Source organism: Xiphophorus couchianus, chromosome 23 (genome assembly GCF_001444195.1).
Source record: "Xiphophorus couchianus chromosome 23, X_couchianus-1.0, whole genome shotgun sequence".
Lineage (NCBI taxonomy): Eukaryota > Metazoa > Chordata > Actinopteri > Cyprinodontiformes > Poeciliidae > Xiphophorus > Xiphophorus couchianus.
Window position 1 is genome coordinate 11,618,944 of NC_040250.1, and position 66,103 is coordinate 11,685,046.

General features: G+C 35.4%; 10 protein-coding genes across 12 annotated transcripts in view; 8 read left to right on the top strand and 2 right to left on the bottom strand.

Annotated features, from left to right (window-relative positions):
• LOC114139640 (uncharacterized) overlaps positions 1-3,067 on the top strand; it is a 3,292-nt gene extending 225 nt beyond the window's left edge. Inside the window, exons 1-2 of the mRNA XM_028009679.1 lie at positions 1-58; positions 2,283-3,067. The exon at positions 1-58 is cut by the window's left edge and continues 225 nt beyond it. Of these exons, the coding sequence (XP_027865480.1) occupies positions 1-58; positions 2,283-3,067 (843 nt within the window). The remainder of the gene's footprint in view (positions 59-2,282) is intronic.
• Positions 3,068-6,053: 2,986 nt separating this feature from the next.
• LOC114138818 (uncharacterized) lies at positions 6,054-8,418 on the top strand. Of its 2 annotated transcripts, none has more exons than XM_028008240.1 (5): positions 6,054-6,178; positions 6,297-6,641; positions 6,739-7,080; positions 7,578-7,671; positions 8,097-8,418. In XM_028008240.1, the coding sequence occupies exons 1-4, from the start codon at positions 6,121-6,123 to the stop codon at positions 7,667-7,669; spliced, it is 837 nt and encodes a 278-aa protein (XP_027864041.1). In that variant the 5' UTR covers positions 6,054-6,120; the 3' UTR covers positions 7,670-7,671; positions 8,097-8,418. The 2 variants fall into 2 exon arrangements, with proteins under 2 accessions (XP_027864041.1, XP_027864042.1); XM_028008241.1 differs by having other exon boundaries at positions 8,107-8,418.
• Positions 8,419-14,745: 6,327 nt separating this feature from the next.
• On the top strand, positions 14,746-17,997 carry LOC114139642 (uncharacterized; the record flags this gene model as incomplete). Its single annotated transcript, XM_028009683.1, has 5 exons — positions 14,746-14,872; positions 14,979-15,314; positions 15,852-15,965; positions 16,772-16,830; positions 17,634-17,997. Coding segments are annotated over 5 exons (783 nt in total), but the record flags the coding sequence as incomplete, so codon positions are not given.
• Positions 17,998-18,051: 54 nt separating this feature from the next.
• On the top strand, positions 18,052-22,502 carry LOC114138679 (uncharacterized). Its single transcript, XM_028008065.1, has 6 exons — positions 18,052-18,926; positions 19,033-19,377; positions 19,484-19,819; positions 20,357-20,470; positions 21,277-21,335; positions 22,139-22,502. The coding sequence occupies exons 1-6, from the start codon at positions 18,869-18,871 to the stop codon at positions 22,283-22,285; spliced, it is 1,059 nt and encodes a 352-aa protein (XP_027863866.1). The 5' UTR covers positions 18,052-18,868; the 3' UTR covers positions 22,286-22,502.
• A 1,098-nt stretch (positions 22,503-23,600) lies between these two features.
• LOC114139643 (uncharacterized) lies at positions 23,601-27,007 on the top strand. Its single transcript, XM_028009684.1, has 6 exons — positions 23,601-23,652; positions 23,760-23,882; positions 23,989-24,324; positions 24,862-24,975; positions 25,782-25,840; positions 26,644-27,007. The coding sequence occupies exons 1-6, from the start codon at positions 23,601-23,603 to the stop codon at positions 26,788-26,790; spliced, it is 831 nt and encodes a 276-aa protein (XP_027865485.1). The 3' UTR covers positions 26,791-27,007.
• A 1,554-nt stretch (positions 27,008-28,561) lies between these two features.
• Positions 28,562-35,432, top strand: LOC114138680 (uncharacterized). The gene is made up of 8 exons (XM_028008066.1): positions 28,562-28,829; positions 29,367-29,480; positions 30,287-30,345; positions 31,149-32,441; positions 32,548-32,892; positions 32,994-33,329; positions 33,872-33,965; positions 34,358-35,432. The coding sequence occupies exons 4-7, from the start codon at positions 32,384-32,386 to the stop codon at positions 33,961-33,963; spliced, it is 831 nt and encodes a 276-aa protein (XP_027863867.1). The 5' UTR covers positions 28,562-28,829; positions 29,367-29,480; positions 30,287-30,345; positions 31,149-32,383; the 3' UTR covers positions 33,964-33,965; positions 34,358-35,432.
• A 1,818-nt stretch (positions 35,433-37,250) lies between these two features.
• Positions 37,251-42,192, top strand: LOC114138673 (uncharacterized). 2 transcript variants are annotated; one of them, XM_028008058.1, is made up of 6 exons: positions 37,251-37,281; positions 37,420-37,764; positions 37,862-38,203; positions 38,664-38,777; positions 40,449-40,507; positions 41,281-42,192. In XM_028008058.1, exons 1-6 carry the CDS (start codon positions 37,275-37,277, stop codon positions 41,425-41,427), a joined length of 1,014 nt encoding a protein of 337 aa, XP_027863859.1. In that variant the 5' UTR covers positions 37,251-37,274; the 3' UTR covers positions 41,428-42,192. The 2 variants fall into 2 exon arrangements, with proteins under 2 accessions (XP_027863859.1, XP_027863860.1); XM_028008059.1 differs by lacking the exon at positions 38,664-38,777.
• A 118-nt stretch (positions 42,193-42,310) lies between these two features.
• Positions 42,311-44,962, bottom strand: LOC114138672 (uncharacterized). Its single transcript, XM_028008057.1, has 6 exons — positions 44,841-44,962; positions 44,276-44,605; positions 43,815-44,189; positions 43,573-43,683; positions 43,419-43,462; positions 42,311-42,701 (listed from the first exon to the last, which is right to left on the bottom strand). Exons 1-6 carry the CDS (start codon positions 44,926-44,928, stop codon positions 42,579-42,581), a joined length of 1,071 nt encoding a protein of 356 aa, XP_027863858.1. The 5' UTR covers positions 44,929-44,962; the 3' UTR covers positions 42,311-42,578.
• Positions 44,963-47,727: 2,765 nt separating this feature from the next.
• Positions 47,728-51,227, bottom strand: LOC114138852 (uncharacterized). The gene is made up of 6 exons (XM_028008284.1): positions 50,370-51,227; positions 49,974-50,294; positions 49,459-49,818; positions 49,170-49,301; positions 48,933-48,979; positions 47,728-48,852 (listed from the first exon to the last, which is right to left on the bottom strand). The coding sequence occupies exons 1-6, from the start codon at positions 50,410-50,412 to the stop codon at positions 48,718-48,720; spliced, it is 1,038 nt and encodes a 345-aa protein (XP_027864085.1). The 5' UTR covers positions 50,413-51,227; the 3' UTR covers positions 47,728-48,717.
• A 7,453-nt stretch (positions 51,228-58,680) lies between these two features.
• Positions 58,681-59,580, top strand: LOC114138788 (piggyBac transposable element-derived protein 4-like). Its single transcript, XM_028008209.1, has one exon. The coding sequence runs from the start codon at positions 58,720-58,722 to the stop codon at positions 59,386-59,388; it is 669 nt and encodes a 222-aa protein (XP_027864010.1). The 5' UTR covers positions 58,681-58,719; the 3' UTR covers positions 59,389-59,580.
• The last annotated feature ends 6,523 nt before the right edge of the window (positions 59,581-66,103 follow it).

The window sequence follows — 66,103 nt, forward strand, 5'->3', positions numbered from 1 at the left end:
TATGATGTGCTAACTTCTCAAGAGACTCTGTTTGGCATCAGAACCACAGCTGAAACAAGTATGTATAACATTAGCATAATGTTAGTAGTTCTATGAAAATGGTGTTTTAAATGAAAAATAAAATGAATCGTTACAAAACTGTAATTGTTAAACATCTTAAAACTTAAGAAAAAGTTATGTGGACATACAAATTGACAGATTTGTTCAATCTTTTAAAAATGTACCTAAAATGTCAAAATTACTTAAATTGTAATTTATGTTAATATAAGTAGAACTTATGTTAGTGATAATGTAATTTGAAATGAGGTGTTACATAAAGAAAAAGGTTGTTAATTGACCTAACATTTTGTGTTTCCAGGAAAAACCTGGGGTCCAGCTGTCATCGGACTGTGTGCGGTGTGTGTTTTATGTGTGATTGTAATCGCTATCCTTGTGTTTTTGAGAGACTGAATTTAATTTGACTGGAAATATAGTGATGCTAATTTTTTTGTATTTTTGTTTTTGTATGTACAGTGTTGTATTTAAGGGAGAATACCTATAAACTAGTTGATGGTTTTTGCATTTAGGTGGTTTTGTTGTATATGTTGTAGAATGTAACTAAAAAATATTTGACAGAAAATACTTCGGATTCCTGGAACTTTTCAAATATTCAGCTTTTATCTACATGTTCTGGAAAAAATGTCATTTTTTAATAAACTGTGGAAAATGCTCATTGATATCACAGCAATCAAACCTTCTATTATTATTATTGAGTGGCTTTTTCTGCTAGTATTTTGACAATTCATGTTTAGTGACGAGTACCAAGCTTTAAAGGATGAATGCCCCAGAATCATGAGTGTGGGTACCTTGCTGCTGTTGGAAATGTTTGACCTGACAAAGATCCAAAAAGGGCTGAAAATGTTTTAATAAGTACTATGAAAATTAAGTGTGTTGGGTTTTTTTCATCCATATACTGTAAGCCTTTTCATTCCTTTGTTTCATCTGCTTATTGACTTGTAACTACCTTCACTATAATACTTTACTAAATACTATACTAAATTAGATTTAGATAAACCTCATTATCTAAATCTAATTTATATTTGTAATTCCAGGTGGCACACATTCATTCGTGCACCCATACAAATATCCCAAAGATTAAAGGTCATGCAAATCATGAGTTTTTATTCTGATAATGAAACCTCTCTACTTTGATGTTGTATGCAACAATTATCCTCTAGTACAGTGGTTCTCAAATGGGGGTACGCGTACCCCTGGGGGTACGTGGAGGTACTGCAGGGGGTACGTGAAGCTTTTCAAAATATCTTTAAAAAATCAGTAGGCTCCTCATAGTAAGTCTTGGGAAAAATGAGTTTGTAAAAAGTTCGATAAAATATAAATGTGTGTTCATGCACTGAATTATTATTTATGTATATATTTAATTTTGTACCATTACAGAGACCAATATAAATTAGCAGCGTTTTGCATATTTCAGTTTCGACTGGTTTTATACCTTCCTGGTGGTCACCGTCTTCTGTTTTTCTTTTTTGTTTAACCAAGCAATGTTTGCAATATGGATGTATTTGTCAGGTTCACTGATATAAGTTGTTTGGCTTTAATAAATCAGACAGTGATTTTACAGCATTGTACCTCTTTTTTATTCCAAAAATGTTTTGTCAGGGGGTACTTGACTAAAAATATATTTTTAAGGGGGTACATCACTGAAAAAAGTTTGAGAACCACTGCTCTAGTAGATCAAAGCTGCCTTCACACATGTAGGCTAATTTTTTTTTTTAATTTTCAGACCTAATGATAAAAGAATCCCTCCGCCACTGAAAAAAGAATCCAGTTGGGACCGAAAGGTCCTACGTAAAAATTTCTTAATATATCTCTGTGTGTGTATCAACTGCTGCTTTAGAATGTCTAAAACAAGCAGTTTAGAAAGAAAGAAAAACAACATGCAACAGCTTGTGCCACGTCTGCATTTCCGCCAGTCATGTAAGAAAACTAGAACATCTTTTATATCTTGATTTTGATCAGAAGGTTGCTGTTCAAATAAATGGTGCTCCATTTTCTATCAAAATGCTAAGAGGACAGGCCGTCTACATTCTTCTGCTCATGATTTGTAAGTTCAATTGTTTTTCTTTCCCATTTTGTTCGTACCGTGTGTAGGCACATTTAAGTGCAGAAGTAATCAATACATGGGATAAAATGTAATAACATTTACAGTTTCATCCCTCTATTTCGGTTTCATTGTCCTATCTGCTTTGTAATAATTATAATTTGTTTCTCTCTTGCTTCTTTAGTTGTGTTTCAAACCATCAGGGTTTCTCATCAGATCACTCAAATAGGAGCTTCGCTTGGTGACACTGTGACTTTGACATGCAACGTTACTGGCCATAAAAATGTGTCTATTTACTGGTACAAGGTGAATTATGGAGATATAATTCAGACAGTTGCAAGTATAGGGCTTCACATAGTAACACTGGAAGCAAAGTTTTACAGCCCAAGATACAGTATTATAAAAGCAGGACATGTGTATTGTCTCACTATACGAAATGTTCGCAAAGAGGATGAAGCCACATATATGTGTCAGGCTATTGCAGCAAACAAAGCGGCGTTCATAAATGGCACACATTTGGCTGTGAATGGTAAGAAATATTCATTTTGTTCTGAAAACTGTATTTGGGTGAAAAAATGTATAAACTGTGTTTATTATTTGCTCTTGAATCACTCAGGTCACAAAAACAAAAAGTCTGTCTACGTGAAACAAATTTCAGAAACAATATCTGTCCCGGTTGGCACAGAAATAACTTTGGAGTGTTCACTTACGTTACTAGAGAAAAATCAAACAAGAGATCGACGTGCACCTGAGCACAGTGTGTTCTGGTATAAAGCTGGTTCACAAGCCGATCCAGGAGTGATGTATGCTGAGAGGGACATCTGTGACACAGAAGCAGGAAGGAGCTGCAGCTACAGATTGTCCAAAACTATACAGAACCCCTTGGATACTGGGATTTACCACTGTGCTGTTGTGACATGTGGAGAGATCCTGTTTGGAGAAGGAACGAAAGTGGAATTAGGTAGGTAGTGAAATTTGTAAACTTAAGTAACAGGGATCAGTTAAAATGAAGAAAATACTTCTACAACTCAATTGTCAACTAAACACACTTGGAAAAAGCTTCCTAGCTAATTATACATATTTATGTATTATTTATACCTATTTTTTCTCTTGTCAGAAAATAAATGGGATGCTCTTGTCATTGGACTTGCCCTGTTGTTGGGTCTCTGTGTGATCGTCATCGCTTGCCTAATTTTCTCAAGAAACTGAACGTAAGGCAATTCCTACTTGCAATTTAAGTAACGTGCAGTTTTTTTCTGCTTTTATTTGTTTTATTCATTTATAAATTAAAAAAACAAAGCAGTTGTTTTTTTAGTAGTAGTATAGTATAATAGTAGTAGTCCAAGAGATTGGTTGTTTTACATCTTTAGCATTTTTTTAGTGCAAATTATTTCTCTTATTACTCATTTTTACATTTTTAATCAACTTAGAATGTCTTGCTCCAGACAGTTATCTAGCTAAATGTGAAATAACAGCAAATATAAATGTGTCACTTTCTCTCCACATATATTTCTGTTTCTACTTTAAATGTCAGTAAGTTTGACTCATGGAAACACACGACACATTTTAAAGCAATTTACTTCCAAAGTAGATAACTAAAACTTCAAAAAGCTACGCATTTGCTTCCACTGTTACAACTTAATGCAATACATATGAACTATAAACAATATGCAGGAAAAAGACACATGCTGTGCTATAAACCTTTGCTTTTCTAATTATTTTCTTTGTCTTATTTTCAATTTTAGTAGAAACACCAAGTGAGATTGTGATATGAAACAAATCTTTCCTCAAAACATTTCCAAAGACGAAGATCATGACGAAAGCTTCAGAAGCACAGGATGGACAAAAACACTGATGTTTCCACTTCATCAGTAGGTTGTTTACCTGGAGCTGCTCTAGTTAGTGGAGACACAGCCCTAGGCTTTTATTAGCAATATGAGGCTGCAGTTCAAGACAATGAAGAAGTGAAAAACTGAATACAAAGTTCGACAGCAACCGGTATTTTGCTTGCACTTAGAAGAGAGAAATCTGAAAGCCTGTTTTTTTTTTTTCCTAAATTGATCTGTTTGTTTTAAACATATTGAACTGAAGAAGATATATGTGAAACCCGCTATTTTCAAAGATTGTTTACTTATATGTTTAGTTTCCACACAACTAAGAGATTTTTCTGTCAGTTTTTTTTTTTAATGTTTTTGAAGAGTTTGCTTTGTATTAATGCATTTACTTTGATTAAGCAACACAGATGCACTGTTCCAGACGAAGTGATTTTTAATGTATATTTTTTCTTTAATTTTGTATGGTGGATTTTGGAATAGTTTTTGTGTCCTTAATGTAGGTTTAGTTAACATAACATTTTTTGAAATGCTTAAAAACTGATTGTGCTTTACACTTATTATAGTAATGGTCAATTTAATTGTTACAAATATTTGTTATAAATAAATGGTGACATGTTTTATGCATCATAGGAAGGCTCCTTTTAACATTTATATATGTTCAGTCATTATGACAGCCTGTTTCAAGTAAGGATCCCTTTTGGCATTTATAAATGGTTATTATTCATAAATAAATTGTTATGCTGCACACTTTACAATAAGCCTCCTTCTTGGCATTATAAACCTTTATTAGCCATAGGGAAATTAAAACACGTTTTAAACTTGACAACAAGGCTCCCTTTGGCATTTATTAATGTTTGATAGTCAAAATAAACAGTGAAAATAAACAGTGCAATGTTTTTCACTTTAAAATAAGGCTCCTTTTGATAGTTGTAGATACTTCTAATGCAGTGTTAGAGTACAATATTATATACTAAAGAATTAGATTTAGAAAGTAACTTAGATTGAAATGTTTAATATAATAACTATAGATGAAATACATAAGTGAATAGATTTGGCTCACTTTTTGGTAAGAAACCAGGCAGTTTTTTTTTCTCACCCTTAATGAATAACCTGTTATTAATGATTAATAAAGTTTTATAGAAGAATGAATAAAATGTCTATAAACTATTTATTAGCCATGTACAACGGAGCCTTGTTGAAGGCGGGTACCAGTTTGGTGGTCAGATGAAGCACATTGACACCATGGTCATTACATTATATTTTAGTACTTTCGACATTGGGCAGGTGCCAAGTCCTCCTGGAAAATGAAGTCAGGATCTCCATAATTGTTTGCATAGGGAGGAAAAAATTCCCCTGTTTTAGAAACCTTAATAAATCTACCAGGCTCTGTGATGCTCAGGGTTTTGGGTTTTGTCTGAGGTGCTCAGGTGAGTTTCAGTGAACCTGAAGTCCTGGGAATTCAAGCTATACATTTTCCTCTTGTTTCAGACCTCAATTTAAATTTTATATAAAACTTAAACCCTTACTTTGTCCGCTTTCAGTGTTCATTCTAAACAGAAACATTAATATAATTTGTGGAAAAGGTCACAAAATACCTCCTTTTTTCTAGAAAATAAATTCTGCTCAAAGGTGGATTGATACAAATCTGATTCTTTCAGTTGTGTTCATGGCTGAAACATTAACAATCATAATGTGAAAATGTGAATATTCCTTTTTTTTAAATCAATATCAAATTCTCCAAATAATACAAGGTATCACAAAAATAATAATTTAGTTTTATTGGACAGAAGTCAACTTTGTTTTGAGAATTTATCACAAATAAACTAAACCTGCACATAAAGTGTAGTGTAGTGCCTGGTAATATTTTTAACATCCCATTAAATTGTCGTTATTATTGTTGTATATTTCAAAAGGGATAATGTGCATCACATAATATGCCACCGTTAGCCAAGAAGTCTGGTTTTCATTAGCAGTCCCTCCAAAAATTGATATTTAAATAAAGAGCATTATAACACTCAGCGTTAAGGCATGTTTGACCAACCCATGCAGGATGTAACAACATGTAGACATTGTATTGGAGGGAGTGCACTCTCCACTTTTCAGCCAGTCAGAAGGGTTTTCACTTTATAGACTTTGAAGATATTGTGAGTAAACCTTCTTTGGGTAGCAAGGTGTCAGTTCTCCAAAATGCCTTTTGTCACTAAGATTAGAAAACTGACTGCTTTGATTCTTCTGACTGCAGCAAGTAAGTATACAGCCTTTAAAAAAGAGTTTAAAAATTAAAGAGTTTCTCTGTACAGTACAGCATCTCATTGCAGTTAATGCGTGGCTGATATTTAACATTTATCTTCTTTTTTTTCCAGCCCTTAGTCAAACTGATGAAATTCCTCATCAGATCTCTTTGAAACTGGTTGACGTTGGCGGGAATGTTTCTCTGCATTGTCCAGTTACAAAGACGGAGCGCAAATTCTTCTTCTGGTACAAGCAGCCGCTTGGACATATGCTCCAGACAGTTGCCACAGGAAGCTTGACAGAAAAAAAACTGGATGAACAATTTAACAACAGTCGCTTTAATTTAACAGCGGGGGATTCTCAGTGCTCTCTTACTATCAAGAATATCAGTAAAGAGGATGAAGCAACATATTTCTGTCAAAGTGGGACTGCTTATTTTCAGAGTTTTGCTGCAGGGATGTACTTGGCCGTAAACGGTGAGCTCTGTTGTTATTCAAAGAGATCAAAGAGGCCAGACAAGATTTTCATAATATAGTCTTTATTAACAATCTATTTATTTTTACTGCATCCTAGATCATGACAGTCGAACACTGACTCATGTCAGACAAACTCCAGAGACAACATCAGTCCAAGACGGGGACACAGTTAATCTCCATTGTTCTCTTCTCTCCAAGACGTCTGTAAACTCCAGTCAATGTCCAGCTAAAAACAATGTGTACTGGTTCAGAGTCGGATTCGGAGCCTCTCATTCAAGCTTTATTTATACTAACCAAAACAGCTGTGATGCTCAGCAAAGGAGCTGTGACTACCGACTGTCAAAAACTATACAGAACTCCTCAGATGCTGGAATGTATTACTGTGCTGTGGTCACATGTGGGAAGATCCTGTTTGGAGAAGGAACTAAAGTAGAAACAAGTATGTATTACAAATTCTATGTATTTTGAAGCACTAACTGAATTTTTTACAGTTTTTCTCTGTTCAACGCTTCTGGTCAAACTGAAAACTGCCCCTGCTTTCCACGAGCTAACAAATCTAATCCTGAAATTGGTATATCTTTTTCTTTTGAAATTTTGAATTTTTTTAATCAAAATTTTAAATTCTGGGAACTGCCTGACACCTGTGTGTCATGTCATTACTAAACGATCAGCTCTTGATTAGTACAGTTTTCTGTCTACGTGCTTATGAATCGCAATTTTACTTATATATTGCACTTGGGGAGGGAGAAATAGAATTACAGAGAAACTGTGTTAGATTATTTTAGTAATTAACATAACTTTCATCAATACAATTTTAGCGTAAGTACAAAGCCCCCTCAAAACTCTGCCAGGATAGGTATGTAAAAAAAGCATGGATGGATAGATGAATTATTTATTTATTTATTTTTATTATTATTTTTTTCTCTCCGTTGTAAGGTAAACCTGTGGAACCTGTTCTCATTGTCCTGAGTGTGCTGTTATGCCTTTGTGTGACTGTGATCGCAATTCTTTTATTCTCCAGAGATTAAAGGTAAGACTATTATTTTGTTTATAAACTGTTACAGTTTATTACAAAACCTTTCATTTATGCTGGTAGAATATTACAAAACATGTTATAGTCTATATTTGACTATTGGTCAATTTTTTTTTTCAAATTATAAAACTGAATTTTCATCAACATAGAGTATTTCTACTTTCACATCTTGCAACTTATTTTACTAAATAAAACATCCTATAGTAACACAAGCATGTTCAAGTGTCTATGCATTTGCTTACACAAAACTTGCAATTCTTATTTTCTGTATTTTGACATTGAAAAGCAACATTAGACCTATGAAATATGCTCTCTTTTATTGGGTATATATTCGGTGTCCATTTCTGATATTTCTTTGAGTAATTGTTTTAAGGATGCAAATATGATTTTTCTGAGAGTGCGACTGAGTTTCTTTCTACAAGTTTCTTTTAGGAAGAAGAAAGAAAAGAAACAACGTCTATCAACAACTACTGACTGAAATAATGGGGAAGAGAATATCAGTTATTGTGCATGAATGAAATACCTAAAATATTTTCATTGTAAGCTTTGTTTGTGTTCAATGCTAATGTTGCTTTGTAAAAACGACAATAAGCTGTCTGCTTAAATGTTGCAAGATATTTGTCTTTGGCTTTGTGCCTTAGTGAACATGTATAGTACTAAATTAGACAGGCAGAATTTCCACTTTCTTATTTCTCTTTATGTCTGTAATCTTATTCAATAAAGTATAATTGTGTGTAAAATTCTCAGTTTTATTTATTTTTGTTTTAAAAATCTGAACAATCCCATCTTTTGCAGGCCAATGTGGTTGAAAAGAAGTACGTAAAGTCTGTTGAATATTTAATAAAATTTAAACATGATGTTTATATAGTGTAGTTAAACATTTGGTGAATTTTATTTTATGTTTCAATGATGGAATAATATTTTTTTTAGCCATTAAGGCAGTGCATAAACAGAGACTAGTTAAAATGAGTACAAATTACATTTCTAGTAGTAGCATTTCCAGCTTGTCACTTTCTTAATTCACAGCATGAACGATGGTTCAGACCTGATAAGTAGTACATATAATTAAGCAACAAAACTATAAAGTATGGAATGTCTGTCATGTAAATCAGGTTCTGCTTCCCAATTGACATGGAACTGAGAAATATCTCTGCAACCAGTACAGGCCAAATATTTGTGGTTGATGGAACATGGTCAAACAAATCAGAAGAACTGGTTCTCTACTTTTTTTTTCCTGTCACAGTTCTCTGCCCTGTTCACGATTTTGATTGGAAACATGACAGTCAACTGGAGAATTCATCTGCAGACAGCAGTGAGGAGGAAAGTGCAAAGCAAACCATGAATAAGACTGACTTCCATAAAGGAAGCAGCATGTTTCATAAAAGTAAGAATGCCTGCTCTTGTAACAGAACAAATACATACAATCAGGCAAGTAAAAGTCTTCTAAGAAAATGCAGAGTGCAAAAAGATTTAGCACACTAAATATTCATATTTGCCAAGTTTAGCTAAAATGTGAGGCTACAGATGATATTAAATTAAGAACTGTTTTTCAGCCATGACACGAGCGGCAGCTCTCTGAAAACAGTCAAACCTCCCAACACTACTAGTAACCCAATAAAAGTAAAAAAAAATTACAAAATGAACTACCATATTTTTCGGAGTATAGAGCACATCTCATTATAAGCCGCACCCACAAAGTTTAAAAAAAAAAATAAAAAAATGGAAAAGAACATATAAAAGCTGCCCCGGGTTAAATGCTGCTGGTATGTCATCCGCTCTCGGTTTTCCACAAGAACGCAGCCTTAATAAATCTGCTATTAAGGATGCAGCCCTGCGTCTCCAACGCCGAACCATGGATTCATTCACGTCGAGTTTACATCCAGCGGCTATTGATCTACACTGCCAGATCGATAGCCTTCAACTTAAAAGCAGCATCATGTGCACTTCTTTGTGTTGTTTCCATGATGAGGGGTAATGAGTTTGAAAACTTTTCTCCGTCATGCCTGCTGCTAGCTAGCATGTGCTTGTTCTAAATGAAAATCATTTAGAACAGAAATGATTTTTCTGATTTACAATTTTGACTTCCAAAGATTCACTTCCTGCTAAAGAGCCCCCTGGCCTTTGAAGAAAAATCTGCACCGGGCTACAAGCTGCATGGTTCAAAGCATGGGAAAAAAGTAGCGGCTTATGGTCAGAAAAATACAGTAGTTTTAGTAATATTGCCACACATATGAAGTATTTATATTGCTTAGGTTGCCCGCTATAAGCATCATGTGTGTATTAAGCACAACTAAGTGCCATGTTGTAGTACACCACTGGGGCAAACATCTTGTTATCTCTCTCTCTCTCTCTCTCTCTCTCTCTCTCTATATATATATATATATAAATATGTGGACTGTGGTCAAGCAGTGGCACAGAAATGTTAACAGCAGACTATTGTGGGAGATGATGTGGTACCCTATGTTCTGAAGTTGTAGGATCAAATAAATGCTAAAAAAAGCTCCCCTTTAGGTACCCCACATGTGATATTGTGCTTGATTTGTGTTCTGGTTAATCTAATATAATCTGAACCAGTTTTAACACAGCACAGACCAATACAATCATCTTCTCTCATATTTGCCAACATGTTGTAATCAATTACTGCACATTCAAGCAGCATTTGTGAATCATTAACCTCCAAGCTAATTAGAGGAGCTAATTCTCATCCTGGTTTGTTGGCAGGGTTAATCATCTTGTTAATCACCTCTTTTCATTCAGAGAGGATGTTTTTTTTTTTGTGAAATGGCCACACGTTTTGTTGATGTGACCAGCCATGAACAATTTCCAGATTCTATGAAGCCAACTACTTTAATGATAAGATAAGATAAAATTTATTTGTCATTGTCATCAACAGATTACAATGAGATTGAGATTTGCTCGACTCGAGTTAAGATGCAGGTTATGTGTATATATATAATATACAAAGATAAAGAAATAAATAGTACAAAATGAGAAATAAAGAGACATCAGAAGATGGTTGCAGCGCCTGGAGGTGTCGCAACAGAATTTACATTTTACAGAAATTACATGTTGTCAAGAGCAGAAGTTCTTATGCCTTTGAGTCTTTGAGTTTAGTGCCATGATTGCCACCGGGTAAAAACTGTTTTTTAGGCGATTTGTCCTGGTTTTTATTGCTCTGTATCTCTTGCCTGATGGCAGCAGCTGGAAGAGACCATGGTCAGGGTGTGAAGAGTCATTTAAAATGTCCAAAACTTTCTTGTGGAGCCTGGAAGTGTAAATCTGTTCCATAGTGGGGAGGGGGCAGCCTATGGTTCTCTCTGCTGCCCTAACAACCCTCTGGAGCGCCTTCTTGTCCGCAGATGTGCTACTGCCGTACCAGACACACAGACTGTACGTGAGCACACTCTCTATGGAGCAGTGATAGAAGGCCTGCAGCAGGTCTGAGGGGAGACGGTTCTTCTTGAGTATTCTCAGAAAGTACAGTCTCTGCTGTGCCTTCTTCAACAGCTCCTTGGTGTTGGTGCTCCAGGTTAGCTTGTCCTCCAACTCCATGCCCAGAAACCTGAACACTGGGACCCTCTCCACACAGGTCCCACTGATGGTGAGAGGCTGGATGTCCGTTTTGTTCTTCCTGAAGTCGATCACCAGCTCCTTTGTTTTGGAGGTGTTGAGGAGCAGGTTATTGACTTTGCACCACTCTGACAGCCGCTTCACCTCATCCCTGTACTCCAGCTCCCCCTTCCCGCCTGAGATGAGACCAACAACAGTCGTGTCATCTGCAAACTTTATGATCTTGTTGCTGAGGTGTTTGGAGACACAGTCATGAGTGTAGAGGGTGTAGAGAAGTGGGCTGAGCACGCAACCCTGTGGCGATCCGGTGTTCAGGCTCAGAGCAGTGGAGGTGTGGGGGCCCAGTCTGACCCTCTGGGAGCGACCTGTTAGGAAGTCCAGGATCCAGCTGCAGGTGGCTGATGGGAGCCCAAGGTTTGCTAGCTTGGACACCAGACGTTGGGGAAGTATAGTATTAAATGCTGAGCTGAAGTCCACGAAGAGCATTCTGACGTAGCTCCCCTGCTTCTCTAAGTGGGTCAGGGCAGCATGAAGTGCTGTGGATACAGCGTCCTCTGTGGACCTCTTTGCTTTGTAGGCAAATTGGAGAGGGTCCAGCTCAGCAGGCAGGCCAGCGAGGATGTGACTCCGCACCAGTCTCTCGAAGCACTTCATGATGATCGGTGTGAGTGCCACTGGACGGTAGTCGTTCAGGGTGTTGATGTTGGTTCTTTTTGGCAGGGGGACAATGATAGAGGACTTTAGGCAGGGAGGGACAGTGGCTTGAGACAGGGACTGGTTAAAAATCTTTGTGAAGATTCCAGCCAGTTGGTCTGCACAGTCTTTAAGCACCCGTCCCGACACCCCGTCAGGTCCCGCAGCCTTCCTTGGGTTCACCTTCCTCATCACCTGCCTCACCTCACACTCCTCTACTGTGAGAGCAGAGCTGCTGTGGACAGGCAGCTGTGATGGAGCTGTGGAAGGTGTCGCCTCAAAGCGGGCAAAGAAGATATTCATCTTCTCTGCCAGGGAAGTGGTTCCCTCCGTGCATGGCTGGTTGCTGGATCTGTAGTTTGTAATGTGCTGAACACCCTGCCACACCTACCTGGTGTTGTTGCTCCTGAGCTGCTTCTCTATTTTCCCTCTGTATGATGCCTTAGCTTGGCAGATGCCTGTTCTCAGGTTGGCTCTGGCAGAACTGTAGAGTGCTTTGTCCCCAGACCTGAAAGCAGCGTTCCTGGCTTTCAAGAGGCCCCGGACCTCCTTAGTCATCCAGGGTTTCCTATTCGGATAGATCCTCATGAGTCTTTTCCTGGTGACATTGTCCGTGCAGAACCTGATGTAGTCCAAGACTGCTGAGGTGTAGTTCTCCAGGTCCTGATGTGCAAAAACCTCCCAGTCAGTTCTCTGGAAGCAGTCCTGTAGTTGGTGAGAGGCATCCTCAGGCCAGATGGTGACAGTCCAGGTTGTACTTGGGACACCTTTCCGCAGGGGGGTGTAAGCAGGGATCAGTAGCAGGGACACGTGATCAGACTGGCCAAGGTGTGCTAAGGGTTTAGCCCTGTATGCCTGTCTGATGTTTGTGTACAGCTTGTCCAGAGTTTTATCACCCCTGGTTGTGCACTTTACGTGTTGATGGAATTTGGGAAGGACTGATTTCAGATCAGCATGATTAAAGTCCCCAGAGACAATGTGAACAGCCTCGGGGTACTTGTTCTGGTTGTTGCTGATAGTATCATGCAGGAGTCCCACGGCCGAGCTAGCGTTAGCATCCGGTGCTATGTAAACCGCAGTGAGTAGAATGGCCTGAAACTCACGTGGGAGGTATCGGGGTCTGCATTTAATTGTGATGAACTCCACGCCTGGAGAACAGTGGCTAACAACTACTGTGGGGTTCGTACACCAGCTGTTATTTACATAAACGCATAGTCCACCTCCTCTTTTCTTACCGGAGCTCGCTGATCGGTCCTGCCGGTGTGCTGTGTAGCCTGCTAGCTCGATCTCCGGGTCCGGTATGGTTGGATTTAACCACGTCTCCGTGATCAACAGAATGCAGCATTCCCGGATGAGGTTGTCAGTTGCAATCCACACCTTCCATTCGTCCAGTTTGTTAGCGAGAGACCTCACGTTGGAGAGAAAAATGCTTGGTAGCGATGGTTTGTGTGGCTGTTTCCTGAGCCTCGCTAACACGCTGCTGCGACACCCCCTCTTTTGTTTACGATCTCTGCGCCGTCGCCCTGTCGTAGATACTGGGATTGTAATCCAGGGAGAACCCGGTGTCCGTGCAATATCGACCGGAATGTTGTTGTGGACACGGAAAAGCTCCTGTGACAGACTTCCCCCGATTGCTTGACCAATGGCCAGTAAATTTTGTCGGTTGTAGGTGTTTTTAACCGAGCAAAGTGGAAAAGACAAACTTTGGGTCGGTGAGCACAAAGCCGCTGCGTCTACGCGCACCGCCATCTTTGGAAACAAAGTACATCTAATCTGTCTGGTACGACAGATTAGATGTACTGAGAGTGAACTGCCTTAAAAAATCAGGGACTGGTTGTAAAAATTTATTTTTTGACCATTTCATTTTCTTTTCAAGCTCAGCTTTTCAAATCAACGACAAATCAACGAGCCATTGCCATATGAACATGAAGTTTAATTAGAGGTCCAGAAGTTATGTTCATATAGAAACAGAAATATTGTTAATTTGTGCTTTGTTATGAAAATATCTGAGGTACATTATGGCAAAAATAATTAAGAACATATTTGTATTGGGTTAATTTTCAGTGTAAATATCAGACTTCTTTGAAATCTAATTTAAAAAATTTATTTAAAATGATTTATCAGAGAATTTTTTGCAGTGCCTTACATTTATTTGTCTTTTAGTTTTGTTATCAAAATTAACAAAATTGTTTAGGACGTTTATGTTTTCTAAAACTTGATTCACTTGTTTTACTAAATTCAGTCACAGATTGGCCTATTTTCCGAGGGTGTGCACTTCCAACCTTTCAGCCAATCAGAACAATTTGCCTTTTGAACACATTGAAGACCTGAGACTACAACTTCACTTAGAGAGGAAGTAATCATCAGTGTTAGACTAGTGTTTTTTGTTTATTTTTTGATGCGACAATGACCAAAAGACTGTCTGCTCTGGTTGTTCTCACTATAGCTTGTAAGTACCACATTTATGCAGCATGTTTCTACTTGATAGACAACATATAGAGGAATGTACTTATTCAGTTGAGTTAAGCATTGCAAAGTTCTGTGATTGGTTTCTTTTAAAAATTTTAATTATTTTTTTCTCTCTTTTTAGCTCTGACTCAAACTAATGAGGTTCCTCATAAGATCCCTTTGAAAGTGGTTGAAGTTGGCGGGAATGTTACTCTGCGTTGTCCAGGTTCTAACAAGGATGGCAACTTCTTCTACTGGTACAAGCAGCCGCTTGGACATATGCTCCAGACAGTTGCTACATCAGTTTTAGACAAACAGGAACTGAGTGAACAATTTCCTGACAATCGCTTTAAATTTACGGCAGGAGACTCTCAATACTCTCTTATTATCAAGGATATCATTAAAGAGGATGAAGCAACATATTTCTGTCAAAGTGGGACTGCTTATTTTCAGAGATTTTCTACGGGAATATACTTGGCCGTAAACGGTAAGCTCTGTTATGTTATAACAAACATCTAATTTTAGGTCAGACAAGATTTCCATGTAATAGTCTAACAGTTTTTTTATTTTTATTTTTTTTTATTACATTTTAGATGGCAAAAGTCAAACACTGACTCATGTCAGACAAACTCCAGAAACGACATCAGTCCAGGAGGGGGACACAGTTAATCTCCACTGTTCTCTTCTCTCCAGCAGTAGAGACAACACCAGTCATAATCTATCTGATTACAATGTGTACTGGTTCAGAGCTGGATTTGGAGAATCACATCTAAATTTTATTTACACCCAGAAGAACAGGAGTAGTAATAGAAGCTGTGTCTCCCAGCTGTCCAAAACTATACAGGACTCCTCAGATACTGGGATATATTACTGTGCTGTGGTCACATGTGGAAAGATCTTGTTTGGAGAAGGAACTAAAGTAGAGATGAGTACGTATGATCAATCATATGCATTTTGAGGTAACGTCCAAAGAAGTATCTTAACTGCTAAATGCTGAAATTGTTAATAAATAGTACAAATTTGAGTATGATTTAGAAATACCTAATTTCTTTGAAAGATTATGCAGTAGGTATCAGGTTTCCTTCCCGATTTTCAGATATTTCAACTGAAAAGGAAAAGTTGATTATTTAGATTATCTGATGAAGACAACTGACAACGTCTGACAATGTCTGACAAAATTTGTTTCCTGCAGTATGCTTTTTCTTGCATATTGTAATATTAGAATTTCTTTTCTTGGTTGAAAGTAAAAGCAAAATGCTCAGGACAAACAATTCCCCTTTTTTACTCTTATGTACTAAAGACTTCATACCTCTCTGATATGATATATTTAAGTCCAACTTAATTTGCTCGACTTAGTTAACTGAACATTAACCATTTGATCTCAGAGTGCTTGAAAAAACTCAGTGTAATTATTACTAATACATAGAGTATTAAAAGTCTCTTCTTTGTCTTTTTTGCTCCTTCAGGTTCACAATTCAATCCAGCTGTTCTTGTACTTAGTGTGCTGTTGGCGTGCTGTGTGACGCTAATTATTTCTCTTATTGTCTACATAAAACAAAAAGTTTTTGGACATTTGGAAGGTAGGTTTGTCATATACAGAACTCTTCCAATAACAAAGATACATGACATTTTGAGTTATTTCTATCAGGGTATTAAGGTTTGTTTAAATTTAAGCATATTCAAATGTATACTATTAGAACTATTTCAAGTGCCTAGTCAGTAAAACATATGTATTAATTTATTTTCTCCTATTTTATTAACTTGTGCAATCATTTTGATACAATATAAATTTTCTATTTGATAGTTAAAGCTGAAAGTTTTTTTTCCTAGCTGTAGTGGATGTGATTTAGCCTGACCTGATTCTCTCTTTGATAAAACCTTGATCGGAAAATTAACAGCTGCATTAGTTTTAGGTAATTTCAGAATACTCTGAAGGTTTAGAGAAGGGAAATATTTATATTTAGAAATCTGATAGGCTTTGCAACTAAATTTGCAACCTATTTTCTTTGTGGTAGAATACCAAAGTTTAGTACTGTAGTCTACTGTTGAGGGCAGCAATGTTTGACAGCATGTGCGCATATATTGCGTTTTGCTAGATAGATCCGGGTTTTAATTATGAACCTTCCTGTTTCATATTTATGCATGTGTGTGTGTGTGTGAGTGTGTGCCTGTATATGTTATATATCTCTTATATATCTTTTTTTAAATAAACAGAATAAGATAAATTGGAAAACTGAAAAAGTGATTTGCTACAGATAAAATTGTACAAAGCCAAAAAGAAAATAAAAAACATTCACTTGTACATTCACAGAACATGATGCGATAAATTCTAGTGAATCTTAGTTTTAATCTTGGCTCATTCTGACAGATTTATTTCTGTTGACAGGGGCAAATACAGGTCTGTCTGGACGACAGAAGACATTGGGAAACCAACCAAGTGACACAGTAAGTCTGATTGCCACAATGCGTCAAATTTAAAGACGAATATACTTATTGTAAATTTTCAAGACAATTCAGACTTTCTACCTAATGGTATTAGGTTGTAATACCATTAGGGAGAATGGTATTACTACAGTGAAGGTATTGCTGATTAATTTTAATTATAAACTTCATCATGAGCAAGTGTGACGGTATTATAAAACAAAACTTTGGGTTACTGGAACTACAGGATATTGGTTATTGCACACCTTTGCCATTTTGTACCTTTATTGTTTTGTCTGTTTCTTACCTGATGTTTTTAGGTATAAAACATTGTTCTCTATCATGTGATTTGTATTGATCAAGAATCAGTTATTTATATAATATACCCATGGTCTGCCAATACAAAATTTGCACTATTAGTTCAATAAGTAACATCTAGGTCATTCACTGCTGCTTTAATGTGATATAGACATTACGGACTTTTTCTCATAAAATCGGATGATGGTATTTCAAGTCATCTGGCCCAAACATGGATCAGAACTAAAATAAATCAGAATGAGTTGCATATTTCAGTTATGGTAAAATTATATTAAAGTATATGTCTGATACACTATCACCACAATTCAACAACATACTTAACCACACCAAAAATGCGTCACTCCATGGTGTGACGATACATTTTGAAATGCTTTATGTGAAGTAACAAAGTGGAAGCAGGATGGGACAAAATGGCAATACTCAAAATGGGGATATCAATTGGCGAAGCTCGAACATGACATTAATAATGTGCTTTATTACAGTCAGTAATGCAAAATAATTATTTGCAGGGCGCTCGTGGAGATGAAGTCAATTATGTAGCTCTTAATTTCTCTACAAGGAAGACAAAAGGTGTAAAGAAGAGAACAGAATCACCACCAGAATGTGTGTACTCAGCTGTGAGAGGAGGTCATCCCACACTGCATGAAATGTCTTAGAGCAGGACTTGTGTGTGTAGAGTTTGGAGACAACATGCTTGCATGACTGACAACAAATTAACATTGTGTATTTGTTGGTTTTGCAGCTCTGCAAATTTTACTACTAAAATGTTTTAAACCATGCTTTTTTCAAACTTCTTCTCATAGAATTGGATGATGGTATAAAAAGTAACTGTGTATAAAAATTGTTCACAATAAAGATTTCACATTGTTCAATGATTCACTGTGAAAACATTGCATGTTTCTATCCATCCATCCAGCCAACCAACCAACCCCATGTGAAATTAGATTTCTTTATGATATTTGAGAATGACCTCAGAATTATTCTCTAATTATACTACATGATATTACCCAGTGACTGACCCTCAGGATTTCTCCATATTCACTCATATGTTTTAAGATAAACCCAATGGTCCATTTCCTTTGCTCTTCTTGCCCAATTCTGTCGCCAAGCGCTTCATTGAGCTGTGTATCTGGAAGAACCCTCCAAACACAAAACAAAAATACAAACTTAGAAGCTCCTAGCCTAGCAAACCTTTTCCCTTTTCACTTTCTGCTCAACCCAATTCCTCTGCCAACATTTCAAATCGAATAAAAGTTTTCAAGTTCTCTCAAGTCTGAACCCAACAATCCCATGATGGATCTTTTCCTGAACCTCTTTAATCTTTGGTTAAACTTTATATTTAACTTAAAAATTTACAAGGTTCCCTTTCAGTGTTCAATGTAGGGATAAATCAATCTTCTTTTCAGTATTAAATTATCTAAATACTACATGCTATCACTTTACAATTGAATCAATTCATCTTTCAGTTTTTTTAGACATAAAAACCACATCGTGTTGAGAAATTGTCACAATTAAAAACTAAACCTTCACATAAAAACATTATCAGCCACTATATTCAATTGATATTTGAATAAAGAGGATTATAACGCTGATCATTAAGGGATGTTTGAGCAGCCCATATAGGCTGTAACATTAGAGGGAGTGCACTCTCCACTTTTCAGCCAATCACAACAGTGTTCACTCTACAGACTGAAGATATTTTGAGTAAACCTTCATTTGAGTAGCAAGTTGTCAGTTCTGCAAAATGCATTTTGTCACAATGATTAGAAAACTCACTGCTTTGATTCTTCTGACAGCAGCATGTAAGTATACAGCTTTACATAAAATATTTTAATAAATTAAAGAGCTTCTCTGTACAGTACAGTGTCTCATGTATGGCTAATATTTAACATTTACCTCTCTTTTTAGCTCTGACTCAAACTAATGAGGTTCCTCATAAGATCCCTTTGAAAGTGGTTGAAGTTGGCGGGAATGTTACTCTGCGTTGTCCAGGTTCTAACAAGGATGGCAACTTCTTCTACTGGTACAAGCAGCCGCTTGGACATATGCTCCAGACAGTTGCTACATCAGTTTTAGACAAACAGGAACTGAGTGAACAATTTCCTGACAATCGCTTTAAATTTACGGCAGGAGATTCTCAATACTCTCTTATTATCAAGGATATCATTAAAGAGGATGAAGCAACATATTTCTGTCAAAGTGGGACTGCTTATTTTCAGAGATTTTCTACGGGAATATACTTGGCCGTAAACGGTAAGCTCTGTTATGTTATAACAAACATCTAATTTTAGGTCAGACAAGATTTCCATGTAATAGTCTAACAGTTTTTTTATTTTTATTTTTTTTTATTACATTTTAGATGGCAAAAGTCAAACACTGACTCATGTCAGACAAACTCCAGAAACGACATCAGTCCAGGAGGGGGACACAGTTAATCTCCACTGTTCTCTTCTCTCCAGCAGTAGAGACAACACCAGTCATAATCTATCTGATTACAATGTGTACTGGTTCAGAGCTGGATTTGGAGAATCACATCTAAATTTTATTTACACCCAGAAGAACAGGAGTAGTAATAGAAGCTGTGTCTCCCAGCTGTCCAAAACTATACAGGACTCCTCAGATACTGGGATATATTACTGTGCTGTGGTCACATGTGGAAAGATCTTGTTTGGAGAAGGAACTAAAGTAGAGATGAGTACGTATGATCAATCATATGCATTTTGAGGTAACGTCCAAAGAAGTATCTTAACTGCTAAATGCTGAAATTGTTAATAAATAGTACAAATTTGAGTATGATTTAGAAATACCTAATTTCTTTGAAAGATTATGCAGTAGGTATCAGGTTTCCTTCCCGATTTTCAGATATTTCAACTGAAAAGGAAAAGTTGATTATTTAGATTATCTGATGAAGACAACTGACAACGTCTGACAATGTCTGACAAAATTTGTTTCCTGCAGTATGCTTTTTCTTGCATATTGTAATATTAGAATTTCTTTTCTTGGTTGAAAGTAAAAGCAAAATGCTCAGGACAAACAATTCCCCTTTTTTACTCTTATGTACTAAAGACTTCATACCTCTCTGATATGATATATTTAAGTCCAACTTAATTTGCTCGACTTAGTTAACTGAACATTAACCATTTGATCTCAGAGTGCTTGAAAAAACTCAGTGTAATTATTACTAATACATAGAGTATTAAAAGTCTCTTCTTTGTCTTTTTTGCTCCTTCAGGTTCACAATTCAATCCAGCTGTTCTTGTACTTAGTGTGCTGTTGGCGTGCTGTGTGACGCTAATTATTTCTCTTATTGTCTACATAAAACAAAAAGTTTTTGGACATTTGGAAGGTAGGTTTGTCATATACAGAACTCTTCCAATAACAAAGATACATGACATTTTGAGTTATTTCTATCAGGGTATTAAGGTTTGTTTAAATTTAAGCATATTCAAATGTATACTATTAGAACTATTTCAAGTGCCTAGTCAGTAAAACATATGTATTAATTTATTTTCTCCTATTTTATTAACTTGTGCAATCATTTTGATACAATATAAATTTTCTATTTGATAGTTAAAGCTGAAAGTTTTTTTTCCTAGCTGTAGTGGATGTGATTTAGCCTGACCTGATTCTCTCTTTGATAAAACCTTGATCGGAAAATTAACAGCTGCATTAGTTTTAGGTAATTTCAGAATACTCTGAAGGTTTAGAGAAGGGAAATATTTATATTTAGAAATCTGATAGGCTTTGCAACTAAATTTGCAACCTATTTTCTTTGTGGTAGAATACCAAAGTTTAGTACTGTAGTCTACTGTTGAGGGCAGCAATGTTTGACAGCATGTGCGCATATATTGCGTTTTGCTAGATAGATCCGGGTTTTAATTATGAACCTTCCTGTTTCATATTTATGCATGTGTGTGTGTGTGTGAGTGTGTGCCTGTATATGTTATATATCTCTTATATATCTTTTTTTAAATAAACAGAATAAGATAAATTGGAAAACTGAAAAAGTGATTTGCTACAGATAAAATTGTACAAAGCCAAAAAGAAAATAAAAAACATTCACTTGTACATTCACAGAACATGATGCGATAAATTCTAGTGAATCTTAGTTTTAATCTTGGCTCATTCTGACAGATTTATTTCTGTTGACAGGGGCAAATACAGGTCTGTCTGGACGACAGAAGACATTGGGAAACCAACCAAGTGACACAGTAAGTCTGATTGCCACAATGCGTCAAATTTAAAGACGAATATACTTATTGTAAATTTTCAAGACAATTCAGACTTTCTACCTAATGGTATTAGGTTGTAATACCATTAGGGAGAATGGTATTACTACAGTGAAGGTATTGCTGATTAATTTTAATTATAAACTTCATCATGAGCAAGTGTGACGGTATTATAAAACAAAACTTTGGGTTACTGGAACTACAGGATATTGGTTATTGCACACCTTTGCCATTTTGTACCTTTATTGTTTTGTCTGTTTCTTACCTGATGTTTTTAGGTATAAAACATTGTTCTCTATCATGTGATTTGTATTGATCAAGAATCAGTTATTTATATAATATACCCATGGTCTGCCAATACAAAATTTGCACTATTAGTTCAATAAGTAACATCTAGGTCATTCACTGCTGCTTTAATGTGATATAGACATTACGGACTTTTTCTCATAAAATCGGATGATGGTATTTCAAGTCATCTGGCCCAAACATGGATCAGAACTAAAATAAATCAGAATGAGTTGCATATTTCAGTTATGGTAAAATTATATTAAAGTATATGTCTGATACACTATCACCACAATTCAACAACATACTTAACCACACCAAAAATGCGTCACTCCATGGTGTGACGATACATTTTGAAATGCTTTATGTGAAGTAACAAAGTGGAAGCAGGATGGGACAAAATGGCAATACTCAAAATGGGGATATCAATTGGCGAAGCTCGAACATGACATTAATAATGTGCTTTATTACAGTCAGTAATGCAAAATAATTATTTGCAGGGCGCTCGTGGAGATGAAGTCAATTATGTAGCTCTTAATTTCTCTACAAGGAAGACAAAAGGTGTAAAGAAGAGAACAGAATCACCACCAGAATGTGTGTACTCAGCTGTGAGAGGAGGTCATCCCACACTGCATGAAATGTCTTAGAGCAGGACTTGTGTGTGTAGAGTTTGGAGACAACATGCTTGCATGACTGACAACAAATTAACATTGTGTATTTGTTGGTTTTGCAGCTCTGCAAATTTTACTACTAAAATGTTTTAAACCATGCTTTTTTCAAACTTCTTCTCATAGAATTGGATGATGGTATAAAAAGTAACTGTGTATAAAAATTGTTCACAATAAAGATTTCACATTGTTCAATGATTCACTGTGAAAACATTGCATGTTTCTATCCATCCATCCAGCCAACCAACCAACCCCATGTGAAATTAGATTTCTTTATGATATTTGAGAATGACCTCAGAATTATTCTCTAATTATACTACATGATATTACCCAGTGACTGACCCTCAGGATTTCTCCATATTCACTCATATGTTTTAAGATAAACCCAATGGTCCATTTCCTTTGCTCTTCTTGCCCAATTCTGTCGCCAAGCGCTTCATTGAGCTGTGTATCTGGAAGAACCCTCCAAACACAAAACAAAAATACAAACTTAGAAGCTCCTAGCCTAGCAAACCTTTTCCCTTTTCACTTTCTGCTCAACCCAATTCCTCTGCCAACATTTCAAATCGAATAAAAGTTTTCAAGTTCTCTCAAGTCTGAACCCAACAATCCCATGATGGATCTTTTCCTGAACCTCTTTAATCTTTGGTTAAACTTTATATTTAACTTAAAAATTTACAAGGTTCCCTTTCAGTGTTCAATGTAGGGATAAATCAATCTTCTTTTCAGTATTAAATTATCTAAATACTACATGCTATCACTTTACAATTGAATCAATTCATCTTTCAGTTTTTTTAGACATAAAAACCACATCGTGTTGAGAAATTGTCACAATTAAAAACTAAACCTTCACATAAAAACATTATCAGCCACTATATTCAATTGATATTTGAATAAAGAGGATTATAACGCTGATCATTAAGGGATGTTTGAGCAGCCCATATAGGCTGTAACATTAGAGGGAGTGCACTCTCCACTTTTCAGCCAATCACAACAGTGTTCACTCTACAGACTGAAGATATTTTGAGTAAACCTTCATTTGAGTAGCAAGTTGTCAGTTCTGCAAAATGCATTTTGTCACAATGATTAGAAAACTCACTGCTTTGATTCTTCTGACAGCAGCATGTAAGTATACAGCTTTACATAAAATATTTTAATAAATTAAAGAGCTTCTCTGTACAGTACAGTGTCTCATGTATGGCTAATATTTAACATTTACCTCTCTTTTTAGCTCTGACTCAAACTAATGAGGTTCCTCATAAGATCCCTTTGAAAGTGGTTGAAGTTGGCGGGAATGTTACTCTGCGTTGTCCAGGTTCTAACAAGGATGGCAACTTCTTCTACTGGTACAAGCAGCCGCTTGGACATATGCTCCAGACAGTTGCTACATCAGTTTTAGACAAACAGGAACTGAGTGAACAATTTCCTGACAATCGCTTTAAATTTACGGCAGGAGACTCTCAATACTCTCTTATTATCAAGGATATCATTAAAGAGGATGAAGCAACATATTTCTGTCAAAGTGGGACTGCTTATTTTCAGAGATTTTCTACGGGAATATACTTGGCCGTAAACGGTAAGCTCTGTTATGTTATAACAAACATCTAATTTTAGGTCAGACAAGATTTCCATGTAATAGTCTAACAGTTTTTTTATTTTTATTTTTTTTTATTACATTTTAGATGGCAAAAGTCAAACACTGACTCATGTCAGACAAACTCCAGAAACGACATCAGTCCAGGAGGGGGACACAGTTAATCTCCACTGTTCTCTTCTCTCCAGCAGTAGAGACAACACCAGTCATAATCTATCTGATTACAATGTGTACTGGTTCAGAGCTGGATTTGGAGAATCACATCTAAATTTTATTTACACCCAGAAGAACAGGAGTAGTAATAGAAGCTGTGTCTCCCAGCTGTCCAAAACTATACAGGACTCCTCAGATACTGGGATATATTACTGTGCTGTGGTCACATGTGGAAAGATCTTGTTTGGAGAAGGAACTAAAGTAGAGATGAGTACGTATGATCAATCATATGCATTTTGAGGTAACGTCCAAAGAAGTATCTTAACTGCTAAATGCTGAAATTGTTAATAAATAGTACAAATTTGAGTATGATTTAGAAATACCTAATTTCTTTGAAAGATTATGCAGTAGGTATCAGGTTTCCTTCCCGATTTTCAGATATTTCAACTGAAAAGGAAAAGTTGATTATTTAGATTATCTGATGAAGACAACTGACAACGTCTGACAATGTCTGACAAAATTTGTTTCCTGCAGTATGCTTTTTCTTGCATATTGTAATATTAGAATTTCTTTTCTTGGTTGAAAGTAAAAGCAAAATGCTCAGGACAAACAATTCCCCTTTTTTACTCTTATGTACTAAAGACTTCATACCTCTCTGATATGATATATTTAAGTCCAACTTAATTTGCTCGACTTAGTTAACTGAACATTAACCATTTGATCTCAGAGTGCTTGAAAAAACTCAGTGTAATTATTACTAATACATAGAGTATTAAAAGTCTCTTCTTTGTCTTTTTTGCTCCTTCAGGTTCACAATTCAATCCAGCTGTTCTTGTACTTAGTGTGCTGTTGGCGTGCTGTGTGACGCTAATTATTTCTCTTATTGTCTACATAAAACAAAAAGTTTTTGGACATTTGGAAGGTAGGTTTGTCATATACAGAACTCTTCCAATAACAAAGATACATGACATTTTGAGTTATTTCTATCAGGGTATTAAGGTTTGTTTAAATTTAAGCATATTCAAATGTATACTATTAGAACTATTTCAAGTGCCTAGTCAGTAAAACATATGTATTAATTTATTTTCTCCTATTTTATTAACTTGTGCAATCATTTTGATACAATATAAATTTTCTATTTGATAGTTAAAGCTGAAAGTTTTTTTTCCTAGCTGTAGTGGATGTGATTTAGCCTGACCTGATTCTCTCTTTGATAAAACCTTGATCGGAAAATTAACAGCTGCATTAGTTTTAGGTAATTTCAGAATACTCTGAAGGTTTAGAGAAGGGAAATATTTATATTTAGAAATCTGATAGGCTTTGCAACTAAATTTGCAACCTATTTTCTTTGTGGTAGAATACCAAAGTTTAGTACTGTAGTCTACTGTTGAGGGCAGCAATGTTTGACAGCATGTGCGCATATATTGCGTTTTGCTAGATAGATCCGGGTTTTAATTATGAACCTTCCTGTTTCATATTTATGCATGTGTGTGTGTGTGTGAGTGTGTGCCTGTATATGTTATATATCTCTTATATATCTTTTTTTAAATAAACAGAATAAGATAAATTGGAAAACTGAAAAAGTGATTTGCTACAGATAAAATTGTACAAAGCCAAAAAGAAAATAAAAAACATTCACTTGTACATTCACAGAACATGATGCGATAAATTCTAGTGAATCTTAGTTTTAATCTTGGCTCATTCTGACAGATTTATTTCTGTTGACAGGGGCAAATACAGGTCTGTCTGGACGACAGAAGACATTGGGAAACCAACCAAGTGACACAGTAAGTCTGATTGCCACAATGCGTCAAATTTAAAGACGAATATACTTATTGTAAATTTTCAAGACAATTCAGACTTTCTACCTAATGGTATTAGGTTGTAATACCATTAGGGAGAATGGTATTACTACAGTGAAGGTATTGCTGATTAATTTTAATTATAAACTTCATCATGAGCAAGTGTGACGGTATTATAAAACAAAACTTTGGGTTACTGGAACTACAGGATATTGGTTATTGCACACCTTTGCCATTTTGTACCTTTATTGTTTTGTCTGTTTCTTACCTGATGTTTTTAGGTATAAAACATTGTTCTCTATCATGTGATTTGTATTGATCAAGAATCAGTTATTTATATAATATACCCATGGTCTGCCAATACAAAATTTGCACTATTAGTTCAATAAGTAACATCTAGGTCATTCACTGCTGCTTTAATGTGATATAGACATTACGGACTTTTTCTCATAAAATCGGATGATGGTATTTCAAGTCATCTGGCCCAAACATGGATCAGAACTAAAATAAATCAGAATGAGTTGCATATTTCAGTTATGGTAAAATTATATTAAAGTATATGTCTGATACACTATCACCACAATTCAACAACATACTTAACCACACCAAAAATGCGTCACTCCATGGTGTGACGATACATTTTGAAATGCTTTATGTGAAGTAACAAAGTGGAAGCAGGATGGGACAAAATGGCAATACTCAAAATGGGGATATCAATTGGCGAAGCTCGAACATGACATTAATAATGTGCTTTATTACAGTCAGTAATGCAAAATAATTATTTGCAGGGCGCTCGTGGAGATGAAGTCAATTATGTAGCTCTTAATTTCTCTACAAGGAAGACAAAAGGTGTAAAGAAGAGAACAGAATCACCACCAGAATGTGTGTACTCAGCTGTGAGAGGAGGTCATCCCACACTGCATGAAATGTCTTAGAGCAGGACTTGTGTGTGTAGAGTTTGGAGACAACATGCTTGCATGACTGACAACAAATTAACATTGTGTATTTGTTGGTTTTGCAGCTCTGCAAATTTTACTACTAAAATGTTTTAAACCATGCTTTTTTCAAACTTCTTCTCATAGAATTGGATGATGGTATAAAAAGTAACTGTGTATAAAAATTGTTCACAATAAAGATTTCACATTGTTCAATGATTCACTGTGAAAACATTGCATGTTTCTATCCATCCATCCAGCCAACCAACCAACCCCATGTGAAATTAGATTTCTTTATGATATTTGAGAATGACCTCAGAATTATTCTCTAATTATACTACATGATATTACCCAGTGACTGACCCTCAGGATTTCTCCATATTCACTCATATGTTTTAAGATAAACCCAATGGTCCATTTCCTTTGCTCTTCTTGCCCAATTCTGTCGCCAAGCGCTTCATTGAGCTGTGTATCTGGAAGAACCCTCCAAACACAAAACAAAAATACAAACTTAGAAGCTCCTAGCCTAGCAAACCTTTTCCCTTTTCACTTTCTGCTCAACCCAATTCCTCTGCCAACATTTCAAATCGAATAAAAGTTTTCAAGTTCTCTCAAGTCTGAACCCAACAATCCCATGATGGATCTTTTCCTGAACCTCTTTAATCTTTGGTTAAACTTTATATTTAACTTAAAAATTTACAAGGTTCCCTTTCAGTGTTCAATGTAGGGATAAATCAATCTTCTTTTCAGTATTAAATTATCTAAATACTACATGCTATCACTTTACAATTGAATCAATTCATCTTTCAGTTTTTTTAGACATAAAAACCACATCGTGTTGAGAAATTGTCACAATTAAAAACTAAACCTTCACATAAAAACATTATCAGCCACTATATTCAATTGATATTTGAATAAAGAGGATTATAACGCTGATCATTAAGGGATGTTTGAGCAGCCCATATAGGCTGTAACATTAGAGGGAGTGCACTCTCCACTTTTCAGCCAATCACAACAGTGTTCACTCTACAGACTGAAGATATTTTGAGTAAACCTTCATTTGAGTAGCAAGTTGTCAGTTCTGCAAAATGCATTTTGTCACAATGATTAGAAAACTCACTGCTTTGATTCTTCTGACAGCAGCATGTAAGTATACAGCTTTACATAAAATATTTTAATAAATTAAAGAGCTTCTCTGTACAGTACAGTGTCTCATGTATGGCTAATATTTAACATTTACCTCTCTTTTTAGCTCTGACTCAAACTAATGAGGTTCCTCATAAGATCCCTTTGAAAGTGGTTGAAGTTGGCGGGAATGTTACTCTGCGTTGTCCAGGTTCTAACAAGGATGGCAACTTCTTCTACTGGTACAAGCAGCCGCTTGGACATATGCTCCAGACAGTTGCTACATCAGTTTTAGACAAACAGGAACTGAGTGAACAATTTCCTGACAATCGCTTTAAATTTACGGCAGGAGACTCTCAATACTCTCTTATTATCAAGGATATCATTAAAGAGGATGAAGCAACATATTTCTGTCAAAGTGGGACTGCTTATTTTCAGAGATTTTCTACGGGAATATATTTGGCCGTAAACGGTAAGCTCTGTTATGTTATAACAAACATCTAATTTTAGGTCAGACAAGATTTCCATGTAATAGTCTAACAGTTTTTTTATTTTTATTTTTTTTTATTACATTTTAGATGGCAAAAGTCAAACACTGACTCATGTCAGACAAACTCCAGAAACGACATCAGTCCAATAGGGGGACACAGTTAATCTCCACTGTTCTCTTCTCTCCAGCAGTAGAGACAACACCAGTCATAATCTATCTGATTACAATGTGTACTGGTTCAGAGCTGGATTTGGAGAATCACATCTAAATTTTATTTACACCCAGAAGAACAGGAGTAGTAATAGAAGCTGTGTCTCCCAGCTGTCCAAAACTATACAGGACTCCTCAGATACTGGGATATATTACTGTGCTGTGGTCACATGTGGAAAGATCTTGTTTGGAGAAGGAACTAAAGTAGAGATGAGTACGTATGATCAATCATATGCATTTTGAGGTAACGTCCAAAGAAGTATCTTAACTGCTAAATGCTGAAATTGTTAATAAATAGTACAAATTTGAGTATGATTTAGAAATACCTAATTTCTTTGAAAGATTATGCAGTAGGTATCAGGTTTCCTTCCCGATTTTCAGATATTTCAACTGAAAAGGAAAAGTTGATTATTTAGATTATCTGATGAAGACAACTGACAACGTCTGACAATGTCTGACAAAATTTGTTTCCTGCAGTATGCTTTTTCTTGCATATTGTAATATTAGAATTTCTTTTCTTGGTTGAAAGTAAAAGCAAAATGCTCAGGACAAACAATTCCCCTTTTTTACTCTTATGTACTAAAGACTTCATACCTCTCTGATATGATATATTTAAGTCCAACTTAATTTGCTCGACTTAGTTAACTGAACATTAACCATTTGATCTCAGAGTGCTTGAAAAAACTCAGTGTAATTATTACTAATACATAGAGTATTAAAAGTCTCTTCTTTGTCTTTTTTGCTCCTTCAGGTTCACAATTCAATCCAGCTGTTCTTGTACTTAGTGTGCTGTTGGCGTGCTGTGTGACGCTAATTATTTCTCTTATTGTCTACATAAAACAAAAAGTTTTTGGACATTTGGAAGGTAGGTTTGTCATATACAGAACTCTTCCAATAACAAAGATACATGACATTTTGAGTTATTTCTATCAGGGTATTAAGGTTTGTTTAAATTTAAGCATATTCAAATGTATACTATTAGAACTATTTCAAGTGCCTAGTCAGTAAAACATATGTATTAATTTATTTTCTCCTATTTTATTAACTTGTGCAATCATTTTGATACAATATAAATTTTCTATTTGATAGTTAAAGCTGAAAGTTTTTTTTCCTAGCTGTAGTGGATGTGATTTAGCCTGACCTGATTCTCTCTTTGATAAAACCTTGATCGGAAAATTAACAGCTGCATTAGTTTTAGGTAATTTCAGAATACTCTGAAGGTTTAGAGAAGGGAAATATTTATATTTAGAAATCTGATAGGCTTTGCAACTAAATTTGCAACCTATTTTCTTTGTGGTAGAATACCAAAGTTTAGTACTGTAGTCTACTGTTGAGGGCAGCAATGTTTGACAGCATGTGCGCATATATTGCGTTTTGCTAGATAGATCCGGGTTTTAATTATGAACCTTCCTGTTTCATATTTATGCATGTGTGTGTGTGTGTGAGTGTGTGCCTGTATATGTTATATATCTCTTATATATCTTTTTTTAAATAAACAGAATAAGATAAATTGGAAAACTGAAAAAGTGATTTGCTACAGATAAAATTGTACAAAGCCAAAAAGAAAATAAAAAACATTCACTTGTACATTCACAGAACATGATGCGATAAATTCTAGTGAATCTTAGTTTTAATCTTGGCTCATTCTGACAGATTTATTTCTGTTGACAGGGGCAAATACAGGTCTGTCTGGACGACAGAAGACATTGGGAAACCAACCAAGTGACACAGTAAGTCTGATTGCCACAATGCGTCAAATTTAAAGACGAATATACTTATTGTAAATTTTCAAGACAATTCAGACTTTCTACCTAATGGTATTAGGTTGTAATACCATTAGGGAGAATGGTATTACTACAGTGAAGGTATTGCTGATTAATTTTAATTATAAACTTCATCATGAGCAAGTGTGACGGTATTATAAAACAAAACTTTGGGTTACTGGAACTACAGGATATTGGTTATTGCACACCTTTGCCATTTTGTACCTTTATTGTTTTGTCTGTTTCTTACCTGATGTTTTTAGGTATAAAACATTGTTCTCTATCATGTGATTTGTATTGATCAAGAATCAGTTATTTATATAATATACCCATGGTCTGCCAATACAAAATTTGCACTATTAGTTCAATAAGTAACATCTAGGTCATTCACTGCTGCTTTAATGTGATATAGACATTACGGACTTTTTCTCATAAAATCGGATGATGGTATTTCAAGTCATCTGGCCCAAACATGGATCAGAACTAAAATAAATCAGAATGAGTTGCATATTTCAGTTATGGTAAAATTATATTAAAGTATATGTCTGATACACTATCACCACAATTCAACAACATACTTAACCACACCAAAAATGCGTCACTCCATGGTGTGACGATACATTTTGAAATGCTTTATGTGAAGTAACAAAGTGGAAGCAGGATGGGACAAAATGGCAATACTCAAAATGGGGATATCAATTGGCGAAGCTCGAACATGACATTAATAATGTGCTTTATTACAGTCAGTAATGCAAAATAATTATTTGCAGGGCGCTCGTGGAGATGAAGTCAATTATGTAGCTCTTAATTTCTCTACAAGGAAGACAAAAGGTGTAAAGAAGAGAACAGAATCACCACCAGAATGTGTGTACTCAGCTGTGAGAGGAGGTCATCCCACACTGCATGAAATGTCTTAGAGCAGGACTTGTGTGTGTAGAGTTTGGAGACAACATGCTTGCATGACTGACAACAAATTAACATTGTGTATTTGTTGGTTTTGCAGCTCTGCAAATTTTACTACTAAAATGTTTTAAACCATGCTTTTTTCAAACTTCTTCTCATAGAATTGGATGATGGTATAAAAAGTAACTGTGTATAAAAATTGTTCACAATAAAGATTTCACATTGTTCAATGATTCACTGTGAAAACATTGCATGTTTCTATCCATCCATCCAGCCAACCAACCAACCCCATGTGAAATTAGATTTCTTTATGATATTTGAGAATGACCTCAGAATTATTCTCTAATTATACTACATGATATTACCCAGTGACTGACCCTCAGGATTTCTCCATATTCACTCATATGTTTTAAGATAAACCCAATGGTCCATTTCCTTTGCTCTTCTTGCCCAATTCTGTCGCCAAGCGCTTCATTGAGCTGTGTATCTGGAAGAACCCTCCAAACACAAAACAAAAATACAAACTTAGAAGCTCCTAGCCTAGCAAACCTTTTCCCTTTTCACTTTCTGCTCAACCCAATTCCTCTGCCAACATTTCAAATCGAATAAAAGTTTTCAAGTTCTCTCAAGTCTGAACCCAACAATCCCATGATGGATCTTTTCCTGAACCTCTTTAATCTTTGGTTAAACTTTATATTTAACTTAAAAATTTACAAGGTTCCCTTTCAGTGTTCAATGTAGGGATAAATCAATCTTCTTTTCAGTATTAAATTATCTAAATACTACATGCTATCACTTTACAATTGAATCAATTCATCTTTCAGTTTTTTTAGACATAAAAACCACATCGTGTTGAGAAATTGTCACAATTAAAAACTAAACCTTCACATAAAAACATTATCAGCCACTATATTCAATTGATATTTGAATAAAGAGGATTATAACGCTGATCATTAAGGGATGTTTGAGCAGCCCATATAGGCTGTAACATTAGAGGGAGTGCACTCTCCACTTTTCAGCCAATCACAACAGTGTTCACTCTACAGACTGAAGATATTTTGAGTAAACCTTCATTTGAGTAGCAAGTTGTCAGTTCTGCAAAATGCATTTTGTCACAATGATTAGAAAACTCACTGCTTTGATTCTTCTGACAGCAGCATGTAAGTATACAGCTTTACATAAAATATTTTAATAAATTAAAGAGCTTCTCTGTACAGTACAGTGTCTCATGTATGGCTAATATTTAACATTTACCTCTCTTTTTAGCTCTGACTCAAACTAATGAGGTTCCTCATAAGATCCCTTTGAAAGTGGTTGAAGTTGGCGGGAATGTTACTCTGCGTTGTCCAGGTTCTAACAAGGATGGCAACTTCTTCTACTGGTACAAGCAGCCGCTTGGACATATGCTCCAGACAGTTGCTACATCAGTTTTAGACAAACAGGAACTGAGTGAACAATTTCCTGACAATCGCTTTAAATTTACGGCAGGAGATTCTCAATACTCTCTTATTATCAAGGATATCATTAAAGAGGATGAAGCAACATATTTCTGTCAAAGTGGGACTGCTTATTTTCAGAGATTTTCTACGGGAATATATTTGGCCGTAAACGGTAAGCTCTGTTATGTTATAACAAACATCTAATTTTAGGTCAGACAAGATTTCCATGTAATAGTCTAACAGTTTGTTTTTTTTATTTTAATTACATTTTAGATTGCAAAAGTCAAACACTGACTCATGTCAGACAAACTCCAGAAACGACATCAGTCCAGGAGGGGGACACAGTTAATCTCCACTGTTCTCTTCTCTCCAGCAGTAGAGACAACACCAGTCATAATCTATCTGATTACAATGTGTACTGGTTCAGAGCTGGATTTGGAGAATCACATCTGAATTTTATTTACACCCAGAAGAACAGGAGTAGTAATAGAAGCTGTGTCTCCCAGCTGTCCAAAACTATACAGGACTCCTCAGACACTGGGATATATTACTGTGCTGTGGTCACATGTGGAAAGATCTTGTTTGGAGAAGGAACTAAAGTAGAAACAAGTATGTATAAAAAATTAGATGCACTTTGAAACACTAACTTTGTTTTTTTCTTACAGTTTCATTCTGTTCTAGATATCGGGTCGGGCTGAAGACTGAGAGCTGTCAGTGTGCGAACCAAGATAAACTAATATTAAAATAGTTTTTTTGCTTTTGAAAAAAAATGTTTTTTTTATACAACATTTCATCATCAGTTTAAATCCTGTGATGTGAAGTACCAACATCTGTGTGACATCATAACTTCAAGGTCGTTCTGTACATTTCCCTACTCAGAGCTGATAAATTTACACTTTTACTTATGTTCTTTCTTGGGGACAAAAGTAGAATCACACACCATTTTATTTTTAGATTTTTATAGATTAATAGTTAGCGTAATCTTAGTATTAAAATCTGTTTATTTGACCAAATATGCATTTATTAACAATTCCTTATTCAAGTAAATTTGCTTGTCAGAAACACATTTAATAATTGAATTAAAGCTTAACAAATAACATCTGATATGTACTTATTTATTTAATAATGTATTTATTTATCTCTTTTGCAAGGTAAACCTTTGGCATCTGTTCTAATTGTCTTGGCTTTGCTGTTGGGTCTTTGTGTGATTGTGATTTCAATTCTTATATTCTCCAGAGATTGAAGGTAAGATTATACTTTTGTTTCTAAACTGTTAAAGTTTTTTACAAAACCTTTTGCTGGTAGAATATCACAAAACACCTGCTCAATTCTTTGAGAATTAACAAAAAAATAAAAAATAAAGAAACAGTTGAGTTTACATCAATTTAGAATATTTCTACTTTTCTGTTTTTAATAATTTGATTAACTAACACGACATGTAGTAACAAGCATGTTCACTCTTGTGAACATGCTTGTTACTACACTTGAGCAAATTAATACTCAAGTGTATTAATTTTCTTACACAAAACTTGCAGTTCTTTTTTGCTATATTTTGAAAACTCAGCCATATGAAATACTGTACATCCCATATTATTTGGTCTCCAGTTCTGATATTTCTTGAAACAATTTTTTTTAAGGATCCAAATAGGAATCTGCTGACTAAGTTTTTCTGCACTGCAAGAAGGAAGAAATGGGGCAATCTTCTATCAACTGACTTTAATTTTTGAGAAGAGAATATCTGTTCTTCTAAGTGTATAAAATACTCAAAACATTTCTTGAAAGCTTTCTTTGTGTTCAGTTTTGTAAAGAAGACAACAGAAACTTTCTGCTCTAAATGTTGCAAGATGTTATTTTTAGACATGAGACTGACTCTCCACTGTATAATTTTTCTTTCTATAATCTTACCTAATAATGTACAATTTCTTTTCATAGAATTATCTGTGTTTTTATTTTTTTCCAGAATTATTACATCATTTTTAACAAGCAAAAAGGGGTGAAAAGGCATTTATGTGAAGTTTTTTTGTAAATATTTATATAATATTATACATGCTGTTTATACACTGTGATTAAATATTTGTTAATACTACTTTTATGTTGCAGTGGTGGAATACATGTAATACTGATTAAAATGGGGTACATATTAGGTACATTTCTAGTAGCACCAGTTCTAGCTCATCGGTTTCTTAATTCACAATACGAACAGTGGTTCAAACATGGTATATACATAATCAAGCATTTTTAAACTACAAAATATGTAAAGCCTTTCACACCACAACAGGTTGTGGTTTATAATTGACATGAAATTGACAAATATCTCTGCAACCAGTTCAACGTAAATATTTGTTACTCCATAAAAGCACATGAGCTAGTTTTACAAATTCCCTCACATATTATTAGGACCTTGTTATATACATTGTGTACATTAGAAGTAAGGTAATAGACTTTAGTTCTATGGTGTGTAAATGAAAATGTACCCTGGAACAGCCATCTTGTTTTCCTTCTGCTGTACTTTCTGCCTACTGGATCATCTTGTGCTTTAAACCCAATGTCTTAAACATAGACTGAGTGGCCCCTGTTGGTCAAACAATTTATGAACTGTCTGTTTTTCCTTTTCTGGTAAAGCGTCTTTGAGTGTTGTAAAATGGCTATATAAGTTGGATGTATTATTATTATTATTATTATTGGCCTTTGACATTAAACATTAAAGAAGAGTCTGTGACGAACTCAGTTTTTATTTTCCTTTTGTGACATTCAGGTTAACATTTGTTTCTCCTGAACAATTTCTAGCACCATGAAACACCTTGAAAATTACACACACAAAAAACATAAAAAAAATCACAATGTTCAATGAACACTTCTACCTATTATGACACCATACAGCTGTTCCACTGTATTGTATATTAAATTATGTTGCCCTGTTTTTTCTCAAAGCTACACCATCACTCCACCATACTGTAGAAGTAAAACTGACTGAATTACCATCTTCATTTATTTACATTTGACCAACATCTGCTCCTCTCCAGAGGGTGAAACTTATAAAGGATGCAGATGTTTGTTTTAAAGCTCTCGCTTCTGTGAGTATGGTAAGTTTATTTTAATAGAAAACAGTATCTTTCATATGATTAAAATTAAACTAAATCCAATGTAATAACATAACATAACATTGACTTTCACCAAAGTGAATAGACACTTTGGGACAAGTGTGTGGATGAGCAGTGAAGGTGTGGTCAAGATGGGGGAAAACAATGTTGCCAGCTAATCTACTTTGTTGCTATAGTTAGCAACGTTTCAGTCTCCATTAACAACTTTTTTCTTTTTTTTCCACTATTTTATTTTCAGAAAAAGAAATTAGTAACTTTGCTCTGTTAATTAAGACTTGTGAAAGCACCAATTGCTCTGTACCAACTGTCTTGAGTGAGCAGAAAGTGCTGGTTTGAGCCCCTGCACTAAGCACTGTAGTCAGTCTCACAGTTGTTCTGCAGTATACTTCCTAAGGTCAGAGAACTATTCCGCACTGCATCCACATTGCAAATGAATCATGCATGTGCTATGATTGAAAATCACTACTGATCATCAATATACGTGTTGTGTTCGATGATGTGATACTCAATGTTCTAAAGTAGTGGGATCACAAAAATACTGAATAAGAGTAGCCCAAAATGGAGCCTTGAGGAATCTCATGTGTCATATTTGCCTTGATTTGTGTTCTGGTTTATCTAATATGATCTGAACTAGTTTTAACACAGTATCAACCAATATCAGAATGTTATGATCAAACACTGTATATACTGTAAATGCAGGAGTTGGAAAACCATATGCTGACTCTCATCACGGTCCAATCGCAGAGTTAATCATCTTACAGGTGTGAAGTTTATTTTTCACAAAATGGCCACCAGTTTTGTTCATTTGACCAACTGTCAGCATCATCTCTCCAGATGATGCTGTGAAGGCAACAACTGGAACAAAAAATTAGCTGTAATGGACGTTAACTACTTTAGAAAAGAATCAACGTTTTTGTCCCGTTTTACATGCGAGTCACATTCTCCTTTCAAGCTTTTAAAATCAATACCAAAACAACCTCCACTATTACTTTTATATATATATATATATATATATATATATATATATATATATATATTAGTAATAGTATAGTAATCTCTCTCTTTATATATAAAGAGAGAGAGAGAAAGAGGTGTATTTTCAGTGTAAACCTCTATATCTATTTAAAATAATTACCTATGAAAATTCGGGTAGTGCCTTTATTTGTCTTTTTGTTTTATATCAAAATTAAGACATTCATAATTTCTGAAAATGTATTCACCTTTGTTTGTTTATTTCAATCATAGATTGGCTTGTTTTTGAAGGGAGTGCACTTTTACCATTTTAGCCAATCAGAACTATTTGTTCTTTGACACCTTGAAGATCATAAGGCTAAACCTTCATTTACTGAGGAAGGGATCGGTAGTGTTAGACTGGTGTTTTTTTGTACGTTTGTTGTTTTTCTTTTCATTCAACACAATGGCCAAAAAACTATCTGCTCTGTTTTTTCTCTCTATGGCTTGTAAGTACCACCTTTATTCAGTATTTTCACATTTATTAGATCACAAATTAAGAGAAGTTTTGTTTCAGTACAGCTTTGTAAAGTTATGCAATGGGCTTTTTAATTTTTAATTTTTAATCATCTCCATTTTTTTTCCAGCCCTTAGTCAAACTGATGAAATTTCTCATCAGATCTCTTTGAAACTGGTTGACGTTGGTGGGAATGTTTCTCTGCATTGTCCAGTTACAAAGACGGAGCGCAAATTCTTCTACTGGTACAAGCAGCCGCTTGGACATATGCTCCAGACAGTTGCCACAGGAAGCTTGACAGAAAAAAAACTGGATGAACAATTTAACAACAGTCGCTTTAATTTAACAGCGGGGGATTCTCAGTGCTCTCTTACTATCAAGAATATCAGTAAAGAGGATGAAGCAACATATTTCTGTCAAAGTGGGACTGCTTATTTTCAGAGTTTTGCTGCAGGGATGTACTTGGCTGTAAACGGTGAGCTCTGTTGTTATTCAAAGAGATCAAAGAGGTCAGACAAGATTTTCATAATATAGTCTTTATTAACAATCTATTTATTTTTACTGCATCCTAGATCATGACAGTCGAACACTGACTCATGTCAGACAAACTCCAGAGACAACATCAGTCCAAGACGGGGACACAGTTAATCTCCATTGTTCTCTTCTCTCCAAGACGTCTGTAAACTCCAGTCAATGTCCAGCTAAAAACAATGTGTACTGGTTCAGAGTCGGATTCGGAGCCTCTCATTCAAGCTTTATTTATACTAACCAAAACAGCTGTGATGCTCAGCAAAGGAGCTGTGACTACCGACTGTCAAAAACTATACAGAACTCCTCAGATGCTGGAATGTATTACTGTGCTGTGGTCACATGTGGGAAGATCCTGTTTGGAGAAGGAACTAAAGTAGAAACAAGTAAGTCAAATAAATTCTATTTATTTTTAAAAAGTACTGTTTTTATAGTGAGACTACATAACATGTATGTTATGTACAAATTATTGATAGTCAATAAACAGCTAAAAGTTGTGTTATGAAAATGATCAATTTATTTGAAATAAATACAGAGTATATAACATTTTGGTGTTTACAATTAATATAGTTCATCTGAATAAAAAAACACAATTTGATTATTTAGATTATCAGGAGCTGAAACTTTTTTTAAATTGAATTGTTTTCTTCTCAGTCATGTTTCTGCTGGGTCAAATTAAAATAGCTTTGTCTGGTTTCAATCAAAACCCAAATACCTGGGATAAATACACAATTTTACTTTTTTACTCAATTCATAATTTCACACTTAACCGATAGGGTGTACTCAGTAATTATTACTAATACATACACAACTAATGGTCTCTTCTTTAACTTTTTGTTCTTTCAGGTTTATCTTTCAGTCCATCTGTTCTTGTACTTAGTGTGTTGTTGGCGTGCTGCGTGACTCTAATTGTTGCTCTTATTGTCTACATAAAACTAAGAGTTGTTGGACATTGTGAAGGTAGGTTTGACATAAACTGTACAACTGTTCCAAAGTTAATGGTACATGAGATCATGAATTATTTTTTGTTTAAATTCAAACATATAAAAACGTATGCTATTTCAAGTTTTTTACTCAGCACTCTATGATAAATTATGCATGAATTTCTTCTCTCCTATTTTAATAGGTTCTGTAATATTTTTGAAACGATGCAAAGACTCTCAGTTATAGCTGAACAATTTATTTTTCCTTTAAGAAACGCAACTGTAGTGGATCAGGTTTAGCATGAGTTTCTAATTTGCTCTATGAAAAAAGAATAGGAAATCAGCAGGTACTTAGTGTGAAGTGTGCAGAATATTTGTAAAGTTTTAGAGAAGGGAAATATTTGAATTTACAAATATGATAGACTTAGTAACTGAATTTGCAACTGAAAATGAACTACTATTTATTTGATGGAATAACACAGATTGGCTTTTAGTACTGCAATCTATTAAAAGCAACAATGTTTGACAGCACATGTACATCCATTGAATTTGGCTAAATTTACCTGTTAAAATAAATTCTCCTGGGTTTTATAAATTATGATCCTTCCTGTTTCCTGGCAAAAGATGGATTTTAGACCATATCTGTTGCATCTAAAAAACAGATGTACATTTTAATTTAGAAAATTCATTCTTCCTTTGTTGCACATTTATATATTGCTTATATGCCAAGGTTTCATGTATATGTTATGTATCTACTTGTAAATATAGATCTAGCAACCCTTTCACAATGTGGATTTCATGATTCATTCTGTCAGGATCTGTGTTTTTCTGTGTATTTATTTAGAGTTTTCTGTGTCCCTGAGTCTTCGTGTTGTCCTGTCTTCCCCTTGATTGTTTCCCAGGTGTGTCTCGTTTCTGTGATTACCCTCCCGTGTATTTAATGTCACCTGTGTCTCAGCGTCTCTTTCGGGTCCTTGTCAATGCGTCTTGTCCATGCATGTAGCCTGTTGCTACCAGTGCTGAGCCTTAGCCTTCCGCTCGACTATGCTGCCAGGTTTTTTGGACTTTTGGAATTGTTTAAGCCTATTTTCATCATTAAACTTGTATCATTCATCTCATCTGGGTCTGCTGCGATTCCCTCACCGCTTTCACCACAACAGTTCATGACACATTCATAGCACATGTTAAGATCTAGTTTTGTCATTCAACAATCTAAGCCAGCGACTACTATAGCAGTCCAAAATAGCTTCGGCTGAATCTTGTACTTACATACACATATATAAGAAAGGACAATAATAGTTTTCTCTATATCTATGTATCTATCTCTCTGTTTGTCCAGACAGACAAGGATCGATGGTAAAAGAAGAATGGTAACTACATGTAGATTTCAGCATGTATTCCTCTGTTTTGCTTGTTAAGGTGTGGTTCTTATATATTTTTAAATAAAGAAATATGGAAAAAACTATTGTTGCAGCTAAAATCATGCAAATATACATGTAATATACATATATAAAAACCACCATTCATTCAGTTTATTACAAAAGTAAAATATATATATTTTTTGTATTAAAACTAGTACTCTTATTATAAAAACAGAATTCTGCTTTTGCAATAAATACTAAAATAGCAGTTTAGTAATAAAAGGTTGATTTTGCACGTTTAAGTTTTAATTTCAGCTCTTTCTGACAGCTTTACTTTTTGTTGACAGGGGCAGATACAGACCCATCTGGACGATGCAAGTCATCGAGGAACCAGGCAACAGACACAGTAAGTCTCTTGTTGCCACATTGCACCAAATTTAAAAAAGAATACACTTATTGTAATTTTTCCCGATTCAGCAGAATTCTGACATCCCTGTCTGGTAGAGCTGGCTTGTCAAATTTACAGCTGTATTAAAATATTTAACATTTTCTGCATAATTGTTGGGTAATTTTCAAATTACCCAAGAATGAAGTTATATATTACTGATGAATTATAATTGTCAACTTTATAGTGAGCTAGTGGGATGGTATAAAAAACAATGAATTATTGAAAGTACAAAAAATTGGTTTGCACGCGTTTGTCATTTTGTACCTTCATAGTTCTGGTTGTTTGTTATTTAAAGGTTTTGGGTATGAAACAGTGCTGTCCACAATGGGTTGATTTGCATCAACCTTTGTTCCTGTTAAAGATCAGTAATTTCTAGAATTTACCCATGGTGTGCTACTACAAAATATTAATTTATTAGTTCAATAAATAACATTCAAGTCATTTACTTTTGCATTAATGTGGTCTAGATTTTATGATAGATCCAGATGATATTTCAAGTCATCAAGCCCAAACAGGGATTACAACCAAAAAATGTAAAATGAATTTAATTATGTGTTAGATTGGTTGAAAAGCAGTTGTAGCAAAACTAACGCAAAAGACGTAGGAATAGACAAAATGGCAATACCCAAATTAAGGGTATGAACTTGTTTATAGCCTTAACAAAGTTCGAAAACGTACCTGTAGCCAAATGTGCATATTGATAATAAATAATATTAAATTATTGTTTGCAGGGCACTCGTGGAGATGAAGCCAATTATGTAGCTCTTAATTTCTCCACAAAGAAGACAAAAGGCGTGAAGAGGAGGATAGAATCACCACCAGAGTGTGTGTACTCAGCTGTGAGAGGAGGTCATCCCACACTGCATGAAATGTCTTAGAGCAGGATTTGTGTGTGTAGAGTTTGGACACAACATGCTTGCATGACTGACAACAAATTAACATTGTGCATTTGCTGGTTTTAAAGTTTTGTAGATTTGACCATGTAAGTTTTTAAATGCCAGGCTTTTTGCAAACATTTCTTATATGATTAAATATAAAATGTCTTCGTACAGAAATTGTTCACAATAAAGGCTTCACAATAAAATGGAGCCATTTGTGCTTTTTACTGTAAAATATAAAATATGTATACTTACTTTGGCATACATTTGAAAAAGATCCTTTGTTTTGCACTATGAAGTGACAGCTGATGTGTTTGTGTGAACAATTGTATTTTACCTATTTCCCGTATTATAGTAATTACGTTGCCAATCCCCAAAATGGGTAATACTGTGCATGAAAACTTGCACTGGTAACTGTTTTATGTTTTAAAAATCCTTTGGGTATTATTGGAATATTTGAAAATAGATCAGTTGCATCTTAGATGTGTTTAAAAAAAAATAATTTGTTATTAAAGCTCCTCATACCAATAACACACTAAATTAAAAAAATCATTTATGCATTTACATCTTTATATTATTGTTTTATATTGTCAGATGAAAATAAAAACAAATATATTCTATTTCTCCATAGAGAAGTTGGGGAAAGAACCTAAGATATCATGCTGGCCTTCGCAGATCCTATGACTTCATGCACTGAACTTATTGATAAAACCGACATTTTATATACATTGGATAAAATGTCTGAAAAAGCTGGACATAAATTACAAATATCTTTTGAAGTAACAGACTTTTGTTTATTAAAAATTTATTAATACAATCAGTCAGTGTAAATAATAACCCTAGTGTATATGGTTCATTCATTGTACAAAACAAGGAACATGAAAACTTTGATCAAATTTTATTTAACTTTGATAACAGACAGAGAGCAGAAGATTTCTTCTTTATGGTTTCACTTTTCTAAAACAGGGAAAAAACAGGAAGACAAAACAGGAAACAGGGTTATCAGTATTTGATCCATTTTCTTGCTTTCACAATTGGCACATTCTCCTCCATCAGTTTTATGAGAATGGGTCTTTTAAAATATTCAGTTTGACTTCAAAAGCTAACTCCGCTCGCCTGGACAGATCAGTATTTCAAAAGCTAACTCTGTGCTATGGTTTTAGAGCACCATAGATTTTCTCCCTCTTTACTGCTTTTTCATCTTTTCCTTCTTGACTTGTATTTTTTATTATACCAAAGACAACAGTAGAGTAAATACGTGTGTCCTCTTCTTTCTGTAAAAAAAATAAAATTAATAATAATAATAATTTCAGTGACAGATTTAAATAACGACATTTATTCAACTTTATAGAATTCACACCAATAACCTATACATCATATCGGTTACTGAACACTTTTTATACAGCCAGTAGCGAAAGTGCTTAAAACAGACGGACAGACATAAAACCAATGAAACTACTAAAGAAACACACATTAGTAGTGATCGTATTAATAATGTGACTGTGAATAATAAAAATGTATTTAAATTTCACAGTTTTTTTTCTCCGAAGAGTTTTTGCGGCGCTAGTGGCTTGTATTTTTTGTGACGGTAGGCAGACAGGAAAGAGGGCAAAGATAGGGGGGAAGACATGCGGCAAAGGTCGTCGGGACCAGGGGTCCGCGTCGAGGACTAAGGCCTCCAAACGTTTGGCGTGCTAACCCCCTGCGCCACCACAGTAAATGTCACTCTTTTAAAAAAAGGTCGAACCAAGGACTGGGTTTGCATATTAGCCTGTGGCTAGAAAACCGATGTACAAAATGATGGTTACTCTGTTTTTAGTTTGCAACATTGTTTAATGTGCTGTTCTTGATTAAATAAATTTGAACTAAACTGAAAAGAGACAAATCAGGGAATTATTGGAAATCAGCGGAAACCCAAATCTTATCGTTTAGCATGGAAATGATGGACATATGTATGTCAGTAAATAATATGTGTTTTTTGAAAATATTACCTTTAGTTTCTGCTTTTCAACTTTTTCTTGTAGACAATTATCAACTGTAAAATACAAGAGGAAAATTCACAGATAAAATAAAAAAAAATAAACAAATACCAAAGCTTGATTACAATGCTTCCAAAATTAGTTGTGAAAATGTATGCTGTCTTACCTTTCCAGAAATCCCCTTTTGTCCTGATAATGGTAATAACAACGGCAAACCCACTTACAGCCACAAGAGTACACATCAGAAGCAGGCCATAATTTGGCCACCTGTAGCCGTCTTACACATAAAGATATAACCCATAAAAACTACTTTTATTTAACAGAGATTGAAAACAATTATGTAATACACACATAAATATTTATAATCCACAGAAATTAATTTTAGTTTATTAACAATCATATTCTTACCTTTGACTTCAATTTCAAGTTTGGTTCCATTTCCAAATATAATCTCCCCACACATGGCCAGTGCACAGTAGTAAGTCCCACTATCATCAGAGTTGACATTCTTTGAGAAGTGATAAACACATCTTTTTGAATCTGATGATGTGTCAGGTTTCTTGTCACAATTGTAAGATGCATTTTGATCTGTGTAGATGATGCTTCCACGGAAAGTGTCTTTTCTGACTCCAAACCAGGACACCCTGCGTTCATTTGGACAAGATCCAGTCTGGGAATGAGGTAGGACTGAACACTGGAGGGTAACAGAGTCCCCAGGCTGAAGTGGGGCTGATACTGTTGGCCACTGAACAACACTGTAGTTTAATGGTCTTGTATTTATGTCTAAATGTGAGAGAAAAAATAAGTTCAGAAATTGTTTGAGTAATTGCCTCTTTTAGGCATGAAATGAGTCTTATAAAATGCATTACCTTTCAAAGACAAATAAGTCCCAGACCACTCATCTGTATTCCAGGTAGATACTGCACAGTGATACAGGGCTTCATCTTCTTTAAAAGTTTTGAGGATAGTCAACGTGCTCTTGAATGTGGTATAGTTTGCAGCAAACCGTGAGGGAGAAAACCCTTTCTCAAATAGTGGGTGGGTAGTTGCCTTCATCAGGGTTGTTATCAATCTTAGAGTATCTCCATTAGTCTGTTTATACCACTTTACTCGAGTGTTACTGTAGTCCGAATCAGAAAGCGAACAAGTAAAGGTTACTGGTTCACCTAGTTGGCCTGTGGTCACTGAAATCAGTGAATCTGCATAATCCAAAAATAATTACCATTAATATCAGATAAAAACATCAGTTCCAATTTCAATGTAAATTTATCCCCGTACATGTGACAACATTTCAGCAGAAGTGTTGTCTATAAACGAGATAAACGAGACTTAAATGGGACAACAAAATATTCTAGAGAAAAAATTAACTTAAAATGCTGTTTTTGTATTAAAACAAAGACAAGATTTTATCCGAATAATGTGAATAGTACTTACTTCCTTGATCCAGAAAAATCAAAACAATCCACATGTGCATCATCCTGATGGAGTGAGACTCGTTTGTGGTTCGTGGTGGACATGACATGTCCAACTGCCTGATGAACCCACACGAAAGCCGATTTTATAGCTTCATTTCCTGTCATGCTGGTGTCTTCTGCATGTCAGCTTTTTGAGGTTTTGTAGTCTGTTTTAAAAAGGGGCAAAACAACCGTATCTATTTTTTGTAAGATCCTTTAACAAAAGGGTGATGCACTAGTTTAAAATAATTTCAGGAAAACTGAAAAAACTGCCCCTTTTATGTTGGACATAAAGTATTCACTTTTTATAAAAAAAAAAGAAAGAAAAGAAAATAGCATTTGCTTTTGCCATTGAAAACATTGCAATTGCATTGAAATATTTTTTTTTTCTTAATGTAAAGCAAACTTGTCTATTAGAATTCAGATTTTTTTATTTCATCTTCTGATGAAAGTTAGAATTAGTTTTTTTTTTTTTGTTTTTTTAGTGGCCCTAGTTCTCTTTTGTAGACTATGAAGTATTATGATGCAGATTCAAATTTTGTTAGCATTTCTGATTAATTGGTGTGTTATGACATGATGCCATTGACAAATAACTCTCCTACAAACGTTCCATAGATTTGTGTGCAATTTTTCTTCATATGCATTTGTAGCATATAAAATGTAAATACCAGATAAGCCTACATGTCAATGCATCTTGACTTGAAAAGAAATAACAGTGCGTTAGCATCACTGGAATTTAAAACCCACAGTGGTTACAGAATCAGTGAAATTATGCTTCGTAGGTGCTTTTCTCACCTCAGGATGGTATAATTATGGTATAATTAGGTGTGCTAATAATTTCCCAACCCCTAGGGGCAGTGCTAGAACGTAATTCCCCAATCAGTCAGTTCCTCTTGTAATTTATAAAACAAAATACATTGAAATGGTGGATTCATGGCAAGTAACATACTCAGTTCTGACACAGTTAATCACAAACAACATAATACACACACATGCTCTGCATATGTACAAATCAATACAGGAGTACATGAAAGTAGCATTGGAGGATCGAAGCTCCCCACTTAAGTTCCCCCCTTATAAAGCCATGTAACGTTTATTCATGGGGATACATGACAAGATAGCACCCCATGTGATAGCAACTTAAGAGTGAAACTATTTAATCTCTGAAACTGCTCAACCACCGCCCTCCCCCTCCAAAGAAAAAACTGGTGCAAAAGTTACAAAACGCTTTGTGTTGTCTCTTTCCAAGAAATGCTTTTGAACCGTTATTTCCTGACATCAAAAAGAAATGGCCACTCGCATACTCAAACCACAACTATTTTAAAATTTTGTCTTATTTCAGACTTTTTTTGCAAGTTTAACTCATAATTGTAATTGTTCTTATGGATGCATGAAGACATTTTGCATAAGACTTTTACGCTGCCACCTAAAGTTGATTCATATAGTTTTTCTGACCTGCAAACCCGCATGTATTTTACACAACTTACACAATATACTTCAAAGTGTATTGAAACTATATCTCTCTGTAAACCACAGAAGCACCACGAATGGTGATGGCCTTTCAGTAATTTGCAATTGCAATTTATTATCTTCCCTTCCAGTTGCTTCCTCAGGTTAGCTTGTTGAACGTATATGCCAACACAAACTGATATTGAGAATGAGATATAACACTTCTTACACTCACCAGCCAATTAACTAGGTACACCTGTTTAATTGTTTTTTAAACAGCAATTAAATGAATCAGTCAATAACAAGGCAGTAATCAACCAATCCCTTTATTGGAGCAAAAATATGTTGTTGCTCAATTAATATGCACTTACTTGAGCATAATGTTTGGGTACTCTCTGCAGGTATCCTCATCCCACATGTCCAGATGAGTATTCCTGCATGCTATGCAGCCAACTTAATGACGTTCAACCGTTAAACCGTAGTGCTGTTCTGAGTATTGCAGGAACTGTTGATCTACTGTGGTTTTCACACATAACTCATCTATTGAGTTTGCTAAGAATGGACAAAAAAAGAAACAAGGTATGTAGAATACCTCTTCTTGACACACAACAGGCCAAACACTGAACCAGATGAGTGACAGCAGTAGAGGACAACAAAGAGTGCTATTCCTGTCAGCTGAAGACAGAAACCTGAGGCTTTGGTTGACCCAGGCTCAACCAAATTGAACCACAGCAGTTTAAAAAAAAGGTTCTCTGATCGAATGAGCAGTGGTATTTGATAGGAGTTTCAGATTCCAGCATAAATTATACAAAGGTATAGATCCATTCTGATTTGTATCAACAGTACAGGCTGCTTCTGGTGTTCAAATGGTTTGGGAAATAGACTTTTGTTGAACTTTGTTTGTGAAAACTTGAACCTGTTGCACTATACTAAATGCCATAAATGTAAACAATGGAGCCTATCTGAATATTGATGCTGACTATCTCCTATTTCCTATGACCACAGTGTGCACTTCTTCTGATGGCTGCTATCAGCAGTATGATGGCCCACGAGACAAGGTTCAAAGCCTCTCAAACTCATTTACTGGACTTGCTGGGCAGTCATCAGTTAAAATTGAAATGAAAATGTGGAAAGGGAGATTTGCATCATATATTTACAGCTAAAAAAAATCTACAGCAACTGCATGATGCTGTTATCCAAATAAGTAGGAAAAATCGGTGATTATAAGTGTTTGATAAGAAATTACATTTTTAAAACACATTTCTCATGTTCAGATGAACCAGTCATTATGAGAGCATGATGTTGATGACTTCTATGGGAAAGCCCATTAATAAAGCTTAAAATTGTGCTTGAACACTTGATTGACATGAGATAGCTTGCAGTCTTTTAATAAACACTGTTTCATCTACCTCTTCTCAACCAGGTTGTTTACGTGTGTTCTAACTTCTTAACAGTTTTACTGACCTTCTGTGGTTGTCTTCATATTTATTCATCTCCAAATCCAGAATGAACTTATTTTTTTGTTGCCATTCACTGTCAGTTTGTTTCTTCTCACCAGTTGTAACATGAACAAATTGTTTATTATTAAAGGTAATAATGCACCTCACAGTTTCAACGCAATTTAAATTTAATATTGATTAGATTTTCTTTTTTAAACTGAAATGTTAAAAAAGCAGACATTAAAATTTGCTCTATAAAACAGACAAATATACTACGTATTATCAGAGCCAAAGCAACATGCAATTTTTATGCTTTTTACATGTCAATTTTTCTAGGTTGAAGAATAAACTTATTCGTACTGTAAAGTAAGGCAAAAAGTAGCAGTCAAATCAAAAACACTTGCAAACAAAAAAATACATTCTCAGACATCTATATTAAAATATTAGGTAAACAGAATTAAATAATCATTTAAAAAGTCAACAACAGTTTCAGAAATAAAAAAATGTTAAAATTAAACTTATTTTCAGTAGTAAATGCTAAATGGTTTTCACACCATAAAAAACTACTTTTTTAAATTTCTCTTTGCCGTAGTCTAAACTTATAACACTTAGGAATCTTTATTTCTTTATTTCTTTGTTTTGTTCTTATTGTTGCCAGTGTGAGTTGTTCTTAATTAAGCAACTTGTCAATTTGCTACACCTCTTATTTTCTTATTATGAGAGCCAGTTTCGGCTAATTAAAATCCAGATAGTCACCACACAGACACAGCAGTAACAGTACAAAGCAGTAAATTGTCAGACTTAACATATAACAAAGGGACAAACAGAGTAAAAAAGTGTCAAACTATCCAATTAAATGTATGATAAAATGATTCTCACATATACTCATGTCAATAAAAAAAGAAATCAGAATTGTTTTGAATGATATATCATCAAGTTCCTCTTCAGGTTGTAAATCAGATAACGCTGCTATTCATACCCCAAAGTCCGGACACCAGCATAGATGCATTGTCCGCCCGCTGCCTTTGTGTCTCTCTTTCCTTTTTGTTCAGCCTTTTTCTTTGCAAAATTTGGTACAGAATAAATCAAACCATCTTCATTTGTCTGCAGGAAAGAAAAAAAAAACATTATGATGGAGAAAACTCACAAGATGTGTTTTCCAACTCAGAATATTCCCAACTTACTGCCAAACTTTGTTGAGCTGCAGCTATTTCAGAATCTGCAGCAGCTTCTGTGTTATATGTAGAGAAAACATAAATAACAGAAAGGAATCTATCTATCTATCTATCTATCTATCTATCTATATATCTATATATATATATATATATATATATATATATATATATATATATATATATATATATATATACATATACTGTATATAATGACAAGATAGTGATTGCAGTACAATAAGATTTTACCAGTGGCGCCTCTCCTTAGTTTTTTGTTGGTGTGATTTAGTCGGACAATAACTGTCACAGTGATAGCCAAAGCAGCACACAGCAGGACAATGAACATAATGGCCCCAACATAATGAGAGACAAATAAGGATCCTGAAAATTAAAGAAGAAAATAGTAAGGTGTACTGAACAAAAACATGAAAAGTGACTTAACTTTAAGGCTCAGTCATAATTGTGGCACACATTTCACTTTGATTAGTAACCAATTACTGAACAAGAAAAAGTTTAAATGACACATTGGTTAAAATACCTTCAATTTCCAGTTTTGTTCCTTTTCCAAACAGTAGGTGCCCACATGTGACCACGGCACAGTAATACGTTCCCGCATCAGAGGAGCCGACATTGTTCAATGAAAAGTTGTGGACACATTTCCTCACAGACGGGGTCTCAGGAATCCTCTCACATTTACTTGCAGATTTTCCATGAACATAAAGTTTACTGGGATGAGATTCATCAAACTTGGCTTTGAACCAATGAACACTGTGATGATCTGAACTTGCATGGTCATCAGATTCAGACTGGACCAAACACTGAAGAGTCACGGAGTCTCTTAGATGGACTGGAAGCGATGGGAGTTCTTGAACAACAGTGGTAATTTCAGCTTCTGGTCCTGAGAGGTACAACGGAACAATACATCATTTTCAAGTCTGCAGAGAATGCGCTGGGATAAATTGAATTAATTTATGCAACCTACATTTTTTCCTACAGAGAAACTTCTAAAAACTGAAAGTTGAGCATCAGTTAGATAATAATTGTTCCAATTACCTTTAACTTTCAAAAAAGTCACATTCTGAAGGGATTTCTGTAGCTCCGATATTTCCTCACAGTAGTAAAAAGCAGTGTCTTTCAGCTCTGTTTGCTTTATATGGAGAAGGAAAGTTCCTGGTTCTTTTTCTGTTGTGATGCGAGGTGTAGAGTTAACAATGATGCCATCAAAAGTATAAGTTGCTCCTAAGATTTCAGGCAAATTTCCAGCAGCAACTTTCATCCAGAAGAGGTAACCTGATGAATTACGTCTCCAGCTGCATGTCAGAGTGACATCTTCTCCAACAGAAACAGTTTTTGTTGTATATTCTTGTGTACATCCTGAAGGACAAATTGAATGTACATAAACTTCAATGTAAAATGGCAAGATAATTTAATGTTTACAGCAATACTCACGTCCAATTGGGAAGAGAAGAACTGTATAAAGTATGATCATCATTGTTTGGGTATTTCAGGGGAGGTATCTGATTATTTAGATCTCGTAAACATATTATGAAGCTGTATGTGGCTATATGGGAGGGGACCCAGATATGGGAGGAGGCTGTTTTTTTTAATAATTGATCTCTTCTTTGTTTTTACATTTATCAACATAGTGAAAATGATCACACTACAACCTTTCCTTTCCATTACCTCTACTTGTGAAGCAGTATAAGTAGTTTTCCATGTAAACATGAGTCACACCTATGATCAACAAAGTAGTGACTCATGGTGCTCATTGGTCAACTTTATTTAAGTTTTATTTAAAATAATTCTGTATTTGATCTGTGGAGATTTATCTCTTGCTGAAAGGGAAAAGTAAGGGGAATATAAAAATAGTAAATGTTATGCAGTCACCAAGCCTTATTTGACAAACTATTAACGTTTCAATTAAATGAATTGCATTGTTAAAGCATGTCATCTGATATTACAACAGGTTCCTAAGCATATAAGCATTAGCCATATTTAATTCTCATATTTTTTCAAAACAAAAAACAACAAGAAATTGGGACTTCTTTTAGTAACGTCAATTCATTCTTGCAAGAGTTGTTAATGAAGGTGTTGCATGAAGCATGTTAAAATATTGTGGCCAACAATCTTGGGCCCGATTGTTTTTGTGGCCTTCATGTAGATGTTGGAGCACCTCAGTTTTTTCCTAATGTCTTCCTGCTACAATGTTTTAGTATGTAGAGCTGCTGTACTTCAACAAAGTGAATTGCTTCCTGCGAAAAGCTGAGTTTTAGCAATGTAACGAGTGCTCCAATTTTAATTCTCAAAAGAACTGGAGTATTTTTTTTTTCAGCAACAAATTTCATCCAGAAGAAGAAACTTGACAAATTATTTTGTAAATTGCATGTTAGAGTGACATCTTCTCCAAAGGAAAATGTTTATGTTGTATATTCTTGTGTGAATCCTGAAGTAAAAAAAAAAATATTTTTTTTTTCTCAAAGCCTATTGTAGAATTTCAAAACAGTAAGATGAAGATGACATGAGCAACAACTCACCTTCAATATGAAAAAAAAAGCACAAACCTAAAAAGTTTAAAGCCTTTAGAAAAGAGCTTATCCCGTAAGCAATATAATTTTTAAGTAAAATTTATCATCTTAAAATAATTTTTATTGTACATTTTCAGAGGATTTGATTAAACATTATTTCACTCTGTTAAGTGTTACACTGTTTCTCTGAAAGCCTAGAGACTTTTAGGCCTTTCAAATTTCATCTGTGAGCTTCTGTTAACAAGACATGACCCGAAAAAGGTCATATCTCCCTTGATGTGCTGCCATCTGGTGGTAGACAGTTGAATTAATTGTTACCATTCAGTAATTATACTGAAAACATGAAGTCCATATGTAATACAGATTTTGCACACTGTATTTCAAGTGTTTTTTATTTCATTGCTTACAGCAAATGAAATCCTGAAAGCTTCTTAGAAAATTTTAATGTTACAGAAAAAATGAAAAGGATTTCAAAGAATAGAATATGGTGTTTTGACTGTTATGGCACCAACATGTGGAGGGCATAAGATGTTAATAATAATATGTCTGATTGGGTAGAATATATATGTGCAAATATGAAGCTTTTTGAAAATAAGATGTAATTATTCTGCTTTCTCCTTGTAACTGCGGACATACTATTTAACCCATTAACTGGTAAACCTCTAAAAAACTGAATTTCAGAAAAAATATATGACAACAAAGTCTTTGAACTGATAATAAATCAGTCATTAACCCTGCCACTGGATCACAAACCACTGACTAGCTTCAAATTAAGTCACCTGGTAATGTTATTGAGCAAAAAGTAACCAAAGCAAAATGTTCTGTAATCGGGAATTCAGGTATGATATTTTGTATTAAAATATTCTGACAAGAAAATCTAAAGATTAAATAATTTAAACATTTAATACTGTACTTACTTGGGATCCGCAAATTATTGAATATTTTAAAAGAGAACTTCATCTTTGGCTTATCTGATTGAAGATACTACTGTAAAGGTATAACATTTCCCCCAGGATTTCCAGATACTTAATAAATCCATTATGCCCTCAACTTGCTGCAGAACGAATCACTCTTTACAGCTTTCTTCTGGCTGTACCATGGCAGAGAATGACTTTTGCATATCCTATAATAAGCCAGTATGTTCTCAGGAAAACTCATAACTTCTTTTATTTTCTGATACAGTCCTGATGGAAATATTAGTTTTCTTTCCTAAAAATGTAGTATTTTCTGAATACCTTTATTTTAATCTTACACTGTAAATCATGTTAGTATTGTTTTATTAACAAATAGACACAGAGAAATGCAAATTAAGAACTTTTTTTATTTAACAAGGCACAAGAGCCCACTGGAAGCATCATCATAAGTAATCAGTGTTTACTTATGCTGTAAGTAAACACTTACATTATAATGTTATTAATAACATTGTTGTTATTAATACCCTTCATTAATAACAACAATGTCGCTGTCAAAATGTACAGGAAAGCCTTGCTCACATTTGATTGCAATTCTTCTGGTACGACTAGCGCCCCCGTACTGGCAATGTGGATGTCGAGCACCTTGGTTTTTCAGAGTACAGACAACAACGTGAAAAGGTTGAAGGCTTTTCCTCATTTGACCATATGGCTCACCTGCCCTTCCACAAACCGGTTTAACTTGTTTAGGTCTAGCTAGGATGAAAGTGTTGGTTTCCTTACATTCATTGCTGTCAGGTTTTGAGATGCCTCTCTTGCTAATTTCTGCATCACATCGGGTTTGGCTCATTTTTCCGTTGATATGCTGGTTTATAAATTTTTTGTAACGGGCTCTAACAATTGGATCTTGGCAGATTGCAGAGCTAAAAAGCAACAGCAAACAGGCAAGTGGGATCTTCATTGTCCACTATGGAAACAAATATAGAAAAAGAGAATTCAGTAATGTAAAATAATATAAAACTTAACTATACGATTTGGACAAAAACTTAATCAGAAAACTAGAAAAAATAAAATCACAAACCGAAACACGAAGACGAAAGATGAAGCTGGTGTTCCTTTTCCTTCTGTCAAGACTTGCTCTTGAAGCTAAAATAAAATATTAAAAGTTGAAACATATATTGTTTAAAATATTTCGACAAGTATCTTTATGCAGTTGTCTTTTCAAAGGATTTGGTTTGGACTTTGACTTATTGATCAATAACCAAAATGGAAGGACAAACTGAGATGGAACAACGGTGAAATAGGTTAAAAGCTTTCTCAAATTACTTGTGTTATTGTGCAATAGCCAGCCCCGCCCTAAACCTTACAACTCCCAAGGACCAACTACTGACCAGCTCTCTGTCTAACGGGTCCAGAAAATCTCTAACCCACAGAGTCTTACCCTGAGGCACGTCTAGGAGAGATAATCTGTCTAAGGTAGCATCAAGGGAAATTCATCTAGCTTTAACTAACTACAATCCAAGAGCTATGACCCTTTTCAGTTAAGAAGCAATCAGCTGAGAAGCCCTCACAACTGCATAACTTCAATAACCGCTCCGGTTAACGGTAGCCCTCTCTCTTTCAACAATGTGCACTTGTTACAGGCTAGATAGTTTTTAGTGGCTCAACATAACCCCCAGGGTCATTATTTTACCAACACTAAAGGAATTTCTGAAGCCACCACATTTCTAGAATCATGTTCATAGGTTTTACATTAATTAGGAGAACCATAAAATAATAAATGACTCAATTAATTTCACTGTCCACAAATCTTATTAAAATTTTAATGTATCTTTATTAAGCAAGCTTTTAGCAAGGATAAGTGACAGACAGATTAATTATCAATGATTATGAATTAAGAATAAAAATTAAAATCATTATAAACCACCTTCAATCTATTCTGACTTCTTTCCCTAAACTGTGTCGCTAATTTACTGAGTGAGGCTTTGGGGAGCAGGTCAACTCATACCCAGATGATGGATGATCTCTGCAACAGAAAACTTCAAATGTCCTTGGTCAGAGTCTTTGTCTTTGTACGGCAAAATCTTGTGCCTTCTGGCTGCGTGGCTGCGGTCCTCTGCTAATCTTCTGTCTGCGTCCTTTTGTTGGTTTAACTTCAGCACCGCGGACTAAGAGCACTTTATTCCTCTTTTCATGGGTTTTTATGCTCTCTCAGCCCATAGTTGTGTATGGGGTGCTGGCCTACGTTACTTCTTGAACGTTCGATGGTTCTTTGGAAAGCACCAACCCTTCTTACAACAGTTGATGCCTCACTTACTTCCTCTTTTGCCGTTTATCTACTGACCATCTGCCTTTACTTCCCCAATTTAGTTTTGAAGAAAACATGTTACTTCCTCTTTCCCTGCTCAGCTCTGGCCCTAACTTTTGCTCTAATTACAACACAGCCTGGGAACAGCACTTCACTTCACTTCACACAATGTATCATTACTTCAGTTACGTTTCTGTAAATCATCATAAATTATTAAACATAATCAACTTTGTATTAATTCAAACATAACTTCTTATAGTACAGTGAACCCTCGCTTTAACGCTGTTCACCTTTCATGGCCTCGCTGCTTCGCGGATTTTTTTGTGCAGTATTTTTTCACCCTGCATTGTATTCTGCGTCCTGATTGACTAAACACTCTCCGGGCTTCTTCTCTACCTGTGTGCCAATAACGTTACTGTATTTAAATATACGTGATACAGCTAGGCAAATTTTGGTAAATGTTTTTTGCCCAGGACAAAAAAAGAGCAACTACTGATAACTATGTTCTTCTTTCGAAAAAACACACCGGCACCACAGGCTTCAGAAGAAAAAGATACTATAGAGCTGAGTCAGGCCGCAGCGTCACAGTCAGAGGCGCAGTGAAATATGAGAGTCACAATTTGTCCTATTGATGATTAAAATGATTATTTTTACTGTAGTTATTTGTAAGAAAGCTTTATATTTGTTTAAAAAAATGCTTGGGCCTGAAAACAGTTTTTGTTCTTTGGTTTCAATGTAGAGTATTTAATTATGCTGTATAATAATTGTAAAAAAATAAAGGTAACTACTTCACGGATTTTGCCTATTGATAGGTATTTTCCTTTCGAACCTAAATAAAAGAAAGAACCACAGACAACGTATATGAATTTTACGTGGAGCTTTTGCAAAAGGGAAGGCTCTATCAAACTTCTCCTCCGATCAGTTCCACAGAGCGTTCTGGGCTGCCCTTACAACGGCTCCTGTTTTTATTGTCTAAGAAGGACAGGCAAGGGGGCAGTCAGGAAAAACAACAGAGGTCGTAAAGCTTCTAACCCAAACATCTAACAACCCAGGTCCAGATGTGATATCTGATCAAAGGTCTGAGCCCGGTTCAAATCTTGGTCAATACTGTCAAGAAAACAAAATACGACTGCTCACAGGTGGTTACTAAATTAGGAGGTGTTCTTGCAAAAGGGTTTAAAGTCTGAGAAACTCAGTGTTATCTATTTCTCGTAAAGTTGAGCAGACAGTAGTGACCTCCAGGTCATTTAAAGAAGAGAACACTTTAAACAGAAAATCACAAAAATCTATAGACTTAATGTGAACTAGAGTAAGAAAATAAAATGATAATACCAAAAACTCTCTAACACCTATCATGGGTTCTTTTCGGAACGCAACCCCCGCAAAAAACGAGGCTTCACTGTAATCATCTAAGTTTGATTCTCTTTACCATTTATTCATAATGCCATTCATTTCTTATTCTGCTTTTCATTACATCAACTCTTTGTAGTATCAAAGTGCAAAAAATCCTCATTTTTATAATCATCAATAAATCAAAATACAGAAATACATTTCTTATAATCAATCAGTAAATCAAAGTACCAGAATATATATTTTTTAATCATCATTAAATCAAAATGGAAGATCACTTATGTTTCTCTTATCGTGGACTTCAGGAGGAACGCTGACCTACATCCACCCATCCACATTAAGGGGACAGTGGTGGAGCGTGTGGACACCTTTAAGTTCCTGGGAGTCCACATCTCCGAGGACCTGACTTGGACGACCAGCTGCTCCAAACTCATTAAGAAGGCGCATCAGCGCCTCTTCTTCATGAGGACCCTGAAGAAGAACCACCTGTCCTCAGAGATCCTCACGAACTTCTACCGCTGCACCATTGAGAGCATCCTCACCAACTGTATTACAGCTTGGTACGGGAACTGCTCTGTCTCCGACCGGCAGGCGCTGCAGAGGGTGGTGAAAACTGCCCAGTATATCGCCGGGACACCGCTCCCTGCCATCAAGGACATCTACAGGAAGCGGTGTTTGAAAAGGGCCGGGAAAATCACAAAGGACTCCACTCACCCAGCACACACACTCTTTTCCCTCCTGCCCTCTGGGAGGCGTTACAGAAGCCTACGGACCAGAACCACCAGGCACCGGAACAGCTTCTTTCCCACAGCTGTCACGCTTTTTTTTTTTTTTTTTTTTTCCAACTTTCTTTATTGAATTTTACCGCTTGACATACATTAAACATTAGTACAATGAAAACACGGTAGTTATAGATAGAGAGAAGAGGAAGTTCAAGCTGATTTCTCCCAGAACCCAACCCACCCCGTCCAGGTCTAGGCACAAGACAAACATCCAGCAGAGATCCAGTCCCTGCGACAGCTTCTAGCAACACGACATACACACACATCCATCCATACACATTCCAAAGGAGGCAGAAAAAGAAATAAAGAAAAAATAATACTGATACTAAGTAAGTAAATGAATATATATTTTTACGTTTGTACTAGTAAAGCTGTCACGCTTTTGAACGCCTCCTGACATAAAACATAAACTATAAGGACTGTACTCCCCTATCCTCTCATACAACAATAACACATGGACTATCCTCACACATACACACATCACGGACTGTTTTCTTCACACACACATACAACCTGTAAATTGTATCTGCCATTATTTATCTTGTATTATATTATATACATATATAATCCATTCCCTAACATTCTTGTATATTCTGTATATTCTGTATAATCTGTGCATATAGCTCCCATATTTATATTTATATTTATACACAATATCTATATCTCTTTGCTATAACCCCTTATAGTCCATACATACATAGTCTTGTACATCTGTAAATAAAGATTTATATCTCGTAGAGCACTTCTGGATAGATGCAAACTACATCTCGTTGCTTGTACTTGTGACAGTGCAATGACAATAAAGTTGAATTCTATTCTATTCTATTCTATTCTATTCTATTCTATTCTATTCTATTCTATTCTATTCCTTAATGCTCTGTTTTCCACGTGAACCTGGAAAGATTTCACCACTCTGTACCAGTTTTTCACAACACTGGAAAAAGGCGTAAACAGTGTTGTATCCCAAGACGCATAATTTCATTTTTAAAGTCACACAAAAAATATTGAACTGACATTTACAATGTTTAAAGTTCAAGGAATCTCACAAAATATACCTGTAAAATATGTAAAGTCTTCACTATGGTCTGATGAGTCCAAGTAAGAGAATAACTGTAGTCGTGAAATTTGGAAATAGATCTCACTCTTCATGTGTTGCCTTGAAACAATGTTTAGAAGATCAAGTCTAAAAGTTTTAGGAGATGGTGAACATTATTTTTAATATCACAGCATGAGTGTTGTGAGGTCTGCTTGTGACATCTATTTTGCAGTTACCTAGACTGTTTGTCAACATTTGAACAACCTAAAGCCCAGGCACCCGATTCTAGTCCTACTGTGTTTCTCATGAATAAGTTAGATAAGATTTTTTTGCTTGGCTGACTGGCTTCATTTTATATCTGCTCTTAACCCTTTGATGCAAAACATGGGTCAAAAGTGACCCAGCTGAGTTTTTATCTTCTATATCTTTGCAATAAATTAATTTCATCATTCAGTATTCTAGGTATTCCTCAATTAACTTGTTTTTGATCATCATACATCCTTAATTAATTTTTTCCTTTCTTACTTTTTGAACAAAAACCCTTTTTGTATCACTACCCTTCTAATGCACAAAACGGGTCAAAAACGACCCGCATTCATTTTCCAGGTTACTTCATGTACGGTTGAGTGTTTCTTTGACATACTTTGAAATAAATTAATTTTATCATTTACTTTTCCAGATATGCAGTACATATCTTGTTTTTGCTTACCACAAATCATCATTTTTATTTTTTCTTTCTTAAGTTATGAACAAGCACAGCTTTTGTAATTCTACATGGACAATGGACAACTTTTTCACCAGTTTTCACCAGTTTCACCAAGCTCTTCAAGAACAATCTGACCATCGTTGGGACTCTTCACCAGATCAAGCCTGACATACCATCTATCATGAAGCCATCCAAATCATGGGAGCTTCATAGCTCAGAATTTGGATTCTATGGCAACATGACCATGGTGAGCTATGTGCAGAAGAAAGGAAAGGCTGTTGTCCTACTGAGCACCATGCATGATGACAAAGCAGTGGATAACAGCAGTCAGAAGAAGAAACCAGAAGTGATCCAGTACTACAATAAAACAAAAGGAGGAGTGGACACAATGGATCAAATGGTTAGCAACTACACATGTCTGCGGAGAACAAGGAGGTGGCCCATGGTTCTCTGGTACAATATGCTGGATGTTGCCACACTCAATGCCTACACCAACTTCAGTGCACAACACCCTGATTATATGGGTGGTGCGAGTAATGCACGACGACTATTTATCAAGGAGCTGGGCAAAGAGCTCGTCATGCCACATATGAAGAGGCGCATGGAGGGCACACCCAAACTCCAGAAGCATATTATTGAGGCAATGGGAAGGTGTGGGTTAAAAAAAGACACAGCCACCACTCAGCTACAAGAGGACATCAGACAGGAGGGCCAAAGGAAGAGGAAGAGGTGCGCGATCTGCCCAGTTTCGAAAGACAGAAAAGCCAGCAGCTGGTGTTCCCAGTGCACTAGGCCGGTGTGCAAGGAGCACAAAAAATTAGTGATCATTTGTGAGGCATGCAGAAATTGAGATGGCAGTTTGTGTTCTACTAATGTGTTCAGTTGTGTTTTATTTTGTTTGGTCACATTTCACCAGTTTACAGTTGTTCAACCACAGATAAAGTTCAGTTCAATAGCTGTTATCTGTTATCAGGATTTATGTGTATGTGTGATAAAATGACAAACGTGTTGCAAGTATTAAATAAATAACTGTTTGGCCCCATTCACTGCTAAAGTAATTACTTGAATTTTTTTTTTTTATAGTATTAAGACATTTAATTTTAAATCACACTTGGAGGACCCATGTATAGTAATATAAAAATTATTTTTGTTCATAAAGTAGGAAATAAAAAAATAAATTAATGATCTGTGGTAATTAAAAACAAGATATTTAAAGAATACTTGGAATATTCAATCATAAAATGAATTGATTTTGAAAAACAGAGCAAAGAAAAACTCAGTCAGCATGAAATAACATGGAAAATGAATGCGGCTCATTTTTGACCCATGTTGTGCATTAGAAGGGGTGAACATATGTTGTACATCAAAGGGTTAAACTCACCTCGTTTGAATTTCAAGCCTATTTTCAATTTAGTTTTTATTTTATTGTTCTTGTGAAAACAAATTAATGTTTAAGTTTAAGATATTTTAATTATTTAAAGAATTAATAGCTATTTGGAGTGAAAAGAAAATGTTTCCATGATCTATGGTTGGTTTACCTTTGGCTGAAATAACTGGCATCAAGTGTCGGTGAAAACTGGCCTGGCAAAGGGGCCTTTTACATTGTTTTGATGGATTTCTCAATTACCATTTTCTGCAGACTAGGATCTTGCTCTTGCTCTTCCAGTTACAGATTCCTGGACTTTTTCATTCTTTTTTTTTCTTTTTTTTGTTGTTATTTCATTATTTTGTTGTAGTTATTTTGTTGCAGTTGTGGTAAGTTCACACCACCCCTGTTTGGCTAGGTTAGTATTACAGCAGCTTTAAAGTAGTACAATCCTAAAGTTCCTCCTTCGTTTGATTTGAAAGTCTGAAGTCCTGTATTTGACCAGCCGGTGGCGCTAAATATCAACTTTTGAGAAGATCTACCAGGTTTAGAAAGGCAGTCACGTTTTGGTATTTTATAAAAATCTGGCCCAACTCTAATCCAATTGCATGTCTTCTAATACTCTTTCATATTCTTACAAATGAATTCATGACAATGCAGTTAAATTGTGTTGCTGGTAGGCAATAAAAAGTGTCTTTTCAAGGAAATCGTTAGATTGCATCAGATTTTCACTTTCACATCATCATTCAAAATTAGTATGGGTTGACAGTGAGAAGAAATTATTCCAAATTAACAGGCAGAAATGTCCAGAATAACCAGAAGCAGGGTCATGCAGTCAGTCTCAACTAACAGAAGAAGGTAATACATGAAAAGACTTTTGTTATTGGATTTTCATATTTACATAAGCTGAGTTTTTAACATTCTGAATTGCAGATGAACACGTGAGTCTTTCCACAACGTGATTCAATTTCTTTGGAGATTTCTCAGTAGTTCTAAGGTAGAGAAATGTGAAGATTAACAGTGAAACAGAAGAAAACAATTTAAGCTTGCTTTTCTTAACAAGAAAAAAATGTTTCATGGTCTCTTTCAAAACAAACATGACCCATAAAATTAAAAAAATAAATAAAATGAAAACTTGTGATCTTTCTGTTATATCTGGGGTTGTTTTTCTCTGAAAGAAATATGTGTCGCTTAGCAATAGGGAGCCGAAACAAACAAAAAGTTTGATCCACAGCGAAAACAAGACAACATCTGTTGCCTGCAACCCAAGTGTGGATTTAATTACACTTTTATAATATTTTTCCCAGAAATTCTCCAAGCTCAATTTCCTCTGAAGTCTAAAAATGAAAACAGTCTTTAATACATCAGAACACTGTCACATGTAACCCCAGAAACACTTCTAAAGTGTCTATTGACATCGATATGATGATGTCTATTGACATGGTGGCCCCTAGGGGCTAGTAGCCGCTAGTGTCCCTAAAACTAGGGACACTAGGGGCCACTATGGACACTAGCTTTATTCCCCTAAAGCTAGTGGCTGGCTTCCCTGCCTTTAGGGAAAGCCAGCCATGTTTACACCCTTAATTCTAATTAAATGAATCAGTTTTCTTCTCTAATTTAAACATCTGCTTGTGGGGGTAAAATGTCAAAAGCCAAAATCAAGGAATCCCTCTCCACTGCAATACACAGTGATCCTACCAAGATGTTCCCAGGCCAAACAGAATGGATTTTTGGAAAGTTCCGGGTCTTTCCTGTGATCTCCCCAAAGCAGAACATGAAAGGTGGGTGTCCAGAAGAAATTCTGACTCCTTTCAATGTGGAGGCAACAAAAGTTAACTCTGAGCTGCACAACTCATTTCCCTCTCTATCATAAAAGACTGGGCCAACTCCCTGCAGGCGAAGCATCAGTCTGTCTATCCATCTCATCAATCTGTCTATCCATCTTCAGGTGGACAAGGATGAAAGGAATCACGGAGGAATTGAGTCAATCTCCACCATTGAGTGGGACTGAGGTGGAGCACATCCTGCAAGATCTCCAGTCACACAGTAGGCAACACAAAGACTAGAATCTTCAGAACAGGGCCTTTTTTGTTGTGCATAGAAGTACTGATAACTAAACCACCATAGAACCCTGTACTGATTTGTAGCTTAGGTGTGAAAAAAATGAATTGTTTGAGATTTTAGATCATGTAATTCAAAAAGGCTGAAAACTATAAGGGTTTAGATGGGAAAAAAAGAAAACTGATCTGTTTTCTGAATTAACAAATTAGGGATAAATTCATATCGGGAAAAAATATTTACTAAAAATCTTTTATTGGTTTATTTTTTTTATTTTTTCATGACTATCATTTGAAACCTAGACTATTTTTCACATATTTTTCCATGTGAGTTTTCTGAAAACATAGTTATTTGCTTTTGAACTATTGTATTGAGATCCATGGTTTGAATTTGAGGTCAGTAACCAGGATTTATTACACAGAAATGTGATCGTGACAGACTCATTGTTTTCTGTGTCTGCAGGACCTAAAGTCTCCAGACTGTCACAGTGGTTTAGACTGAGGTGGCCACTCAGGTTGAACTGTTTGGATTTTCTCACGCTGATCTGTAATCTGCTCCACAATGACCTGCAGACTATTTATAGAGCTGTCAGGGCCTGAGTTTATATTGGGATCTGCAGCCAGTCTGTACAGTACTGCACCCTGACAAAGTTTGAACATTATCACCCCCCAAACTCCACCCCTCCCATACGCACTTGGATGGCATCAAGGCTGGAATGTGAATTTGTGTGTATTTTTAGCATGTTGTCGTCGTCGTGGCAGAATCAGGAGTAGCAGTTGTTGTTTTCAGCGTCACATGAAGTTTCCATCCAACAGCAGCTGCTTCATTTTCTGATGGTTGCTGTAAAGCTCCATCCACACTGACCTCATCATCCGGTGTCTAACTGCTGTCTGCTTTGCATTAGAAACATCAACAGAAACATCAAGCACAACTACATTCAACTGCTTTCAAATCTAATACAATTTTAATTAAATTGGTCTTTCAGTCTGACAAGAGCACTTTGGTAAGAAACTAGCAGATAAATATGAGATTATACACAGATTTGATTTTCATGTTCATGAGTGAAGATTACATAAGTATTCATGTGATAGTGCCCACAATATCCCTTCTCTGTTGTCTATTTTAACACAAAAAAATTTTTTGTGCTCAGAAAACTCTCCTGAAAATATTCAGTGCTCCTACTAGTGCCCAGTGTGGGATTGGGATTATATTGAAATAATATCATCCCAGGATAAAGACTGCTGGTTTTGACAGAGTTCATTGAGGGATTTTGCAATAAATAAGTTCCAATGCTAAACCAGGGCTGTCAGTTCAGGGTTTTTTGTCTGTGTTTCTAATTTGTTCCATATAAATATATCAAAATACTAAATTAGTGGGCGTGCTGTGGTGGCGTAGCGCGACCCACGTTTGGAGGCCTTGAGTCCTCGCCGGTTCGATTCCCGGACCCGGCGACATTTTTCGCATGTCTTCCCCCTTTCCTATCAGCCTACTTTCATATAAGGGACACTAGAGCCCAGAAAAAGACCCCCTGGAGGGGAGGAAAAAAATACTAAATTAGTTCCCCAAATGGAGAAAACCAGCTCATCTGCACGCCAATTCATATATTAAGAGAATCACAGTTAGAGATCACTGGATTTTTCTTGTTCTCCCTCAAAATAGGTTTCTAGAGTTTAGTTTTAAATGGAAAGTTTTGTTTGTAAATGTTATTCACTTCAGTATTTAAGCAGGAGTTCCCCATAGTGTTTTGGTCAGGATTTGTAAACACAAACTGATGATACTATAACTACAATTCATTGATACAGCTTAAAACAATAAATGGGACGACAGCTAATCTGACATGTTCATCACTCTGAACAGTTTTTACTCTGAGCCTAAAAAATTAAACCCAAATATTCTTTTGTGTGAAATGACATCGTCTTCTTCTACCTCTTCTACAGATCGTTGATTGAGAGACAAAATACTGTAACCAACACGAGACCTCGCTGATCATGTGAAGAATTTACTGGGATTGATTTGGAAATCTTGGTTGCTACTAAATGTTGATACTGGTGTGTATGGGTGCGTGAAACGGGTGCATGTGTTTGCAAATGTAATGGAAGGTCTAGTGTAAAGCGCCTTGACTGGAAAAGCACCAGATAAGTCCTAACTATGGTAAGTGTTCCTAATTCAACAATGAGAAAGAACCAAAACAAAGAATGGCCATAATGATAGAGCTCCAAGGCAAAACTATTGCTATCTAAAATGGCACAAAAGCCATTCACCCCCCCACACCACAAAGATTTGGTGGCCACACCCTGTTATTATCAAGAAAACATCTTGATAATCACTAAGACTTTTTGCCCTAAGGACGAGAAAAAAGAGGAAGACTTTGACTTGTGGAATAGCAAGTGTGGCAAACAACAACTTTGTCATGTAAAGGCAAGTTGATTTGCATAGATTTTTTCCAACTTAATTAATAAAATGAAACATTATCTAGACAATGGTCTGATATTAAAATTTGAAACTGTGAAACATTTATATGTGATTAAAAAAAGCAAATAAAAGAAAAGACCTGGAATAAATCCACAAGTTTGAGAGTTTTTTTTCACAGCACTGTACTTGTTTGCACTTGGAGTGGATGTGTTTAATCTGTTAGGCAGGTGTGTCATTCCAAGTGCTTTGATAAGCAAGAAGTAGCATATTTCTCTCTGTCTTATGGTGAGAGGGAGGCAAAGTATCCTGCAGTAACTGGGGTCAGCTGAGGAGCAGAACAACTGAGGGGAGCTGAAGACACTTTCAGTCCAGTTCTGTTAAACAAAACCTTTGTCTCATCTGTCATATCTTTATAGAAATAGGAAAAATCTGCAACAGATGTATGCCTCATTTAAAGTTTATAAATAAACATCATTTGCTTCAAAATAATTATCTTTCCTGAAGGCAACAAGACCTGAGGCTGAAATAATATCACAAGGGAACTTTTAAGGTTCTGTTTCCTCCTCTGTCTCCTCTGATAAAACTGAATCCAAGATCAAGTGCCAAGAACTGTGAAGGTTATCTAGACAAATATTTTCACCAAAACATGAGAGGAATTTTATTGAGCATTTGCTGAAGCAGTCAGACTTTAATCTGTTCTGATTGTGTCCCTTTAATGTTGTGATGTAATGATTGTATCTCATGAAACCATGCAAAGGTTTGAGTTGGCAGAACAGCTGAAGATAAGAAAGTCAGAGAACATGAGAAGGACAACAGAAGGGAAACTGATGGGCACTGTTTAAATGTTCACTTCCCTTTTCATTGGTATTAGTTAACTGAATTTATATTCCATCCATCTAACATACCAAGATATAGATCAACTATTTTGGCAGAAATTTATCACAAACATGTAGTGAGCATTTCACACTTTTCCCGAATAGAACCATAAGAGAGGAGAGGGCTGTCAAAGAGTGATGTAGACTCTTCGATTAACAACTTTAAAGATTTTGGTATCAAAGCATTAGCTTAAAAGGATCACTTTTAAACTAATACTTTTGTTATTTTCAGTGTGCATTGACTTTTGATTTTAGCTATGTATATTTTTTTATGTCTTACCAATAAATCTGAACACATCTATTAAAATTACATTTATCACGTAATGTCTACTGAATTGCACTAAGGAAAATTGTTTCGAAATGTCTGTGACATCAGCTGGTAGCCATGTGGTGAAGTCATTGTTTTCATGAAGCCACGCAGAAAGATGTCTAACTTGACTGTGCAGCTGAAGTTGGACTTGCAGACATCATTACTCAGGGCTGTGTGCTTGATTCACTCAGATATGCAGTATTTTTACAGCAATATTATTGCAGTAAAGCCTCACATGTGACTCATGAAGACAACTGCAGCTCAGGTGAAACTAAATGACAACCTACTTTGATCTTTTTCCCAGAATCTTTGCAGAGCAGAATAGGTCTTTGAGAACTGTTCCACCAGGAGAGACAGGGATTTTCTGGGTGATTTTTTATGGGAATGGTGATGTTAATTATTTTAGTAGGCAATAAAGTAATAAATCCTGTTAAAGGCCACTAGAAAATTGATCTAAACTTTTAAAGGGACCGTGAAGAAACATTTTAATCATAATAATCAACTTGATTATTGTTTAACTTTGTTGTTATGGCCACTGTTAGAA

What these genes read in the sequence shown, in the direction of transcription:
- LOC114138818 (XM_028008240.1), top strand. Translation starts at nt 6,121, where the DNA reads ATGCCTTTTGTCACTAAGATTAGAAAACTGACTGCTTTGATTCTTCTG. An exon ending in GATGTACTTGGCCGTAAACG is followed by an intron (nt 6,642 to 6,738) that starts GTGAGCTCTGTT and finishes ACTGCATCCTAG; the next exon opens with ATCATGACAGTCGAACACTG. An exon ending in AGGAACTAAAGTAGAAACAA is followed by an intron (nt 7,081 to 7,577) that starts GTATGTATTACA and finishes CTCCGTTGTAAG; the next exon opens with GTAAACCTGTGGAACCTGTT.
- LOC114138679 (XM_028008065.1), top strand. Translation starts at nt 18,869, where the DNA reads ATGCATTTTGTCACAATGATTAGAAAACTCACTGCTTTGATTCTTCTG. An exon ending in GATTCTTCTGACAGCAGCAT is followed by an intron (nt 18,927 to 19,032) that starts GTAAGTATACAG and finishes CTCTCTTTTTAG; the next exon opens with CTCTGACTCAAACTAATGAG. An exon ending in GAAACCAACCAAGTGACACA is followed by an intron (nt 21,336 to 22,138) that starts GTAAGTCTGATT and finishes AATTATTTGCAG; the next exon opens with GGCGCTCGTGGAGATGAAGT.
- LOC114139643 (XM_028009684.1), top strand. Translation starts at nt 23,601, where the DNA reads ATGTTACTCTGCGTTGTCCAGGTTCTAACAAGGATGGCAACTTCTTCT. An exon ending in AGGAACTAAAGTAGAGATGA is followed by an intron (nt 24,325 to 24,861) that starts GTACGTATGATC and finishes TTGCTCCTTCAG; the next exon opens with GTTCACAATTCAATCCAGCT. An exon ending in AGTTTTTGGACATTTGGAAG is followed by an intron (nt 24,976 to 25,781) that starts GTAGGTTTGTCA and finishes TTCTGTTGACAG; the next exon opens with GGGCAAATACAGGTCTGTCT.
- LOC114138680 (XM_028008066.1), top strand. Translation starts at nt 32,384, where the DNA reads ATGCATTTTGTCACAATGATTAGAAAACTCACTGCTTTGATTCTTCTG. An exon ending in GATTCTTCTGACAGCAGCAT is followed by an intron (nt 32,442 to 32,547) that starts GTAAGTATACAG and finishes CTCTCTTTTTAG; the next exon opens with CTCTGACTCAAACTAATGAG. An exon ending in AATATATTTGGCCGTAAACG is followed by an intron (nt 32,893 to 32,993) that starts GTAAGCTCTGTT and finishes ATTACATTTTAG; the next exon opens with ATTGCAAAAGTCAAACACTG.
- LOC114138673 (XM_028008058.1), top strand. An exon ending in GATGTACTTGGCTGTAAACG is followed by an intron (nt 37,765 to 37,861) that starts GTGAGCTCTGTT and finishes ACTGCATCCTAG; the next exon opens with ATCATGACAGTCGAACACTG. An exon ending in AGTTGTTGGACATTGTGAAG is followed by an intron (nt 38,778 to 40,448) that starts GTAGGTTTGACA and finishes TTTTGTTGACAG; the next exon opens with GGGCAGATACAGACCCATCT.
- LOC114138672 (XM_028008057.1), bottom strand. Translation starts at nt 44,928, where the DNA reads ATGTCATGTCCACCACGAACCACAAACGAGTCTCACTCCATCAGGATG. An exon ending in GATTTTTCTGGATCAAGGAA is followed by an intron (nt 44,606 to 44,840) that starts GTAAGTACTATT and finishes TGGATTATGCAG; the next exon opens with ATTCACTGATTTCAGTGACC. An exon ending in TTGAAAAGCAGAAACTAAAG is followed by an intron (nt 42,702 to 43,418) that starts GTAATATTTTCA and finishes TTTTTTTTACAG; the next exon opens with AAAGAAGAGGACACACGTAT.
- LOC114138852 (XM_028008284.1), bottom strand. Translation starts at nt 50,412, where the DNA reads ATGATGATCATACTTTATACAGTTCTTCTCTTCCCAATTGGAC. An exon ending in TCTTCTCTTCCCAATTGGAC is followed by an intron (nt 50,295 to 50,369) that starts GTGAGTATTGCT and finishes TTTGTCCTTCAG; the next exon opens with GATGTACACAAGAATATACA. An exon ending in ACTAAGGAGAGGCGCCACTG is followed by an intron (nt 48,980 to 49,169) that starts GTAAAATCTTAT and finishes CATATAACACAG; the next exon opens with AAGCTGCTGCAGATTCTGAA.
- LOC114138788 (XM_028008209.1), top strand. Translation starts at nt 58,720, where the DNA reads ATGAAGCCATCCAAATCATGGGAGCTTCATAGCTCAGAATTTGGATTC.